Source organism: Mytilus edulis, chromosome 3 (assembly GCF_963676685.1).
Source record: "Mytilus edulis chromosome 3, xbMytEdul2.2, whole genome shotgun sequence".
Lineage (NCBI taxonomy): Eukaryota > Metazoa > Mollusca > Bivalvia > Mytilida > Mytilidae > Mytilus > Mytilus edulis.
In genome coordinates, this window is record NC_092346.1 from 53,033,995 (window position 1) to 53,106,083 (window position 72,089).

The 72,089-nt window shown below is 31.9% G+C and overlaps 3 protein-coding genes across 3 annotated transcripts; 2 read left to right on the forward strand and 1 right to left on the reverse strand.

The window, feature by feature from the left end:
- Positions 1–12,155: 12,155 nt before the first annotated feature.
- Positions 12,156–29,769, reverse strand: LOC139516816 (uncharacterized). Its single transcript, XM_071307141.1, has 12 exons — positions 29,589–29,769; positions 25,797–26,121; positions 25,046–25,139; positions 23,831–23,926; positions 23,210–23,448; positions 19,374–19,560; positions 18,633–18,712; positions 17,735–18,191; positions 16,661–16,765; positions 16,049–16,269; positions 13,069–13,258; positions 12,156–12,380 (listed from the first exon to the last, which is right to left on the reverse strand). The coding sequence occupies exons 2-12, from the start codon at positions 26,112–26,114 to the stop codon at positions 12,334–12,336; spliced, it is 2,034 nt and encodes a 677-aa protein (XP_071163242.1). The 5' UTR covers positions 26,115–26,121; positions 29,589–29,769; the 3' UTR covers positions 12,156–12,333.
- Positions 29,770–40,035: 10,266 nt separating this feature from the next.
- On the forward strand, positions 40,036–42,684 carry LOC139516819 (uncharacterized). Its single transcript, XM_071307148.1, has 2 exons — positions 40,036–40,173; positions 41,156–42,684. The coding sequence occupies exon 2, from the start codon at positions 41,163–41,165 to the stop codon at positions 42,387–42,389; it is 1,227 nt and encodes a 408-aa protein (XP_071163249.1). The 5' UTR covers positions 40,036–40,173; positions 41,156–41,162; the 3' UTR covers positions 42,390–42,684.
- A 2,954-nt stretch (positions 42,685–45,638) lies between these two features.
- Positions 45,639–49,670, forward strand: LOC139516820 (toll-like receptor 4). The gene has a single exon (XM_071307150.1). It carries the CDS (start codon positions 46,687–46,689, stop codon positions 48,376–48,378), a length of 1,692 nt encoding a protein of 563 aa, XP_071163251.1. The 5' UTR covers positions 45,639–46,686; the 3' UTR covers positions 48,379–49,670.
- Positions 49,671–72,089: the final 22,419 nt, after the last annotated feature.

Here is a 72,089-nt window from a genome sequence, read left to right on the forward strand (position 1 = left end):
ATAATTTTACAACCGTTTATTCGCAAATTTCTATGCTAGAAAATCGTGATGTTCCTTGAATTAGACTTGTTGTGAGAAGTTTCTTACTTATTATATGCTCTTTGTCGGGTTGTTTTCCCTTTGACTCATTCTCCATTTCCATCATTTTCAATTTTGATAAAAATAAGTTCAAATATATCTTATTTTGTAAAAACAGATAACCTTCAGATGCCTTCTAGTATGAAGATCTTTAAGGGTAGACGTGCTGTGTTATAAAATATTTGTATTTTGTACCCATTTGATTGTGATATTTAATTTATTGTAATGGATCGTTTGACACGATTACATGGTTATTTATACTCACTTACATTACCTTCTAATAAAAGAAAGGCGTTAATTTTGAAAAGGCATTAACACAATAGTTTAAGTTATAGATACAATGGATAAGCGTTTCTTTTTCAAGAATCAACGCTTATCCATTGTTTCTATATCACAGAATAAATATTTTCCATCCGGGCCATATTGAATTCAAACATGCAATAGTAAGACTCCAAAAACTGTCTTTCTGCTGTCATGAATAGCATTTGTGATATTAATTGTTATCTCTTGGCCTGGTAGGAAATCTCGTTGGTGCACGCATAATTTAGCATTTCCTTCATTTTCTAAATTTGCAATGCAATCTTTTAACACAAATGACCTATCATCATCAGAGAACGAGATAAAAGCATCGTAAGTGTATTCACCGTCGTCTTGGAAGCCTTGTAACTATAGTGTTTACTTTTGGCAAGGTAAAACATGTATCGAAGTTTCCATCTGTATTTATACACTAACGGTCAACATGACTGCCAATCCTAACAACAACGCTATGACTAAGTTCGTATATGACGTACACTTCTTGTGCACTTGCTGTATTAGTAAGTTTATTGGGTAGAAACTAAAACCGGTCCCATCTTCATAATTACACTTATCATTAAGCAGCAAATTAACTTTCGTTTTGGAAATACACTTTAAAAACGACAGTGTGTTACAGGTACATCGCAGTGCATGTTTTTGTAAATTAACTGTGAAAAAGTGACTATCGCGAACATTGCCATAGTTTTCTTGTCTAATGTCGTAAAATTGTTGCTTGATAAATCCAAATACCGAAGAATTTTCAATTGAGAAACATCAAATGTAACCTTTTGCAACTTGTTATTATTCAAATTGATATATTTTAAATTTGGCTGTCCCTTGAATAATATAAATGTTAGCTTTTCAATACCATTCATCGACAAATCTATAAACTCAAGCCTGCTAGATTCATTTGACATTTTATAACTATGAGTACTTAAAAATCCTTCTAGATAATTATTTTGTAGACTAAGATTTCGAATATTCCCTAAATCTAACGCAAACTTTTCGAGTTTATTGATGGAAAGATTCACCGATTTTAACCTTGAAGGAGGAGGATCGATTTTAGTAACTGGAAAACTTTCGCTAAGTTTATTTTCAGTAATCTGCAGATGTTTTACAGATGAGTGTTTCGAAATGACAATGTTTCAATTGTCGTCAATTCTAATCCATGTGTAAAGTTATTAAGAAAGGGCGTTTCAACTTAACGATGAACGTAAAATTCTCTGATGTTTTTCAAACTTCGATGTCCACTTCGTGAGATATGAATCTTACACGTAATGTCAATTGAAATGTATGCGGCATATACTCGAAGAAGTTAGCATCGATAATTATAATATCACACGAACCTACATTTAGAGAACTAAGATGGAGTAAATATTTTTTATCCTTCTTCAAATATATTACGCTTCTGGAAAATTGTAGGAACATCTATTTCCAACTTCTCCAGAGACGTCAAATGTGATATCGTTTTATCTGAGAAAATACTGCTAATATCTGCCAGGAAAAATGTACTTTTAATGCTAAGACGTCTAAGGGATACCAATGGGATGAAAATTCCATTTGAAATTTTTTAATAGTCTAAAGGATTGTAATTTAAGCTTAATTCAATCAATCCCTAAACCCTCAAAAGAGTGTAGTTTTAAACCTTTAATATTGTTAAATGATAAATCCAAGATTGACAGATTCGATAAACACTGAAATGCGTTGTCGCTTATTTCGCGTATACGGTTATGTTGAAGATTTAGAATGTAAGTACTTGATTGAAATTTCGGAATTTTTGATATATTACCGTTTGCACAATCTACGTTTAAATTCTCTGTTCCGACTTCATTATAGCAACGGCAATGTGTATTGAATGCACACACATAAGGGAAGTTTTCAGCAGATTGATATAACAATCCATTCTGAAATTAAAACAGGGAATAATGTGTACTCATGTAAGACCAAACAAATAGACCAAACTGTGTCTTCCGCTTTACCATACAATTCTTACAATCAATTGCCTTGACCATTGTCCTTACAAGAACATGACTTACTATATTTTTAATTATGATGATGCAGATGAGAAAATGTTCAGCTAGTTGTCGAGCCTGCAACTTTTGTTGCAGAAAGCTCGACATAGGGATAGTGATCCGGCGGCGGCGGCGGCTACGGCGGCTACGGCGGCGGCGTTAGCTTACTTCTTAAAAGCTTTATATTTTAGAAGGTGGAAGACCTGTATGCTTCATACTTTGTATATAGATGCTTTATGTTACGAAGTTTCCGTCAGTCACATGTCCAATGTCCTTGACCTCATTTTCACGGTTCAGTGACCACTTGAAAAAAATTTTTTGTAATGTTGAATTCTCTCTTATTATAAGTAATAGGACAACTATATTTGATATGTGCGTACCTTGCAAGGTCCTCATGTCTGTCAGACAGTTTTCACTTGACCTCGACCTCATTTCATGGATCAGTGAACAAGGTTAAGTTTTGGTGGTCAAGTCCATATCTCGGATACTATAAGCAATAGGGTTAGTATATTCGGTGTATGGAAGGACTGTAAGGTGTACATGTCAAACTGGCAGGTGTCATCTGACCTTAACCTCATTTTCATGGTTCAGTGGTTATAGTTAAATTTTTGTGTTTTGGTCTGTTTTTCTCATACTATATGCAATAGGTCTACTATATTTGTTGTATGGAATGATTGTAAGGTGTACATGTCTAGCGGGCAGATGTCATGTTACCTTGACCTCATTTTCATGGTTCAGTGGTCAAAGTTAAGTTTTTGAGTTTTGGTCTTTTTATCTACTACTATATGCCATAGGTCAACTATATTTGTTGTATGGAAATATTTTATGATCTTTATGTCAGTCGCGCAGGTTTTATTTGACCGTGACCTCATTTTCACGGTTCATTGCACAGTGTTAAGTGTTTGTGTTTTGGTTAATTTTTCTTTTAAACTATAAGTAATGGGTCAACTATATATGTTGTATAGAAGCATTGTTAGCTGTACATGTCTGCCTGGCATGGTTCATCTAATCTTGACCTCATTTTCAAGGTTCATTGGTCTTTGTTTAGTTATCTTGGTTAATGTTAAGTTTATGTGACAGTTGTAATAAAGCTTAGCTTTATACTTAGGACTATCAACATAATATCAATGATTAGTATAGAAGGCGAGACATTTCAGCGTGTGCACTCTTGTTTTACCATAAAATGTTGGTTGTTCAATTAGTTAATTTTAAAATTCTTTTTACTAAAAGAAGTAATAACGACTAAAGCGCAGAACTATAGTAACACCTTTATCGACCAAAAAATAATTTATGTATTTTGGAAAAGTTCTGCTAAATAGAAATATGCGGTAATATATTATATTTGATAGAGACATAATAGGTCATTATAATTACCAACGGAGACAAACTGGCATTCAAATGTGTGCATATTGTGAAAGGAATAAATATAAATTATCGTGCTTTCTTATCTAATCATTAAAACAATATCATGTTCCACGTTTAATGTGTGATAATATCAACGGTTTATCACCAGGAAAACTGTTAGTTGCGAAATTATGAAGTCAGTTATCTTTTCCTTGTTTCAGTTTCCAGTAAAGTTAGATTTGTAATAGTAGCCATGATAATCCTTAGATGAACGTTATAAAGCATCTGCAAGGTGGAAAGGGTTTAATATAAGTTGTAATAACTTGTTTCCCAATTCACTATGAATACATATGTTTAAACTAAATCATGTAATAAATTAATTGATATAAAATGAGAACCAATATTTTATCAGATATTCTACTTTATCCTTTTCTATCAAGCACTTATTCAGACGTGATCTTTACTAAAATAAGTAAAGCTTTTTGTCTTTGATCAACTTACATTTTGAACTGACTAAGAATAAAAATTGAATGTTTATAAAATTAAACTATACTTTTTCTATGTTATGAAATGCTCTCTAGTGTGTTTATTAAGGATAGTTTATGAGTGAAAATTTGTGTAGAATTAGTTTTCAGTAAGTGTGAGTAATCTTAGATCGGTACTTTATTTTTTTTTTTGAATGAGCGTCGAGCCGATCTGATGCGTCAATAACTACTCAAAAAATGTTTGTATGCAGTTATTTTTATTACGTTGAGCTGTTGTCCCAAATCAGGGTTAAAAAGCATGAAACACACCACCATATTATGCTGTAGGCAATAACTAGATTAAACACATTCCTATAGCCTTGCAAGCCTGATTGCAACATTGTAGAAAATACCCCTGGCACCAAATATCCGACTATAAAATTGAGAATGGAAATGGGGAATGTGCCAAAGAGACAACAACCCGACCATAGAAAAAAACAACAGCAGAAGGTCACCAACAGGTCTTCAATGAAGCGAGAAATTCCCGCATCCGGAGGCGTCCTTCAGCTGGCCCTTAAACAAATATATACTAGTTCAGTGATAATGAACGCCATACTAATTTCCAAATTGTACACGAGAAACTAAAATAAAAATAATACAAGACTAACAAAGGCCAGAGGCTCCTGACTTGGGACAGGCGCAAAAATGCGGCGGGGTTAAACATGTTTTTGAGATCTCAACCCTGCCCCTATACCTCTAGCCAATGTACAAAAGTAAACGCATAACAATACGCACATTAAAATTCAGTTCAAGAGAAGTCCGAGTCTGATGTCAGAAGATGTAACCAAAGAAAATAAACAAAATGACAATAATACATAAATAACAACAGACTACTAGCAGTTAACTGACATGCCAGCTCCAGACTTCAATTAAACTGAGTGAAAGATTATGATTTCATCATATGAACATCAGGGACAATCCTTCCCGTTAGGGGTTTAGTATCATACCATCATAACATATATGAGAAGAACATAACCCGTGTCATGCCAACAACTGGTTTTTAAATAAATGTGTTTAGTTCCGATACAAAGACTCAATAAGTGACAACAGTATCGTAACTATATCATTTCTTAATAAGTCTATTCAAAGGTTTTGTTAGTTTTTGAGGTGAATACTGACACCTTTGTGCTTTATAAAGAATATTTCCATAAAACATTGGATGTGAAATACCTGAACGTATAAGAAGTCTGCATGTTGAGCTATATTTACGAATGATGTCCTTATACCGATGATAAAATTTAGTAAATGTTTTGACTTGTTTGTGATATCGAAAACCCTGGTGTAATAAGTTTTCAGTAATACATAAATTTCTCTCGTTAAAATCTAAAACATTGTTACATACACGAGCGAATCGTACAAGTTGAGATATATAAACATCGTAAGATGGTGACAAGGGAACGTCACCATCTAAAAATGGATAATTAACGATAGGAAATGAAAAATCATCTCTTTTATCATCAATTTTAGTATTCAGCTTTCCGTTCGTGATAAAGATATCAAGATCGAGTAAAGGGCAGTGGTCATTGTTAGTATTAGCTTTATTTAAAGTAAGTTCAACAGGATAAATTTCTTTAATATACATACTGAAGTCGTCATTATTGAGAGCCAAAATATCATCCAAATGATATGTCTGTTCTGACATCAAGCATATTAACACAAAAATATTTTCATCTGGAAATATTGGTTCTTTGTATTTTTTAAGATGATATCAAACAGGATATAACATTGTTTCTGACAATAACTGAGGGATTCTGTTAATATTTTGTTTTCGTAAATGCATTGCCACATTACCAAGTTTGAACTTAACCAGTCTACATCTATTTGTCAGGAGAAACTAATGAAGGAACACTTGCCTTTGACATGGTAACCTTGTTCTTACGCATTCTCTATATAGTTTATACTTACATTACAACAATACGATATTCAATAAATGAGAAATTATGACATTGTTGTTTTCTATTTACATTTGTTTCAGTCTGAATCGGAGGAATAATTAAAAACAAATGTCTTTTTTGTTGTGTTTAATGATGTTAAAAGAAAACATCAATGGACGAATTTATAAGCGAAACTAAAAAAATATTTAAAACTTTCAGTTACAGAGTCAAAAATAGTATTCGCTATCTCAATTTATAAGCATTACGTACTCTTTATAATATACATTTAGAAAAAAATCTGAATACCAAAAAAGTGATACTTACTGTTCATGTGCTGAAAGTTATAACCTGCAATTGTAGCGGTCTGCTAATTAAAACAATATAAAATATTCGAAACTGAAAACTAACCTGATCGAACTTCCAGTTTTTCCGTAATTATCTACGATAATAAAGAGAAAATCATTTTTTTTATTTTGTTTTATTAGTGAAAATAAATTAGAGATATGCCTTGCATGTGTGTTATTATGCAAATGTTGATATTGACATAGCAACGCTTTAAGATAAATAAAACTGTTAACACAGAGATATGTCTCGCCTTTTTGTATTATCAATAATGCAAATCTATAACACTTTAACATGTAAAATTTGCAAATATTAAAAGTCGATGAACCATGGCTGAAGGTACATGGCGAAACAATCTCCATGGAAATGAGATGTGCCAATGATGATACAAATGCATACCAAATACAACTGACTTCTTATGAATAGTTCCCTTTAAACAAACATAAACACAAACTAATACATGCAAACTAAGCACAATTTCAAAGTCAATAGACCATGACGCAGGGAGCGGGGCCAAAATATATCCATGTCAATGAGATGTGCCAATTCTAAAACTACTGCTACCAAAATCATTGACCTACCAGAAGTTATTCCGTTTAAACCGACCTATTTATGAACTAGTAATTGAAAACTAAGCAAAAGTTTTAAAGTCAATAGAACATGACTCCGGGGGGCAGGGCCAAATAATCTCCATTGAAATAAGATATGCCAATGTTTATATAGTTGCATACCAATTATCATTAATTTAACACTAATGGTTCACAAACTAATACATGGTCAATAGACCACACTGAAAGGGGGCAATATTATCAATGGTAATGAGATGTGCCAATGATAATACAACTGCACATCAAATATCATTAACTTACTACTAGGGGTTCACCATAAACTAAACCTAATCACAAACTGAGACATTGTTGACACCGCCACCGGGGCGAAAGCCGGAACAGCATACCTAGTTTTACTTATATTTATTTCAATGTACTCTGATGTGTCATACGCCTCAATTTTTTGAAGATTGTTTCTTTTCTTTTCGAAGGAATGGATGCTGTGCATATAATATTTTTATATTTGAATTCAGTGTTCAATTATTAAAGTCATCGAATGCTCCATTTCATTTCTTTGGGATTTCAGGATAAGTTTTAATAATGAATAAATTATATTGTTTTCACTTTTTTTTGGTTTCATTTACTTAAATATTTAGATACGGTATCGCCTTTATATATGGCATTAATCGTCTCCGTTTAAATCGGTTCATAAACTAGAACAAGCTGTGGTCCGCATTCCCAAATTTTCTGTAGAATTGCTCCTGCTTCTCTTCAAAAGATATTCGATATAGCATTATTGCAATTGTAAATAGACTCATACTAGATATCAGGCTTAAAATTTGGTCTGCCAGCTACGTTTTTAAACAAAAGACTCATCCAAGACTATTGTTGAATCAGTATTGTTAGTAAGGCAAAAAAAAAAGACTAAAAGACGAAGTTTAAGAGCATTCAACACCAAAAATCCAAAACTTTTTGCCTTATACAGCTAAGATTATGTAGTCCTCAACATTCCGAAATATCAAAATAGAAATCTAGTAAACCACAACATAAAGAAGATACAAAACAACATGTTACTACAATAATGAATTAAAAGATTTAAATGATGGCACACTCATTTAAACATTTATTTCTTAAAAAAAACCGAGCCAAATCAAGCACATGTTTTTTGAGAGCACCCTTCACAATTAGAAGAGCAATGTAAAAAAAAAACCATAATGCATGCGTCTAACGAGATCTTTCATTGTGTAAGACGTCTGGATAATTGGATAATACTGATATTAACAACGTATTCGCATTAAGTAGCACACTCTGGAAATGATGGTTACTATGCTTTTAATCTAACAAGGAAACTTTCTATGGTAGACACTCATTGAATCTTCTAAAACAAATGTGATTTTATCTTAATGTTTACAGAATCAACATTGCAATCATTCAGACTTACTTTTAAATTCATAATAGTAGAGTCTTCTACATTCTATATGTATGTGCCTGTCCAAAGTCAGGAGCCTGTAATTCGGTAGTTGTAGTTTGTTGATGTGTTACATATTTGTTTTTCGATCATTTTTGTACATAAACAAGGCTGTTTATTTTCTTGTTTGAATTCTTTTACGTTTGTCATTTCGGGTACTTTTATAGCTTACTATGCTATACGTGGTTTGCTCATTGGTGAACGCCGTACAGAAAATTATAGTTGTAAATTTCTGTGTCATGTGGTCTCTTGTTGAGAGTTGTCTCATTGGCATCATACTACATCTTCTTTATCATTTCTATCACATGTCATGGAAATTCCCAATGATAAATTTTGTTCTGGAATTGGTAATGGTGCAGTTATAAATGTAACATCTATAATTTTGATTTTAGAGTGTACAATTGGTTTTCCTCATTTTGTGCTTTTATGGCAGAGGAGTTAATTGCATAACTCTGTCCATATGAGGTGTAAACATGTCATTTATGGCACTGAAAAATTATGAAAATAAAAATGAAATCACCATCTAACTTTAAAAAATATATAAAACAAAAACATGTTACAAACATATCCTTTTAAAACACAAACAAACAAGTATATAAACAAAAATCTAACATCTTTAGTTTCCAAAAACTATCACATACATGTATATCAAAATGGTGGACTACAACATAATTAGCGTATATATGTTTCTCAAATGTATCTTCATCAGTCTTTATCACTTATTTGTAAATGATAAGTATTGGTCCTGTATATGTATATTTTTTTTGAAAGCTTGACAAATTTGTTCTCACAAGTCTAGCATACATAAACATTAATTATGGATAATCATCTCTTTGATGTGAATGACATCTAGGACATCCTTTATTTGAACTTATAAATCAGGTGCAGATGCAAGGTTGAATTAGTAAGGGGAACAGTTGTCAGAAATGATAAAAATAATGCAGAGAGTAGCATTTTGATGAGTTTTGCCCAAATATAATATGTTTGTGATAAAAAAAAAAGTAGGGAGTTTACGCCTCCTTTAGCCTCCTGAATTTGCCACTGTAAGATGGCATCTCAAAACTTGGACACATTCCCCGTTTCCATTCTCAATTTTACTCACTAAACAGGAGGAAATAGTAAAAATAAGTATTCATATATTGTATATGATAAATTTGCATTTATATCATTAATTTTGGCACAATGCAGATACAAGCACTACAAAAGTCAAAAAGTCTGAAAAGACCAGTTTTTGTCTGAATTTGCATGAATTTTTACTCGACATTCTTGATTTGTCTAAATAATTTTTAAAAAATCTTCACATTGTATGAATTTGTCTCATAAGGTTCTTAATTTTTCTTGACAAGTGTCTTGACAGTATGAACATTGTCTTAAAATTTTCGACACTTCCTGTATCATCTGATAAGAGTCTGGATTAGTCTCGACCAATTCTTGACTGTCTTAAATTTGTCTCGATCTGTCTTGACATATTTTTGACATTCTTAATAATGTCTCGATCTGTCTTGACACAATCTTGACGTTCTTAATAATATCTGAATATGTCTTGACATATTCTTGACATTCTAAATAATGTCTGAATATGTCTCAACACATTCTTGACAGTCTTAAATATGTCTTGACACTATCTCAACAGTATAAATTTCGCCTAAAAATGTGAACAGACTTATTCTGCACTGTTTGTGACATTCTTTTGCTGTTATATATTTATTACGGCTAAACCAAACTTTGAAGAATCAAGGATTAATTTTGTGTAGTAAGATACCCTGTTGGTTAAACTTAGTTGGAATACTCTGAATAATCCCCCATGTAGTTTGATTTTGATTAATTTTTATTAAACGTTTAATTGATTGTTTTCACTTGGAATATAAGTTGAAGTTGCTGACAAAAAGCATTTAGATTTTTGCCATTCGCAAAATTGCCAGTAAAATTTGCTTTACTAAAACAGGTGTCTATAAGGCAGTTTTAAAATGTGACCATGCGTCTCTTTTGGACCCCAAAATTCTTTTGGGTTTGTGTGGCTGAAATAAGAGGGGATGGGCTTTCGTGAAGGTCACAGAATTAGTTCCCATCTTGATTCAAAAACCTTCTTCATTTTTTAGGACAACCAAAAAAAAAACATTTTTTTCCAATTTGAGTGTTGAATTTTATAAATTTTTAACAAAAATAAATACTTTTGATAACGGACCTTCCGGAAAAGAAAAAAAAATGTTAAGATCTATATTATGCATGTCTGTTTGGGATCCATTTCATAAGACCAATGATTTCTATAGAAAATGGACCCATTATAAATACATTTTTTTTTATTATTCCTGGGGTAGATAATACATTTTTTTTTATTATTCCTGGGGTAGATAATACTTTTCTTTTAATCTTTGGGAAATATTCAATTTTCAATTCATTTTTTTCATCAAAATGATGATTTTCATTTTCGTCTATGAACAAACTTTTTAAATTGTAGTGGCATGGTCGGTCAATTGATAAGTTGTATGGCTTATTACAGGTAAAGCAGTAATTTCTATTTGACAGTTGCGTGTACTCTGGGGGGTGGGGGGGGGGGTGGGTGGAATACCTTAATTTTATGTGGAACATCCTGTCCATGTGTAATACATAATATATATTCCAACAGATGACATTACACAATTTTTCTTCTGTTAAATGAATGATTTGTATATCATCATAATTTGCTATTAATATATAAACCACATTTTGGTACAATAATTTTTTACCATATAAACATTTAATATTATGAATGTAGAATAAAATATGTCTACAGCATGATTGGTTTTAATCATTTAATTTATACGATCTAGGAATCAAAGTTTGTAATTATTAAAAAACTCAATTTTAAATTGTTTTATATCAACACATCTAAATTTAAATTATTTTAAACATTAGATTTAAACTCAGAACTGTCAAGTAAATTTAAGACACAATTCAAAATGTTCAGAATATGTCAAGCCATACTGAGAAAAAATAAGAATGTTGAGAACATGTTGAGAAATTTCAAGACAGTATTTAAATGTCAAGAATTTGTCAAGAAATTTTAAGACCATATTCAGAATGTCAAGAATATGTCAAGTAATTTTCATACAAATTTGATATAAATGAGAATTTGTCAAGAAAAATTAAGACACAAGTCATACTTTTGGAGAATGTCGAATAAAGGTTCATGCAAATCAAGACAAAAACTGGTCTTTTCAGACTTTTATACTTTTGTTGTGAAGTAAACACATCTTTTGAGCAAATTATAAAATAGCATCTGTTCAATTTATATAAAACCTCCAGATAAGAATAATAAATAGTGGTTATCATTTGGATACAAGCAAACATGTATCCGGGAAGTTCAGTTAAGTTAACTCCCAGTGATTGTATGCAAAACAGTCGTTTAGATCCATTCAAAGCACCTAATATAAACCATAAATAGAATCTTTTATGTCCCTTAAAACTCCGAGTTCGAGAATAATTCAAATGATACATCTTTCATAAAGATATATTTAGAAATTTGAGTATAGTGTCTTTAAATATCATCTGTTTTTATTTATACAAGGCAAAGAAACCGAAGAAAGAAAAAAGACTATAAGTAAAAAAAATATATTATTGAATTTACAGTAAGAAGAAAAATATGATGACAACTGTAAAATAAATAGGCCATAGGTTAAAAGGACACTGTTATGTCAATGTGTTTATTTTACTATGTACTATGCAGTTGACACATAAAATCATTTTTTTCAGCTATTTGAACAAGTATAATCCATTGTGAGTATGCATCATATGCATGACGAAGATAAAATGTGTATGTTCATCAAACCTGCATGCTAAGTATAAGCACAATTTCTATGAAGTTGTTATTTAAATAATCTTTGCTTCCATTATTTCAGCCAAAGACTCTTTTTCATCTGAAACATCAAAATAAAGGTACATTTGAGTTTATTCAAGGAAACAACTGAGGCTTCAAAAATATATGTGTATTCTTATGTTGTATTGTACATTACATACTCAATTTACAAGTTTTTAAGGCTCAGATTTAAGTCGTATCCTCAATTTAAAAGTTATATATAGATTTAAGTGGTTAGTAGAAACAAATTAAAAGGTATACAAAATCATATTTAATACATTCTATTTCTTTGCGAATAATGATAAAGTAGTTCTCCAACATCACTCCTTTACTTGGTCTTTATTTCCTCAATTCAAAATCAAGTTCTGTCATTAAACCTGCCTTCAGTAGACCGTGAAAATGGGAGGGGAATCCAATTTGGCAGTAAAATTAGAAAGATCATATCATAAGAAACATGTGTACTAAGTTTCAAGTTGATTTGACTTCAACTTCATCAAAAACTACATCGACCAAAAACTTTAACCTGAAGCGGGACAGATAGACGTACGGAAGGACGGACAAACGAACAAACAAACAGACGGACAGACGAACAGACCAGAAAACATAATGCCAATAAATGGGGCATAAAAATATCAAAATTATATTCATAATCATATGGACGATGACTGACTGTACAACAAAGAACTTCTTATTTGTCAATTGTACTAATCAATCTTACTTAAATGTATAAAATGAATAGGAAAACTCACCATCAAAATAAATAAATTCACAACATTTGGCTTTTTGAGGATCAGCTGACTCCATAAGATTTTTAACCAATTGATAAAAATTGTATGCTTCTGATAAAATTGTGTCTGCAGTGACACCAGCTATTCTCCATTCCTTCATCTCATGTAAACATGTTATAGGTGCAGCATATTGTCCAATAAAATATTTGTCCTGTAAAATAAATTTTATATGCAAATATGTTTATTCCAAACTTAATAAATGTGGAAAAGTAATAACAGGAAAAAACTTATTGGGTACCTGTACTCAAATAAATAATTAAATAAAGACAACCAGGGATGGGGTAATTAAAAATGTAATGGTAATTAAGTGTAATGCATTACAATTTTCCATGTAATTGAATGTAATGTGTAATTGAGCATTTTTTTAATTACATGTAATGGTAATTTAATTAATTACATTGAAAAAAGCATGTAATGCTCAATTACTTTTGAATTACATTTCAATTACATGTACTTTTATTGTGTTACAGTTAAGGATTTGTGTTTAATAATATAAATTGTAAAATTATTTGTATTTTTCAAATATTAATATCAATGCTTTTTTTAATAATTTTTATGAAGTCTGTTATTTATTCTGAAGTTTTTATATCATTCATTTAACCTACAGATTTTTTTGGAATAGTCTTATAATTTTAAAAATGTGATAATCATATATAAGGGTTGTTCAGTTTTTAAGAAAGATCAAAACTTAATTGATTGATAAGTAATAAACACCTTGTTAATAAAAACAATAAAATGTGTCACTGTGAAACATCTTTCTGAGACAGTTCATTTAGAATTTAAATCACTGCATACAATCATTTTGTCAAATAAGTATACACAAAAGGATTATAGAAATAAAAATTAACAGCTGTAAAAACAAACAGCAATTAATCAGATTAAAATGTCCAGGGGCAATGCCACTATTACATATATTTTATCTAATTAGCAAAATATTGCTAATATTTGGACATTATATACATTGTTTGTACTGAAAATTATTTTCAATATTGTGACAAGCACACTTTTTAATATTTTTAAAGTAAAATAAAAAAAAAATTTAAATTCATTTATAATTTCTTTATTCATATTATGTTTAATTCAAATGAGTTCATTTCTGAGATGTCAAAATACCCCTTGATGTATTGGCAAGTTAATATGAACAAATTCCCTCTCCTATCAATAAAATGATCTTCTAATCATAAAACTTCCATGTCCTGATCAAGCAATATCTAGCGCACAACAATAGCTCCTGTCGAAAGACTATTTACAATTGCTTTTTTCAGACCGGAAGATTCAGACTTATTGACAAAACATTAAAATAACTATATTAAATGATTATCAAATGCAACACTTAAACTCTGCTTACATGACTATTTTACACATGCATTATGTAAACATGTAAAATATTTAAAAAAATATCATGATGAAATGTAATGTGTAATTTAATTAATTACTTTAGTAAAGTAATTGTAATTTTAATTAATTACATTTCAAAAACTGTGTAATGTGTAATTAGTGTAATTGACCATTTTTGCAATGTAATGTGTAATTTAATTAATTACATTCCAATGTAATTGACCCCAAGTCTGAAGACAACAGAAGTATACCGCTGTTCAAAACTCATAAATCCATGGACAAAAAACAAAAACGGGGTAATAAACTAAAACTGAGGAAAATGAATTAAATATAAGAGGAGAACAACGACACAGCATTAAAATGTAACACATACACACAGAAACGGACTAAGCATTAGACAAAAACCTATAACAAATATAACATCAAAACCAAATAACACATGAATTTGGGATAGATAAGTACCGTGACACGTCTTATAGTATTGTGAATTCACACTCATGAGAAAACAAACGACACAACGGAAACACAACGTTAAAATGTAACACACACAGAAACAAACTATAATATAACAATGGCCATATTCCTGACTTGGTATAGGACATGTTTAAAGAAAAAATATTGAATAAATACTGAATTTCTTTTGCTGTAATCAGAAAAAAACTTTGGCTAGTCAACTTATATTGAAGGTAAACTACATATGAACAACATTAAGCATAGGCAAAATATAATTCTATCTAAAGGAATTATCTATCTAGAGGAATTTGTAGCAAATCTTGCCAAATGATATCACATTACACATTTATTGACTCATCTCAATATACAAAGTACTGATCTGAAAAATAAGGCAAACATCCCACCTTAATCCCAAATACCCTATGGTCATGGTCAACATTAATTTTAAGCATCAATAGCATCTTCATGGCATTCAAACAAACATTCTGTTGGACACACCAAACTAAGTTTTTGACCTTGACCTTTGAGGCAAACATCTTCTGCTAATGGCGAGCATCACTAATACCATGTATCAATAATAATTTACATGGCATTCAAAAATATTTCTATGCTAGACACAATTTACACAGATAGATAGAGGGACAAAGAAAATGGAATATAATAATAAACTGAATGTTATACCCACCCAGCTTTTTCCATAATATTATTTATGAAGGAATCATATTTTTTCAAGAATCGTGTTTCAATATTTTTTGGCATGATAGATATATTTATACAGTTCCCAGAAGCCGATTCAGGATTTAAAAAGAAGAGGGCACCAATGACAATGTTAGGAATAGGAAGTATTAATCATTTATGGGTCTAATCCCTCAATTTTCCTCTAGATACTAAAACAAGACTTGGCAATTTGTGATAGTCCTCAATAAAGATAAGTTTTCAATGCCATAAGTAATTATTCAATGATTCTCATTGGTTATATAGTTGTCAATCAAACAATGTTAATAATTTCATATACATACACAGGCATTTAATAATCAGTTATCGTATCATTATATTCTAGATCCTCCGTGCACACTGGTCATATTCTGTTTCTTTCACAAAATTATTTTCCCAGAATTTAAAGTAAGAATTAGTATGAAAACAGACTTACCGGTTGATCAGTAATTTTATATATTTGACAAGAAAACGGTCTACTTCCACCAAAAGGATGAATATCAGGAGTAGTTGTAAAATTAGTAATTCTGTTATCTTTGTCTTTCATCACACCTTTAGCATCACAACTCTTTGGTATTATTATAAACAGAGTTTCAGGACATTTATAATCGCTTACATTCTTTTTCTTAAAAGACTGTTCAATGTTTTTTAAAGCATCTGTAAAAAAAGAAAATACTCAAAATCATCAAAGCATATCTTATCTGAAAATATGTTTGTTCAACTTTCTCTTTTTCTCTTATTTAAATTTGAAACAAGAAACACAAAGGAATTGTGTTTTACATGTTAATGTCAAGCTAGGCAAAGTTTTGAGTCAACCAGGAACATTTATAAAAGCCTTTGCATTAGTTATAAATGTAGCTCCAAACGAAGGAGGGGCTTGGGCTACATGTGCATCCCTTTCTTATACTTTTTTGAAAATAATGTTTTGTGTAAGATAAACAAATTATATTCAGTTCATGAAAGTAGCTTTTTATATTCCTTGTCATCACAACAGTCACTCATACTGACAAACTATGCTCTTTCTCTCATATTATATTTATAATCTTACCAGGTAGGATAACTCTTAGATAATTAACAACATAACCCCAGGCAAGTCCATTGGCTACATCACCAGCAGGTAGTAACATTTCTGTTTTCAATGGAAAATCTTCTCCTAAAACAAAACCAATTGTTTACAGACCTGTCAGAGTTATGTCCCATCACAAATGGAAAAAATTCTGAAATATTAAAATATTTGTTTCCGTTCTTTAACTTAAGTTTGCCTCAACTAAATGCTATGCAATGCTTTTTACCACAAAACACAGATCAAGTTCGACGTTTTGTGGCGTCATTTTTACCATTCAAGAGTGATGCCCCTTTACAAATGGAAAAATTAATGAATTTTTCGTTTCTGTTGTCTTACTTTAGTTGGTGATTCATATTTGTTTTTCGTTTTTTTTTGTTTTTTTGGTTTTTTTTTATATAAATAAGGCCGTTAGTTTTCTCGTTTGAATTGTTTTACATTGTCTTATCGTGACCTTTTATAGCTGACTATGCGGTATGGGCTTTGCTCATTGTTGAAGGCCGTATGGTGACCTATAGTTGTCAATGTCTGTTTCATTTTGGTCTATTGTGGATAGTTGTCTCATTGGCAATCATACCACATCTTCTTTTTTTATATCAACCTGATATTATGAAACTAATATACAATGCTTATTACCACAAAACAAAGATCAATTTGAAATTTGGTGTCATCACTTTTACCATTCTAGTGTTATGCTACTTTACAAATGGAAACATTTACAAATTGTTTGTTTAAATTTTCTGACTTAAGCTTGCCTCAACCAAATGTTATGAAACTCATACACAATGCAGAGATCAAGTTTGAAATTTTGTGGCCCTCTTTTTATGTTCATGAGTTATGCCCCTTTACAAATGGAAAAATTAGGTATACAAGTTACGTTTTTTCATTTATATCGTGTCCTGACCTTTTGATTTTTGAGCATGACCTGATGAACGATTATTAACTCTTTTAATATGTGTTGTGTGCATTGAAATTTGTATTATACACTTATAACAAACAAAGTAAACCAAACAAAAACTATAAAAGTTTATCTTTCTTTGATGAATAACAGGCACTTACCACTGACAATATTGTGTAGACTTTTAAGATGAGATTTTGTTTGTCCATTATAAGGTACATAAGTAACCCACTGTAGAGCATCAGGTATGTAGATGTCATTCCGTCTATCTACCACAGGGATTACCCTTACCCTCCTTTTGAGGATACCATCATGGAGCGCAGCTAGTACCCTCAGCTGTAGCATCTTGTCTTTAACTGAATTCTGGGTCATCAGAAAAATAAACCATCTACAATTCTGTACAGCTTTGATTAGTGTATTAGACTTCACATCTGGATCATTTTGGCTGTCAGGATTTTTCAGAATACTGTGTATCCCCTTCTGTTCCAGATATTCAATAATTTCTTTGGCACTCTGTTTGTCTTCTGTGTCTTCAGAATGAGCTATATAAACCTGATATTGGTATTCAAGTTCTGGTGTAGGTTCTAATTCTTCTAACTTAGGTCTGATTGGGCTTTCCTGAAAATGATCAATATATCAATACTATTTATATGATGTGTGTTGCCGTAGATGAAAGTGTCTCTAAATTATAGATAGAAACTGTACATTTTAAATAAAACTTAAAGTCATAATTAAAGTAAAACATCATAGAACTAGAAACAACAAAAAGGCTGCAGCCATAAAATATTGGTTCTCATTGCCTTATTTGATTCCACTTTGTATGACTTTAATAACTATTGCATGTCTTTTACAATTCAAATTAAGGTGTTAAAGGGGACAAAATCATATTTTCAATCTGTTAACTGTGTCCAACTCTATTATAGTGCCTGTACTTATCTGTGTCAAGGACAATGGTGTGTATTTTTAGCCAAAATTCATAAATACCTAATCAATGTTTCAGTATGTTTTAGCAGGTGAACACTATTGTGAAGGGAAAACAAGTTAAACTTTAATACAAACCTTTGGCATTACTTTTTCAGTTAATTGTAAATCTTGTTTTATTGCTTTTACTAAAACTTCAGACACTTTCTCAGTTTCATCTGTAAAAACAAATTAGGTGATTTCATAATCATTTTTTATGCTACATTAGAGTTTATAAAACAAAAAATGTCTGCACTTTGCAGAGTCTGTTTAGACTGGAAAATTTTAGACAGGAGGCGATTTATATTTGGCAGGAATGGCTTGTTTTTTATGTTGTATCAAACACTAGATATATTGTAAATAGACACTTTATAGATAAAAAATATCTCCAGAAGTCTTTTCTACCTCAGGCATAGATTACCTTAGCTGTATTTGGCAAAACTTTTAGGAATTTTGGTCCTAAATGCTCTTCAACTTCGTACTTTACTTGGCCTTTTTAACTTTTTTTGGATTTGAGCGTCACTGATGAGTCTTTTGTAGACGAAACGCGCGTCTGGCGTATACTTAATTTAGTCCTGGTATCTATGATGAGTTTATTTGGTTATTTGTGTTACTTGGGTTTGCTAACTCATTTTCAAAACTTTCCGTTTTGAATTTTCCTTCCTCGGAGTTCAGTATTTTTGTGATTTTACTTTTTACATATAACAAGGACTAGCACCACAGGATGCCAAGTCCCTTTTTATTGATATAATGTGCAAAAATTTATCATTTTCATTTATTACTACTATCATCAATATTAAGACTATTTTGTATTATAATTTTAAAATTTGTGTAAATTACCATTGAAAAGAACAACTCTTGCTTTATTTCTAGATATGTCAAAGTGGTTTATCACAGAGTTCATGGTATAGTAAAACCTTGCTAACTGTAACTTCTTGTCATCTATACTAAACTTTGCTAAATGGTGATCTTCCATTGCTTTCATTGCCCCTATAGCATTTGGGTATTCACAAATGCAGAAATATGTCTAAAAAGGTATTTGAAAAACATGACCAAACACAATATACAATATGATAGTTATCAAAAGTACCAGGATTATAATTTTATACGCCAGACGCGCGTTTCGTCTACATAAGACTCATCAGTGACGCTCAGATCAAAATAGTTAAAAAGCCAAACAAATACAAAGTTGAAGAGCATTGAGGACCGAAAATTCCAAAAAGTTGTGCCAAATACGGCTAAGGTAATCTACTCCTGGGGTAAGAAAATCCTTAGTTGCATTGAGGACCGAAAATTCCAAAAAGTTGTGCCAAATACGGCTAAGGTAATCTACTCCTGGGGTAAGAAAATTATGAGTGCTTGGTACATTTATTGTGAAACATTTTTTTTGTAAAATCTATAATAGATAAAAAAAAAAAAAAATAAGCTGAATTTCCTAAAACAGTTTAAAAAAACAATCGGACTACACAATATAACCATACTTCAGGACATCTTGGAATTTTGTAAAATGCTCCGGTGTAGTGTTGTCTCATTATCAATCATATTATCATACCACATCTTTCATTTTTTAACTCATACTGGTTTTTATTTTAAGTCATCTCTGCAATTTTGCATAGACTTTTTTTCAAATGGGTTAATAAATGAAAGCAAAAAGTTAAAACATAGGCGTGTTTTACTTTATTCACATACAAGGTCTCATGCAAGCACAAAATGATATAGTGGCCCTATGGAAACGATTTAAGGTCAAGGAATAGTAAATTGGTTATGCCACAATTTCTGCTAAAATTTTGCTTACAACCTTGGCGCGTTAAAAGATAACTGAAAATCAAAAAACAAATGCATTTATCTCTTTTATTATCTGGAATTTAACTGGTTGAATTCTTTCAAAATAAGCGAACATTTGTAAAATGCCTAATATCAGTAAAAAAAACTTTTTTTGTTTTTTAGTTAAAGTTCAAATTATAGTCCAGTCAAACTAAGTTTGAACCTCAAACTAATTGCAACAGAAAATGTTTTAGTTCTAATCTATAGCATTAGTGCCCCAAATATACACAGAAAAAGGTCCCATAAAATCTAACTTGACGAAAGCTAACATTTTGCATTTTTAATTTCTCATGCAAATTAACATTAGAAAGGAAGATAACTCCGCAAAAATGAGTCATTTTTTTGTCAGTTTTTGGTTGATTTTCTTTAAATTCATGTAAAATATGATACTTTGATGAGGTTATAATTCTTATTTGACTCAATAATATAATCTTCTGCTCATGAAATGTACAAAACCGAAGTGTTATGGGTATTTTTTTGCACATTTCTCATTAAAGAAATTGCAAATATATGGCTTTGTGACCATTTAAAATAAATAATGTTAATATTTGGTATAGTTTATATACTTTAGTATGAAAATTATATTTGTTTGACATCTACCTTGTTTAAAGAAACTTTAAACCACAAAAAGAAGAATTTATGCTTAATTACTTTTACTGAACCAGATGCTCCGCAGGGCGCAGCTTTATACGACCGCAGAGGTCGAACGAACGCTCAACAGCTGGGGCAAGTATGGACACACCAATTAAGCTTGATACAGCTCTGAATTTGGATTGTGATTAAATAATTGACACAACATAGGTTTCTGACACAGAATGAATGTGGTCTGAGAGCTTAAACTTAAAAACTTAAAAATTTTAAATGGGACATTTACCTATTATGGTCCAATATCCAAAATCAAAATACATGGTTAGAGTCAGCATATCATAGAACCCTAAGAATTAATTTTTTGAAAATCAAATAATGTTCAATTTTAGACCCTTTAGACCTCAATGTGGACCAATTTGATAACCGGGCCCAAATATTAAAAATTTAAATACATGGTTAGATTCAGAATATTGAAGAACCCCATATATTCAATTTTTGTAGAAATCAAACAAAGTTTATTTTTTTACCCTTTTGACCTTAATGTAGACCAATTTAAAAACGGGACTATACTGTGCAATTGAATATTTCTTGCTATTGCGTAAAACTGTGCAATGGAAAATTTCTTGCTTTTCTGCAATATTGTGCAATTAGATATTTCTTGTTATTGCGCAATACTGTGCAATAGAAGATTTCTTGCTATTGCGCAATACTGTGCAATTGAAAATTTCTTGCTATTGCACAATACTGTGCAATTGAAGATTTCTTGCTATTGCGGAATACTGTGCAATTGAAAATGTCTTGCTATTGCACAATACTTAATATGATAATTTTGGACCCCGATTTGGACCAACAATTTAAATTCAGCATATAAATGAACCCCAAGAATTCAGTTTTTGTTAAAATCAAGCTAAGATTAATTTTGGACCTTAGACCAATTTGAAAACAGGACTAAAAATTAGGAATCTGAATACAGTCACGTTTAGATTTGGCATATAAAAGAATCCCAATAATTCATTTTTTGATGAAATCAAACAAAGTTTAATTTTGGCCCCGTTTGGTCCCTAATTCGTTGTCAAGGTCATAAACCTTGTGTTAAAATTTCATAGATTTCTATGAACTTATACTAAAGTTATTATGCAAAAACCAAGAAAAATGCTTATTTGAGACCCGTTTTGGCCCCTAATTTCTATACTGTTGGGACTCAAACTCCCAGAATCAATCCAAAACCTTTCTTATGTGGTTATAAACCTTATGTTAAAATTTCATAGATTTCTGTTTACTTATACTAAAGTTATTGTACGAAAACCAAGAAAAATGCTTATTTGAGCCTTTTGTGGCCCTTAATTCCTAAATAGTTATCAAAAGTACCAGGATTATAATTTTATACGCCAGACGCGCGTTTCGTCTACATAAGACTCATCAGTGACGCTCAGATCAAAATAGTTAAAAAGCCAAACAAATACAAAGTTGAAGAGCATTGAGGATCCAAAATTCCAAAAAGTTGTGCCAAATACGGCTAAGGTAATCTACTCCTGGGGTAAGAAAATCCTTAGTTTTTCGAATAATTCAAAGTTTTGTAAACAGAAAATTTATAAAAATGACCATATAATTGATATTCATGTCAACACCGAAGTGTTGACTACTGGGCTGGTGATACCCTCGGAAACGAAACGTCCACCAGCAGTGGCATCCACCCAGTGGTGTAAATAGTTATCAAAAGTACCAGGATTATAATTTTATACGCCAGACGCGCGTTTCGTCTACATAAGACTCATCAGCTGTTGGGACTAAAACACCCAAAATCAATCCCAACCTTCCTTTTATGGTCATAAACCTTGTGTTTAAATTTCATAGATTTCTATTTACTTTTACTAAAGATAGAGTGCAAAAACCAAAAGTCTTCGGACGACGACGCCAACGTGATACCAATATCCGACCAATAAATTTTCAATTTTTGCGGTCGTATAAAAAGCTTCTGTTGCAATTACATCAAGGTTAGGGTCAAATTTATGCTAGATTGACTGGACTAAAGGAGACAGAGTTAGTTGTATGCAACATTTTAGCAAAATCTGTGACATAGTCCATTTACTGTAAGTAATGACCTTTAAAAAGGTTTTGATAAACATACAAACATGAACCCTATTGAGAAGTTTTACCAGCTTGGACAGGAGCTCAAATTTTCATTGATTATGAAAGAGATAAGATTGTAGAAAAAATTAGATAATCATAGCTCCTCAATAAAGATACCATTCATAGTTATTCACCTGGTCACCATCAGTAACACTGTAAACTTGGACTGCAAGTTTTCTAACGTTTCCCCCTCTAATTGTATTGGAAAGTTCCAAAACTGTGACCAGTTTGATATTTTCATCTATTTTCGACAGATCAAAATGGCAAGTACATGATGTTGGTACCATTTCATAAAACTTTGTTGACACATGGTTCTGAAGGGGGGTTAATTGATTTTTATACCATTCAGATTCCTTCAAATTATTTTCTAAATCTGTAAAAAAAAAAAATAATAAACCAAATGGCATAGAAGGTAAAATTCTAAATAGATTATTAAAGAATAGAAGGCAGAAATTCAAACAAAACAGCAATAGGTTGTAATGCTAAACATTTTTTGTTAATATGCACAAGCATTGATTATGACTAAGTTGAACTTTTTTTTGCTAATGACTTTTTATGTGTTGTTTTCTTCCTTCCACCTGACAGTCTAAAGAGTGAGAAATACTTAGATACACTTGTAGGCTCAAACATCTTCAATAAAAACACACATCTTTGACCTATAATGTTTTTTCTTAAATTACAAATTATGACTTGAGAGTTGTCTCATGGCACATCGTCTTATATCTAAAACAATTCATTTAAAATAAAAGGTATACCTGGTAGGATGTATTGAAGTAACCCTGCATAATGTGACCATACCAGACCATGAGCTACATTTCCTGCAGGCATCAATTGTTTTATAGTCTCTTTTTCTGAAATAGGAAATGAAACAATTTTTTATACACTTATTTATTAATTGCAGTGTGTTCTAAAATTGTAACAGTTTACAATACTTACAACAAAGTAGTATCAATAAGTACTAGCTTAATCTTTACTTCTCATTAAAAAATATCTTGAAGTATAAAGGACACACAGTATTAGTACTCTTTTTTTAATTGTATATCTAAGCTAAAAAGCTCAAGACACTTTATACTCCATCGACTAATTTTCATTGGTAATGGAAGTTGGAGTACCCATTGACTTTTGACAGGAAAATAGCAATCCTAGTCAATTAAGAGTCAAATACACCTTGCCAAGAGTGGGGTATCAACTCACAACCTCAGAATTGACAGCCCTAGTTGTCATTACAGATGAACTACCTAAACCACTCTACTATAGTCTAAGCTAGTGGTACATATGTTGTCCCTTTTTTCATTGACATACTGTTTTAGCAGGACAGGAGTTTTTAGTAAAACAAAAGGCAGGATGTGACACTTGCAAAAAAAAAGTCAGGACGACAATTTAGTTAAAAAAAAAGTCAGAATAAACTAAAAAAAAAAAGGCAGGACCGATTAGAGTGGAAAAAAAGGCAGGACAGACATTACAGCTAAAAAAAAATGCAGGACAAAATTTTTCATCCTAGCTATACTCTTAGTTTAACATAATTTTAGACATGAGGCAGTTTTCTATAAACCAAATTAACCACTGTTTAAAAGATACATTATAATGATTAGATTAAATGTTCATAAAATATAAAGTAGTATTTAAATCATGGGTTAAAGACATGAATGGATCCAGCTTTGAATGTAACTTTGTGGGTAATGTTTTCTGAACTTGTTTGTCTATTCATTGTCTTTTGTTTTTTGTCATAACATATTCATTGTCTCTTTGACAAACAAACTTTGAATGTTCCCTTGGGATATTGTGCCTTTTAATTTGTATGACATACATCTATGATAAAAGAAGATGAGGGATATTGTGTCAACCAAACAGTCTGGGGTAAGGTCCTGGTCTTGTTTTTTTGGATTTTTTAATTCTAAAACTGTCTACATCTGTTAGTAAATGTATTAGCTGATGTCTTTAGTGCTTCTTTATTACATATTTCAACATACCTCTTAACCTTACAATGGTCTCTGTAACCCAAGAATCATTTTCTTTCATAAACACAATTTTTCTAGCTTCTTGTAATACTGCAATTTGTGGAATCTATTACAAAAATTTAATAAATCTAAACTATGAAACTTATATAATGAACTAAATACAGAATAATAAAAATTAAGAATGGAAATGGAGAATGTGTCAAAGAGACAACAACCTGACCAAAGTTAGTTTTGTGGTAATGTGCTAGCTCAAGTGCAGCTAGTGAGTGATGTCATATGGTCAAGTTCTAGCTAATGTCAAAGACTTTGAAATTGGTGATGCTTTCCTAGCTGTTAAAGAAATTCATGCATTTTGGTGTTAGTGCATACATGGCGAGTTCAGAATTAAAATAAACATATTTGTGTCGATGAGTATGACGCCTACCACCATGATCTTAATCGTCTCATCTTTGATAAAAAATATATTGCATTTGTCCAAATTAATCTTCATAAATGACCATGTTTCAGATCAAATCTTAATAATTCATCTATGAAAAATCCATGGTCTTATTAGTTTAAGATTATTCAGACTGACACATATTGTTACCTTTTTTTAAAAATGTTAAAATATTGACATTGAAATATTTATATATATTAATATAACATTACAAAGAATATGTCTGTACCAGACTTGTGTAATATGAGTAACAATTTTTTTTATTCCTTCTGAATAAATGAAGCGTTGAATTAAGTGTTTAAACAAACAAAAAATGATTATACATACATCTTTCTCTTCTATACCATGTAGTAAAAGAACAACTGAAAGCTGCTGTTTCCTTTGGGATCTCTCTAGACCGATTAGTAATTCTAGATTGCACCAGCTACTTTGCATAGCATTCTTAGTGATGAATAGTAGTGTCTTATCAACTTTATCTACCAATTCTGTTAAACTAGACAAAAATATTTGTCCTGGTTTTAATTCATCCTGAGTAAGGATGTTTAAGTCTTCAAACACTTCCAATTTTGGAAGAATTTCATCAAATACCAGTTGTTGATCATCAAGTTCATTACTGTGAGAAAGGAATACTTTTATGGTGGTCATTCTTTTTCTGAAACAAATTTTAAAAGTGCATTAATTACTATCTTTTGTGGTGTTGGGGGCATTTCATCAAACCTTCTTGGCACAGTTATGAAAAGATGTTGATCCTTGATTTTGAAAAAAGTGGGTCCCCAGTCCTAAACCTAGATAAATTTTGAGTATTTGAAGAACAACCAGTAAAAAGTCTTGATACCGTAAATGAAGCTGTATAAGTGGAGGAGCACACTGTATCCCCTAAATCCACCGCAGCAAACTGTGTTGTATAAAAAAAAGATTATATTCACTATACATGTATTATGACAGGACAGCTTATTTGTAGAAGTCACACAAACATTTGATGTTTCAATTTAAAAAAGGATAAATTACAAATTACAAATGTAATACATGGATATTAATATATCACTAAACATGTTTGCTGAAGGCCAAACATTGACCTATAATGGTTTACTTCTATAAATTGCTATTTGGATGGAGAGTTGTCTTATTGGCAGTCATACCATATCTTCCAATATCTATTGTTACCCACCCTATTTTGCATCTGTCATTTCATATATTATATTAAATTCTAATATGATGTGCTTCTTTCGCTTTGTGAACAAACCCATGCTCTAAATCCAATAAAATTTGTTTGCACACGCGTATAATGACTTCTTCAGAATAATGATTTTATCAAATTATCATGCACTTAATATTCTTATACTTATTGGACATAGACATTACCTTAATTGTCCTCTTCAGAATCGAAATAATTGATGCAAGCTACACTTTATAGTAGTTTTAACATGGGTAGGCATTATATTCGTGTTATTTTAGCCCTCACTTTTGCTTGGGCAAAAAAAATTCCGAATATAATGTCTAGCTAGTACTACATTAAAGTATAGCTTGCATCAATTATTTTTAATTTAAAACAATGTACCAGTAAGGATTGTTTCTTAAATTTATAGCTTGAAAAGTTGAAATGCTGTTTCTGAAATGGTCACTTATCTGAATAATCTTTCATTTACTGATTTAGAAGGATGACTCGCTTTGCACATGTATAGTTGCCAAAAACTTTAGACAAACAAAACAAAACTAAGTTAATCTGAAGTACTGTTTTATATTTTCGGTCAAAATTTAAACAACTTCGATGAAACAATACATCTGGAAGGTTAGTTTTCTAAGGCATGCTATGGAATAAAAAAAAGGTTATGATTATGGATCTTTTGATTCAAAAAAGCTACTTCAATAGTTGTTTTACAAACTGTGATAATTAATACATTTGAAATTTCATGTCTAAATATATCTGATGAGCATACTAGGCTAAGAAAAGTTCCAAAATGAATGAATAAGAAAATGTATGCTAGTTGCTAGTATTTAAAAAAAAAAGATATTGGTTGGTGTTTAAAGCCACTTTCTGCACTATATATAAAAAAGAAGATGTGGTATGATTGCCAATGAGACAACTGTCCACAAGAGACCAAACTGACACAGACATTAACAACTATAGGTCACCGCACGGCCTTCAACAATAAGCAAAGCCTATACCGCATAGTCAGCTATAAAAGGCCCCGATAAGACAATGTAAAACAATTCAAACGAGAAAACTGACATACAATGAGTGCCTCCTTTCGGGGTTAGAACTCACAACCTTTCATACTGAAAATACAAATGGAGTTATATGTATGTATAATAAAGCAAATTTTCATAGAAGCGAAATGACCCCTTAAGACTCCGATTTAACATCGCAACAGATTTTTATGTCAAAGTCAAAAGTCATAATTATGATATATAAGATTGAGAACACTTTTGGACCAGTAATGGGTCAGTAAATAGCTTAATCGTTTCTGCAATAATCCTACAAATAATTTAAAACAATAAGAGATTGTTGTTGTTTTTGTATTAGAAAGACGGTCAAAAAAGTTCCTGCAACAGCTGTGGCAGTGTTATCTTAGTAATTACTGTTGATCTGTATGTGGAAATGATGGAGAACGAGTTTAAGAGTTGTTCAGGTTCACAAACAACAACATTCAAGTCTATATATGGTAAATGTATTTGGTGATAACAAGAGCTCTGCATGGGCTCCGTGTTCAATCCTTACTTAAATCATAAATAAGAAACTGTAACTTATACCAGTGTTGTACACCCTCATTAAATCAAAAGATTTTTTAAAAATGATTATCGTAACACATATATAACACTTCTAACATTTGCATTACTATCAAGTAGTCAATAGTGTGTTTTGAACAGTGGACTGATTGATAATTTAGTCATGATTTATGTATCAGTTGTTGTAGATTTTGTACTAGCTTCCAGTCATACCATGCAATTCTGATAGGTCTAGCTATTGTGCGCTCACGAAAATGTTTGCCTGTCCCAATTAAGTTGCCTGTAATTCAGTGGGTTTGATGGTTCGTGTCTGTTATATTTGTTTAGTGTTCTTTTTTTATTCGGAAATCAGACCGTCGGTTCTGTGGCGTTTGAATCGTTTAGCATGTTTTAATGTTAAAATTGAGAATGGAAATGGGGAATGTGTCAAAGAGACAACAACTCGACCATAGAAAAAAACAACAGCAGAAGGTCACCAACAGGTCTTCAATGTAACGAGAAATTCCCGCACCCGGACGCGTCCTTCAACTGGCCCCTAAACAAATATATACTAGTTCAGTGATAATGAACGCCATACTAATTCCGAATTGTACACAAGAAACTAAAATTAAAATAATACAAGACTAACAAAGGCCAGAGGCTCCTGACTTGGGACAGGCGCAGAAATGCAATGTTGCCTACAACTATGTTATTTGGGCGATATATAGTGGATAGTTGTCTCACCAAATATTATAGCCCAAATGCATATAAATTATGTGACTTGAAGTACAGGTTCAAGTTGCATTTTCAATGAGGAAAACGAAACGTATAGAAATATATGATATTATTGTTTGTATAGGATAAATCTATGTAAATATTAAACTTTTCTTATGAGGAAAATGAAATATTAACACGGAAGAAAGACACTTGAATTTTAAATCGGTTATGTCTTCTTGACCTTTTTCAACATGAGGTCATTAAATATGTCAGAACGACAAAAAGGAAAATCTTGTTTGTTTTAAACTTCTTAACTAAACGCAGGTAAAATTCTAGTTCGACATCCCGTCTTTTACTGAATCTTTAAAGAAATAAAAAATTCTGATATAATGCATATCCTTACATGAAGTACATGTACTGATAAACATCCTATGAAAATATAAAAGTTTTAGATCTGATCCACGTGATTTAAATGTGCACATCACGCGCTTATCTGGGACTGATGGACAGAATAAAAGTAGACGTCATTTTCTCCGCGGGACATACAAATAATTATTATCTACGACATCGTCTCACTTGGAGTTCCATTTTTTATGGGGAATTATGGGAGGATGTGCTTGTGTTTAATAATTGATATCAGTGCTGAAATGTTTTTTTTTCAGAATAGGTTTATAGGAACAGAACAATCAAACATACCTTATTCTCAATTTTGTTTAAACAACTGCCTTCAGTTTGGCTTCATACACACTTGTTATGCACGACAAAGTTATGATATCCGATTTGGAAAGTTTCCGATATGTTACAAAATTCTTTCAATGCAACAGGATAGGAGTACAAAGTAATCATGTATAGGATGATTAAGTACACCACTCAGTTTATATCTTTATATATTTCTTGTATCTTATCGGTAAACCCCCGTGTTGTAGATACCTAATTCAGATGTTATCTTGATAAACGATACGCAGTACGTTAATCTGTATGTCCTTCTTCAGTTTTTAAAACATGGCAAACATCAAAACAACCTTTTTCAATAACCAATATTTTGGTTATAATACTCAAAATTGAAATTTATCATAATACTATGAGATATCGTTATAAGTAACTTCCCCTGAGCTGTTGATTAAAAAAACCTACTATGAATGCTACTTTCACATAATTTGTTAATCTATTTTTAAAAGAGGTTAAAATAGTGATTATATGTTACTATTATCTTTTGTTAATATTTTGACTTTTGTCAACTTTGAATTGACAGGTAGATAACCAATTAAGGTTTATTTTTATTGCAATTACCAATTGAGTATAGCTGTCGGGCAATATATATGATGAAGGATTAATTAGACATTCGAAATTTATCTAATAAGCACAAACTAAATTAAAAGTTGGAAAAAATATTGTTTAAAATAAGCAAAATTTTGTATGTATTTGGACTGGACATGTAAAAAGCAATGACTTTTAGTACACGTACTTGCATTTTGTTTACAGTTTAATTAAACAATTCTATAAAAATTATACATAGATTTTTACTGGTAACTTTATATCATCCATATTTTAACTTCCATAAACTGCACCTTGAAATACATATAAAGTCCGGAAGAGGTCAAACCTAATCCTTTCAATTTAGGGACTCTGTGGGATATTTTTCATAAGCAATAAATACACATAAAGTATATATTATTTGATTGTACCCCATAGTACAAATTTAATGAGGCATACATTTTTATATTCTTGTTTGACCTTTGACCTTAAGCATATGTATGCTATTGTTATATTAAACTTTTATTCATTCGCATCATTCAAAATTTTTTTTTTTTTATTCCATTGTAATCAGATGTAATCATGATTACTTTGCTAATGTAATCATTAATTTAATCAGACCTTTCAGAAATGATGTAATCGTTAATTTAATTTAATCGTACAAATGATAAAGTAATTGTAATTTAATCAATTACATTGAAAGTAATCGGACCCATCTCTGGGTAGCTATAATAGTCAGATCTTTAAGTTATTATGATTATCTTTTTTCTTTTTTCTTAAATGAAAAATAAACAAACTTCTAATGTCCTTCTTTTTATTTATTCATTCAAATCTTAAGATTTACTTATTTAATGAAATGTGTACTCGCCTATCTTAATAATTTCTCTTTTTTTTCTATCAATGAAAAATAAAAATTGAAAATAAAGTGTCAAAGTTCAAAATATACGCTTTTCAGTTTTTCAGTGTGAAAGTATTTTAATCTTGAGATCTTTTATACTCTCCTGTAAGTGCTAATGATGAAGATGAATAAGACATATGTATATATATATATATATATATATATATATATATATATATATATATATATATATTAGTGTTGTCAAATCGTACACTTTTGAGTTACCGGTTACTCGAACAATCGTTCGACCGATTAACCGGTTAACCGGTAGTTTGAATTGGTGCTTGAAAGCCCTTATCAATAGTACCCTACACATAGATAAAAGATATGGTATGAGTGTCAATTTGAAAACCTTTCATCCAAGTCATAAATTTACGCTTTTAGAATTGCAGTTTGTCCTTTGGCATTTAAGGCTTGTCTGTGTGGGTTCCTAGCGAAGTTTGACTTTCAATAATCAACTACACCGTATCAACAATAGCGTGTATACCAGCTTTAGATTGAAAAATTTAAAAAAAAAACTTCTTGATCTCGTAGAATTGAATATATCTGAAACTGATTATTCTTTCCTTTTCACTTGTTGTCACCGAGAATGATGTGGAGTGTTTCAATTTGAATGATTAATTATAAAAAAAGAAGAAGATGTGGTATGATTGCCAATAAGACAATTCTCCACAAGAGATCAAAATGGCACAGAAATTAACAACTATTATAGGTCACTGTACGGCCTGTTTCTTTACTTTATTTGCATGTTACTCGTACTACCACGTATACATTGTGTACATTCTCATTGATTTTCTTTTTACAATTTTTGAGTTAGCATTTCGTTTTTAAGTAAGACTAAGCCCTTCACGACGGAGTTTGCACATTTAGATGTAGGTGAAGTTGAAATCACCCCTTCGTAAATTTTACGGACGCCATCACGAGTTGGCCGACCGTTATTGAATAACCGTTTCACAAATGATATCGGATATGTGCCTTACGTCGTAAATACAATCCCCTTCCCTTTCATGAATGTGACATACCGAATTGGACTATATACCGGATTTGTAATCATATAAGCAACACGACGGGTGCCACATGTGGAGCAGGATATGCTTACCCTTCCGGAGCACCTGAGATCACCCCTAGTTTTTGGTGGGGTTCGTGTTGTTTATTCTTTAGTTTTCTATGTTGTGTCATGTGTACTATTGTTTTTCTGTTTGTCGTTTTCATTTTTAGCCTTGGTGTTGTCAGTTTGTTTTAGATTTATGAGTTTGACTGTCCCTTTGGTATCTTTCGTCCCTCTTTTACACAATATTAGATCAGAAACGAAATAATGAAGTAAGCCGTAAAATTTAATCGCATTACTGATTTAGAGTTACTGTTAAAAAAACATGTAAACTAATTATGTGTCTTTAAGATCATGCCCCGAGCTGAAAGACAAGTTCTAATTAATGTTATGTTATTAGGATTTACAATAGCAATCAATTTACTGGACAATTGATTTGTCAAATTAATTACCACGACGACAATTTTTAAATAAAACCTAACTATTTAATGATTTCAATACAAATTTGTATCAAATCTATCAAAATTGAAAAAAAAGTCCGGTTAACCGGTTAGCGTTTTTGGTATTCGGTCGTTCAAACGGTTAACCGGTTAACCGTTGACAACACTCATATATATCAGTCTAAAAAATACACAACGGTACTGATATAAAATTGATTGGGTATTTTCTGGTTTTGTTTAATTCAGGACTTTTTATCATTAAGTTAGAAAATAGGATTTTAATATGGGATTAATAATCCAACCATTTCAAATGATATTATAATTACATATACAAACTAATTAATAACAAACTAATTAATAACAAACTAATTAATAACAAACTAATTAATAACAAACTAATTAATAACAAACTAATTAATTAATAACAAACTAATTAATAACCAACTAGTTAATAACCAACTAAACAAAATATCAATCTGGATATTCAAAAGAAACTTTGTGTCAATGGGACAATTCTACTGGGTAACCACTTTGTTGTCGTGTTCAGTTATTACACTCAACTACTTTGTAAAACTTTAATTACCGAAATGTATAAATAAATATATTGTTAGAATTGATAAATAGATGTTTTGTTTTTTTAATAATGACAAAATCTAACACGCACTAACAGTCTTGACAAAAAAACATAGGCAAAATGTGTAGATAGTTAGATGTAATTGCTGGAAGAGTGGGACCAACAACACGTATAGCACTCTCACACATTCCTAAACTTCAAGATTTAGTTTATATTGATTTCTACTAATTTTATCTTAACGTTTTATTAATATTTTGAATATTAATTCTTTAAATAAAGAGTGAGATGTGGTAATTCTACCAATGAGACAACTACACTAAAATTAAAATGAACTCGATGTAAGCAATCATATGCAAAAAGTAAGATCACAAAAAAACTGAACTTCGAGGAAAATTCAAACCGGAAAGTCCCTAATCAAATGGCAAAATCAAAAGCTCGAACACATCAAACGAATGGATAACAGCTGTCATATTCCTGACTTGATACAGGCTTTTGAGCTATTTCGTGACAGCCAAAATTTATAGGTGGAGATAGCTGGAGTGACCGGAGAAAACAACCGACCTTTGATAGGAAACTGACAATCCTAGTCAATCAAGATTGGAATCAAGTAACCTGCACAAGCGGGGTTCGAACTCACAACCTCAGTGTTGACTGGCTAGTGATTTCAGTAGTAACTACTTAGGCGACTGGTCACCGAAGCTCCTTAGTTATATTCTAAAGACCAATGCTGCTTGATATTAACTATTTTGAACAAGCTTTGGTGGGCTCTTCAATTTATGCTAAATGGAATTATTTAGAAGGTTTGCAAAGATGCATAAAATATCCGCTTTCAGAGTCAAAGACTATAACATTTAATGGGAAATATTATAGGAAGTACAACTTCATACGCACAATGTGGTTTAGGGCAAAATGACGGACGAAGTTGAAAGGCAATGGGAACCAAAAATTTAAAACCTGATATATATTAGGAGTTTATATCTATACACTTATATATATATTAATATTTTGAATAGTTAGCCATTTCCCGACCTTTTTATTTTTCTGAAAAAAATTACTTTATCAAACGTGGCTCAATGTACCTGTTTACTTGACACCTTTTTCGTTAACATTTTGTGTTTCAGTTCTGAATGTCCTGACCTGGGACCAAAAGATGCATTAGTACAATGATTCAGTAGATTGTGGTCTCTTTGGTGTATACCCAAAACCGTATTGATCTCATCCTTTATTCATATGTATACACGATCTTCGAAGTCTATTGATTTAGCTAAATATGAATAAGGTAGTCATATTTACCGCCGATTGCATTGACTGTGTAGCCAAAGGTAATATCTTTAGATATCTTGCTTGCTAGCTGAACCGTGAAGTCAATTTTAAGTAAAGTATACTTTCATTCTCTGGAAGTAGCCTAGTACTAAAGACATATATATATATATTGGTTATCTGTCGGATTAGTCTTCTCTTCAAGGAGGGTAGTTTACCTAACGTAATAATGACTTCACGGTTCAGCTAGCAAGCGAGCTAACCGAAGATATTACCTTTGCCTACAATATAAGAGTTAATGCAGTCAATATATTCCTTTAACTAGTGTGTACTAAAAAAGCAAAATAACAAAAATACCGAACTCCAAGGAAAATTCAAATCGGAATATCAGTTATCGAATGGCAAAATCAAAAGCTCAAACTAACGGATCCTCATTTGCTCCAATAGCAGATTTGTATGTAGAGATGAAATTAATTTCGAAACATTACTATTATATAGAACGAAGCATTAAGAAATAACATGACTTAATGTACTATCAAAGCGGAAAACGAAACTTTTCGGTAAAACATAAAGTATGTTTGTTTGTGTAGGATTAATCTTTTGTAAATATCATGTACTATTTATATAAGGAAAACGAATAAATAACAACTGATATTTCCTGGAGATTATGACTTTTTAACTGTTTGCAACATGAGATCTTTATATAATTATTTAGAACTATTAGAGGAAACGTCCATGTTTTATTTGTACTTTATTACATGACAAAATTAAATTACTAGTTCGACATTCTATGTCATTTGGTATCACCAGCCCAGTAGTCAGCACTTCTGTGTTGAAATGAGTTATTATTGATATTTCATAATTACAAATTAACAAAAGTTTGAATTTTTGAAATACTAAGCTGTATTTGGCAAAACGTTTAGGAATGTTTGGTCGTCAATGCTCTTCAACTTCGTACTTTATTTGGCCTTTTTAACATTTTTTTATTCGAGCGTCCCCGATGAGTCTTTAAACGAAACGCAGGTCTGGTGTTAATATAAAATTTAATCATGGTATCTATGATGAGTTTATTGAAGAAAATGCAAATGGAGACAAAATTGTCATATCTTAACATGCACGAAATGTTTTAACACCCTGCATTATAAAAGTGCTGGTTGATCTGCCCTTTGTTTGACCATGTTGACTGATAGACAGGGTAAATTTGTCACCGGAATACAAATGATCATCAAAAATGCTAGGCTTATAAATTAGTACTATATGATACATGTTCATAGAATGAAAAGCTTTTGAAAAAGTCGAGGAAAAATGGAAAAGCTTTGGCAAAAAGAAAATGGAAATACGATGAAAGACAAATCCAGTGCACAATCCACTACATAGAAAACCTAAAACAGAGCAACCAAAAACCCTTCATCTATTCTTAACCTATTCTTAAATAGGTTACAAAATGATACTATTATTCTGAGTTTATATCAATCTCATAAGGTGCAGCTATACATCACACTCTATTTTCGATTACAAATTTTGTTAGTATTCATTATTAAATACAAGAAAAACACGAGGTTACAATTGAAGATAAACATGATAAAGAAAAACTATGTATTGTCCCTTCATCAAATAGATGCCAAGTGACATATATTTATTAATAGTACCGGAATCACATGTCTGTATTTGTTTATGTTCAACACGTGTTGATGAGCACATAGTTGTATACATGGTTTTATATGTAGCCATGCAGGTTTATATATGAGGGTAAGATCGTGAATCTCGTGCAGAATCTTATTATACATGTTATTAATAACAGATCTGTTGATAACAAGTTATTCGATGTTTTGTCTTTCCGAGTAGCATACGTTTCTTTTGTTATACATCTACTCAACGCAAACCACACATTTGCTAGATTTCAGTTAGCTAATTTAATGATCTGACATGATTATTTGTAATAATAATGTATTTATTGTGTTTTGTAGATTATCGTAGATTTTGATTTTTGTTGGATGGAGTTCCGATACGGACTGTGTATTGGTGAAATTTGTGTGATATATTTTTTTGAGATTATATATTAAATGTAGAAGAACATTTAAATGAATATTTTGATATGAAATGGTTCTGATGTTTGAGAATGAATAAAGTATCAAAGTGTGCTACTCACAAGGAGAGCTCATTTACGAATAGGCTACTCGCAAGGAGAGCTCATTCCTATAGTATACATGTGTTGAGTTTAATTGTTATTGGATGTTAGTCGTTTGTTTCTCTGTCCTATATTTTCTCCCATTTATTTGTATTGTAGTCCTGTCATGTAATGTTGTCATTTTAATGTTATAATTAACATTGCCATTAAAGCGGGAGGTTTGGCATGCCACAAAACCAGGTTGAATCCACCATTTTTTTCTCTTAAAATGCCCTGTACCAAGTCAGGGAAATGGCCATTGTTATATTATAGTTCGTTTCTGTGTGTGTTACATTTAAATGTCGTGTTTCTGTTGTGTCTTAGTTCTCTTATATTTGATGCGTTTCCCACAGTTTTAATTTGTAACTCGGATTTGTTTTTTTCTCTATCGATTTATGAGTTTCGAACAGCGGTATACTTAATAATTTATTTGGGTAAAGCTTGGCGAATAAAAACATAATTTCTTTAAATAGGTATCTTAATATGATATCACATTACTTTTTAAGATTATAGCCGTACGAAGTTCACAATAAGTAGTTTTTTTAAGGGAATGTATGACGATGTCACATGTAGAACTATAAGTGAACATATCTCGATATCTCAATAAAGACTTTTCACACAAATTTCATTATTTTTACCAAAAAAATGTAACAAGATACTCTTAGTGGAATATACAGGCAAACTAAAAAGAGTGTATCAGTATATGCGAACCAATAAATTACTGATTGGTTGTTTTTAAGATAATTTAAAAAAAATTTCAATTGGTTTGCAATAACTTGTTTGACTTTTTAACTATTTTGATCTGAGCCGCACTGATAAGTTTATGTAGACGAAATGTGCGTATGGCTTATCAAATTCAAAGTCTGGTACCTTTGATAACTAATTGCATTACAGATTCACACACCAAATTACCAGTCATCCACTTTTTATAGATCTCAGACATTTAGTTTTATTTAAAGATTAAAGTAAAAAAAAATATAAAAAAGTTGGAAGACAATAATGCCAATAATTTAGAAACATTTCCAAAATCTAAATTATGAAGATCTGAAATATTACTTGATATAGTTTTGATTCACGCAAGAAGCTCTTTTCGTATATATAAAACTCACCAGCGACACCCAAATCTAAAAAAAAAAACAATACAAAAACAAAATAACGTAAAACAGGAAGTAATTTACTGGTATACCATTAGCCTTTAACTCTATGTATACGAACGATGCGATTTCGCAGTTGGATATAAAGCATAAAACAGAGACTTCATATGCAAAAAAAAGATAGATGCATGTTTCAATAATATGTGTTCATAAGACACCATGCCCCGCTTGGACTATCTGTGAACGATGAAGTTCTGCTAACACCAATAATTTGAAGGCTAGTGTTTAATCTTGTACCCCTATTTTTGACATGTTAACCTATTATATCTGTTTGTATTCTTCACACATTGTTATCAATAAATGGAATTTTATGCGACGGTCATACAAGTAAGAGCTTAGCTGGTTTTTAACACTTTAATTAATCTTATAATTTATTCTACAATGTACTGATGTGACGCAAACGTATCTTAAACCAAAGCTTTAATGTGATACGGGACGAATGGACTAACAGATGATGACTGACATATGGATCAACAGACCGAAAAAACATAGAGTCCCTGCAATTTTTGCTGTAGACGGGACATTTAAATAATGATTGTGTCCTATAATACAGTTATTGACCTTATGTGTTTTACTTCAATGGAACGAATGTGGCGAATCATCTATAATTAATATATGGGTTATTGCAGTAGTTTCCGTATTTAACACTCGACAGCTGACCTAATACACAGCTACTTTTGCATAGGTATTATTTCTGTACTTAAAAAATGTACCTCGAAAAAACCTCGAAGAACAGACTAAATATAGTATTATTTACCCCGCCTACATTAATTTGTATGTCTAAACAAAACAAGTGGTTATGAGGAATGAACAATTCGGCATTCATACTGGGCAACATTTATGTTGTTATGCAAATAAATGCACTGAATTATAATACTTGAAATTTGCTATGTACAAATTAATGTTTATAATTGTAAAGTTATGATCTGGAATATTCAGCATGGCAAAATCTAAAACACGCATTTGAAAAATCATTTTTTTATACTGGATCTTAAAACAAGAGGGGAGAAAGATACAAGGAGGACAGCCAAACTCATAGTTTGAAAATAAACTGACAACGCAATGGCTAACAAATAAAAAGACAAACAGACAAATAATATTACACAAGACACACATAGAAAATTAAAGACTTTGCAACACGAACCCCACCAAAAAAAAAACGGGGGTGATTTCAGGTGACTCCGGAAAGACCCTCATTGTTAATTTCTAAATGTAAGTCAATATGAGGCAGACTTAAAAGAGGGGGGAAAGATACCAGAGGGACATTCAAACTCATAGATTGAAAATAAACTGACACAAGTGTTTAATTGTCGCAGCCACAATCTTATGCACATTTATTTTCTGTATGACAGCACCGAAGGTGACTAATTGTCGAAGCTTGCTTGACTTAATGATGTAGGTCAATAGGTGAAATTTAAAAAAATCTAAATTAAAAAATTTTAAGTCAGAAGAGCATTGTTAAGGAACAAAATTATCCAAAAATACTCATAGGTTAAGGAACTCGTTTTTGAGATATTGATTCTTAAAAATTATCTGGAAAAGGCTGACTGGACGTTTACCTCAATCTTTTTTGCATTGGAATTATTTGGGTCTCAAATAGTAAGAAAAATATCTAGAATCTGCTTAAATTTTGCTAATGACTTTTTGAAGTGTTTTACGAAAAGTTGGTGATATGGGGCAAACGATTTATTTCTAAAAAAGTGGATCTTAAAAATTAATAACTTCCAAAACTTCGTTCTATCTGTATGGCATCTATGATTTTAAGTCTTCAACCTCAGAAAATTTTATTTAATATATAAACCATCAGCAGTGTTTTCATACTGTTGACAATTGTCGGCCAATATATCATTAATAAACATGAAAATTTCCCGTCAAAATACGATATGGCGTCGAAGTCTGTTGTTTTAAGGTTATAAATTATTTCTCGAACTCTTGGTAAGGAACATGTTGAGCACGAAATAGAGAAATAGATGTTAAAAATAAATATGTTTTGCTGAATTGGTATTTCAAAACATTTTCTATCTACTACAGATCTGAAAAAGATTGAAAATATAGTTGATTGAAACTGTTCAAGAAATTATCAACCAATGAAAATCAACAAATAAATCGAGGAAACCGAAATTGTAATATATTGATTCCTAGCACGAGTTTTTGTCCTGTATTGACTACCTGACTCGTTTAAGCTGAGAATTTATTTTTTAAGATAACGAAGACGACACCAAAATGAATGCAATAGCTTACGCTGGGAGGTGAAATAAAAGTGGAACATTGTCAATCAATTTTTAGTTTTGTTAAAAATACCAAATTAACTTTATGTCAAAATATTTAAAATCGACATCCATTTTTAGTGACTAGCTTGAATATGATGGCTGAATGATCTTTTATCCTGTCTGATCCGGTACAGAAAAATGACAGTTATCGAGTAGGCAATGAAAATCTTCTCATTGTTGAAAAATTGATAACACATTGTCAAACAGGAAAAGGCGGTGAGTGATAAATTGTGCAACATGTAATATCTAAAGAAAACACAAATTTACGTAGAACCGATGATATTAATCATATTTGTTCATTTTCGGTGATAATATGGATTATCTAAATTCAAAATGAAGAGAGATTTCTTACATTCTTTAATCATACCATACCCTTCACAGAAGTTAGTGCTTCGGTATGAACAAGAATTTATTACTAAGTCTTAGTTAAATGTCCAGTTCAAACAAATAAAATCAATTTTATCATCACCCACAGAAAAAAAATATTCTAGATAGAACCAAGGGGGAGTCGGGGGCTCTGAAATGAAATTTTACAACAGATTGTATTCGGCATATTGGTTAATTTTCATGGTGATGATATGGATTGTTTGATATAAAAAAAGACCAGGGTAATCTTTAAGGTCCACATGGTGCCACCCTTTCAGCAGTCAGTGCTTCGGAATTGGCATATATTTATACAAAACAATGTTCGGCGTTTTCCAATTCATAAAATTTTGCCAATATAATAACACTAAGATAGAAACTAACCCGTTGGAATATGGTCACATGGATGCATGAGGTAACATTTACTTATTTGTTTGATGTGTGTAAGCTTTTTATTTTGCCATTTGAAAAGATTTTTTCCAATTTGAATTTTTTTGAAATTTATTGAATTCGTTTGATATTTTTTGTTATTTTACTGTTTCCTGGTGATATGTTTTGTGCTGACGGAAATGGCATCATTCGTTTTTTAGAAACTAGTTTCTTCCTGAACGTTAAAGTCGAAAGATTAAGAGGAGGAAAATGTTTTTATATATCAATATTTCCTTTCTGACTGAAACCACATTCGTAAAATTTTCGAATGATACTTGTAAAAAGTAATCTTGAAATGTTTTGACACAATCTAAAGGGACATATTTCTTCTTTTACGTGCTCGAAATAATAGCTGAACTAAAGACTAGCACCAACATACACATAAATATTTTTGATTTATTTACAGTTCTAGTATGGGCTCTCTGTTATCGAAAGAAAGCTCTGTTACAAAGGACAAGTATGTGAGGACGAAAGAACAAGAAGCAATCATTTCAAGAAAGGTTAGCGAGTTTATTGCAAAGATAATAGCAACACCACCTTTAAAATTGAAACTGATTGACATTTACCATGGGATATATGAACGACTGTGTGGACCCTGGGGAAGAGTGACTGGCAGCTATGCTGATAGCCTTTCTATGTCCACATCAGATGTTGATATTATATTGGATAACATGTCTGTTAATTCTAGCCCTGAAATGACAATGAACAGTTCATGTACTATGGAATTAGTTATTTTTACAGGGGATAATGATATACCACCGGGATGCTGTTGGCTGCGAGCCTATCAAAAAGATGTTTTCACGAGAAAATTTGTGCCGTCAGTTTCAACTTCTTTTCCTTATGTAAGGATAAATGGACTGACTAAACAAGTTACAGATGCTGAATGGAATCTTGTAGATATCAAAGGATACAAATGTTTGTCTTGTCGAAATATAAATGAACAGAGGGCTAAGAGTGGTTTAACTTCTTTCCCCTTTATTAATCGATTCCTGCCACACTGGATACCACATGGACCAGCATTCAAACAGACATATTTTTGGATATTTGATGTTGATATCGTGGACGCTTTCAAATGTAACACATTACCTCCAGTGTTACTAAAATGGGCAAAACGAACACGAAAAACATGGCCTTCACAAAGCACTTTAGAGAAAGCGTTAGAACAAGGTTGTCATGTAATAAGTCTGCCTTCAAAAATTTCCTCTGATGAATTTACAGAGGTTGAGTTTAGACTCGGTTATGGGGACATGGAAAAGTTACTAACAGAATCTCTTAGTGACTGTCAAAAACAATGTTATATCCTACTTAAGATAATACTCAAAGAATACATAGAACCACGATTCCCCGATGAAGATATTGTATCATCGTATGTCATGAAGATGTTAATATTCTGGATGTCAGAGGAAACAGATTCGGAAACTTGGCGTCCAGAGTGCCTTCTTGAATGTTTTGATATGTGTCTAGGAAGGCTGTTTGATTGGGTTGAATCTGGTTATTGTCCGAACTTCTTTATTCCCGAATATAACCTATTTCGAACAAAACTTACAAGTATACACTCTAACAAGTTTACCTGTTTGATGAGGGAAATCGTGGATTTGAAATGGAAGGTATTGCTTCATTGTAAAACAATGCAATGGTAAAATTTATACGTATAGAGTTTTGGTAGATAGCATAATATATTGTACAAAACGAACTATATTGAAATTTGACATAATGCTCTAGATATGTCACCAGCTAGACACGTTAGATTAGATAAAAGTCCGTCCCTTAAATCTTTATTGGAGAATTCAATAATACTGATGATTACTAAGTCGACAATTTATGTCCGATTTGAAATTTGTTATGGGCGATCGAACACTTATAACAAGACTTAAAACGTCTAATAAAAACGCATGCCTGGATATTTTTTAGCTATAAAAAAAATGTAGAAAGTCAGGCATGTATTTGTTCTCATTACAAAACCCACAAATATATGATCATTCAGATAGAGTATGTCCAGGTAATCAAGAACATTGGTCCAAAATAAATTTTACAGGAAACCGAAACAAGGATTTATGACTAAATTCTTAACTTTGAACCTAAGGTCAGATAAAAGAGTCATGTTATCACAAGCGTCATTTAATCTCAATTCTGTTCAATACATTTGCTATTCTAATATCGCAAAGCACAGTTAAACCTTAAATACACAGCAAAAGTTAACATTTCATAGCAAGTTCAGACCGTGACCTATCAACGTGTATAAGTTTGATGTTTTGTTTAAATATCGATTATACTGTGCATTTATATGTAAGAATTAACACAGATACGATTCCTGAAAGCCGCTACTGAACACCTCAATGTTCATAAAATGCATTTGTTTCCGATATTGCACAATATTGTTATCTGCATCCAGTGAACGTTCAACCGCATATGATTCTTATCTTTCAATTAGTGCTCTTACAACCTTAGGAGGATTAAATATCAAATATTGTGACAATGCTTATTTTAATGGCGAGAACAAAATTATCTATGGATGTCTGGTGTAATTTTACGTTCCTTTGAGGTTGCACTTTGTAAAAATAGTTGTTTCACAAGACACATTACTTGAGAAGATGCTTACTATTCATAGAATATTGTTTTACCTACCGATGAAATCCGTGTGTTATATCATAGAGAAATGCCTTTGGAGTTTTATCAATATAAATACATTTGGAATTGTTTTCCATTCCAAGATGTAATCGCTAACAAAACTTCGTATTCATTGTATGATTTAACAGAAGTGCAATATTCAGAGCTATATTTCCATCTAAGTGTAACCTCTGATATTAAAGTGTAGGAGGACGCTATTTAATATCATCGGGTTAAAGTAAACTTTGAGCTAGTTGTCAGCTGTTGATGTGAACAATCTTTTAGATGATATGGTCATTTTTTTTGTTACATAGTTTTGCTGTTATAAAAGGCTCAGGTCCATTTCCTTAAAAAAACAAATTATTATATATTTGTATTTGCCTTTTTCTATGTTACCTAAGAGTGAAAAGGAAAAGGGTAAAACAAAGGATTGAAGTTTAAGCAAAATCGTGTCACTTGTTCTTCTGCCTGCCTGATGAAGGGTATATAGTGTTGCCATTATTAAAAAGTAAATGCCTTTTCATTTAGGATTTTATCACATGTTTATTTTTACATTTGGTTTGAATGATTACTTATTAATCCAGATTTAAAAAAAATAGAGCTAAAAGAAGAAGAGCTTGTTCTTATGTCTTATCCAAGAAATAACATCATTAATGGTTGTCATACGTCATATCTTAGCTTAAGTTGACAGAAGTGTCTGTTAAAAAGTAAGTTACACCTTATTTTGACTCTAGCCAATTCAAAGTCTAATCAAACTCATCAAATATACCATGCTTATAATTGTGTACGCTAGACGCGCGTTTTGTATACAAAATACATATCAGTGACACCCGAATCACATAAATAAAATAAGGCCAAAAGAGAGAATTAAGGATCCAATAGATCAATGTTTTTTTTGTCAAATGCAGCTACGGAAATATATTCCTGGTATAGAACACAAAGGTGGGCTTGTGATATACACGGGTAGTAAACCTCCACCAGCAGTTACATCGACCCAGTGGTTGAAATTAAACTCATCAAAATACCAGACGTATCATTGATCGCCAAACAAGCGTTTCATCAACAAAAGATGCATCATTGTACAGACGCATCATTGATCGCCAAACAAGCGTTTCATCAACAAAAGATGCATCATTGTACAGACGCCTTTGAGTTGTTAAAGAATGTATATTGACCTGTAGGTGCTATATTGACCTGTAGGTGTTATTCTTGTTTTTTATAACACGCAGGTGCTCCGGCAGGGTAAGAAGATCCTTTCTTTGTTATAAGATAGAAACATTGAAGAATGGAGGTTTAAATTCGAATGAAATAAGGTTACCCAATATAGTGTCAGTTGAATATCAGACATCATCAGGAATTGTATATATCATATTGTTATGTTTTTAGCATTAAAGTGCGAGGTTTGGCATGCCACAAAACCAGGTTCAACCCACCATTTTTTCCTTTAAAAATGTCCTGTACCAAGTCAGGAATATGGCCATTGTTATATTATAGTTCGTTTCTGTGTGTGTTACAATTTAACGTTGCGTCGTTTGTTTTCTCTTATTTTTGAGTGTAAATTGACTTTGCGATAAGACGTGTCACGGTACTTGTCTATCCCAAATTCATGTATTTGGTTTTGATGTTATATTTGTTATTCTCGTGGGATTTTGTCTGATGCTTGGTCCGTTTCTGTGTGTGTTAGTTACATTGTAGTGTTGTGTCGTTGTTCTCCTCTTATATTTATGCGTTTCCGTCAGTTTTAGTTTGTTACCCCGATTTTGTTTTTTGTCCATGGATTTATGAGTTTGAACAGCTATATACTACTGTTGCCTTTATTTATTCATTTGAAAGTTTCTTTAATATCGTTTGTTTTATTAATCTACACTTTATTTACGGAAGACATAGGAAAATTAGGAGCTTGACAAATTGAGGGTGGACTAGCAAAGGTAGAAATATGGCAGCTATATTCACAAATAGTCTGTTTCAAATAATTTTTGTGTTGTTTTTTTTCAGTTCAGTGTTCTGATGTTTTTCTCTTATAGTCTATGTGTTTACATCGGTTTAAGGTTTCAACCCTGATTTGTTTTCTCATAATTGATTTATAACTTTTAACAGCTGTTGACTACTGCCTTTAATGTATAAACTCTTCCTCGGAGTTCGTGAAAGTCATATAACAACAACTGTCATGATCGACAAAAACATGGTAAAGTATGAAACAACACATTTGTGTCCTATATGTTTATATTATTCTTCAAACAAATTAGAAAAAAAACTATTCTTTTGTGTTATTGTCGGTCATTAGGTAGGTACAGGAAGTGAAAGAAGATTAATTAAAACTTAATTTTAAAAAACATCCTTGTTTCAACCTTTTTGTTGTTTCAGGTAGTTGTATTTCTCTTCCTATTCAGGCTATTACAACCAGCAAGTCATAAGTAAGTATTTGTCAGTTGTTGTTCACATTCAAAAGTGGATAAATGATATACATGCTGATATATTTGTAATGTATATAAATATACATACAACTTTCTTCTCTCCAAGGTAAAAATTACAATGAATTTACTTTATGTATGTTGTATTCTTATGTTGCATTCTAAACTGTTTTAACCGTCTCATTAAAACAATGTATCCAAAGTTAACAAAATATTTAACCCACATGTAACAGCTGGACATTTTCTCACCTGCATCATCATAATTAAAATTATAGTAAGTCATGTTGTTGTAATGACAGAGTTAAAGGCGGCTGATTAATTTCAAAAATTTTATGCTTAGTCCAAAGAAAAATTTCGGTCTATTTGTTTCGTCCTACAGGGGAACACTGTATTCCCTGTTTAAATTTCAGAAAGGATTATTATATCAAGAATTTTATATTTCACAGGTTACTTACTAAACAAAAGGACAATGCGGACAATTGCAATTGTTAATTTGTTACTTTTATCAACTTTCTTCTGTGTCAAGACGGATTCCGCTGTGGCCTTGTCTTATGTGTGTACATTTAATACACATTGCCGCTGCTATAATGAAGTAGGAACAGAAAACTTACATGTGGATTGCGCAAACGGTCAAATATCGAAAATTCCAAAATTTCCACTGAATACTTACATTTTAAATCTGCAAAATAACCGTATACGCGTAATAAGCAATAACGCATTTCAGTCTTTATCAAATCTGTCAATCTTGGATTTATCATACAACCATATCAAAGGTTTAAAACAACACTCTTTTGATGGATTAGGAAAACTGAAGGAGTTAAACTTAAATTACAATCCTTTAGAATATACAAAATTTCCAAACGAAAGTTTCATCCCATTGGTATCACTAAGACATCTTTGCATTTAAAGTAAACTATTCATGGCAGCTGTTAGTTTTATATTCTCAGATAAAACTATATCCTATTTGAGGTCTCTGGAGAAATTGGAAATAGATGTTCCTGCAATCTATCAAAAACGTGATATATTTGGTGAAGGGTATGAATATTTAATTCATCTTAGTTCTCTAAATGTAGGCGCGTGTGATGATTTACTGATCAATGCACAACTATTTAAGTATATGCCACTTTTAACACATATTTCATTTGACGAAAAGTGTAAGATTCATATCACACCTGGTGGACATCGAAGTTTGAAAAACATCAAAGAAGTTTACGTTCATCGTTTGGTTGACACGCTACTTCCATATCTCAATAACTTTACAAATGAATTGAAACTGACTCCAATCGAAACATTGTCATTTCGGAACACTTTTGCAGAGGGTTTTGAAGACCGTTACTATCCATGGAATCCGATAAGCAGAAATTTGCAGAACTCGTCTTTAAAATATCTGCTGATGACTGAAAATAAACTTGGAGAAAGTTTTCCAGTATCGAAACTTGATCCTCCTCCTTCAAGTTTACAAGCGCTGAATCTTTCCAGCAATAAACTCGAAAAGTTTGCGTTAGATTTAGGGAATATTCGAAATCTCAGTCTGCAAAATAATTATCTCGGAGGATTTCTTAGTACTCATAGTTATAACATGTCAAAAGAATCTAGCAGTCTTGAGTACATAGATTTATCAGCGAATAGTATTGAAACGCTTACATTTATAGTATTCAAGGGCCAACCACATTTAAAATATATCAATCTTAGTCATAACAAGTTGCAAAAGGTTACTTTTGATGTTTCTCGACTGAAAAGTCTTCGATATTTGGATATATCAACCAACAATTTTACGACATTAGACGAGAAAGTTATGGCAATATTCGACGATCTATCTAAAATGACGTTCTTCACAGTAAATTTACGAAATAATGCATTACAATGTACCTGTATCACACTGTCATTTCTTAAGTGGATTTCCAAAACAAAAGTTGAGTTGCTGCTAAATGATAAGTGTACTTTAATAGATGGCGCTATTGTAAGATTAACCCCGATAGATTCAATAATAAAACGACTACAGAAAGAGTGTAGTACATATACGTATTTAGCAATTGCTTTGTCTATATTGTTGGTAGTTATCTTAGCAATTCTTATTTTGGCTTTAGTGTATAAATACAGATGGAAACTTCGATACATGTTTTACCTTGCCAAAAGTAAACACTACAATTACAAGGCTTCCATAGACAACGGGGAATACACGTACGATGCTTTTATTTCGTACTGTGATGATGATAGAGCATTTGTATTAAAAGATTGCATTGCAAATTTAGAAACAGAAGGGAATGCTAAATTATGCGTGCACCAACGAGACTTCATACCAGGCCAAGAGATAACAGTCAACATTACAAACGCTATCCATGACAGCAGAAAGACGGTTTGCATAATAACAAGAAAGTTTTTTGAGTCTTACTATTGTATGTTTGAATTTAATATGGCCCGAATGGAAAACATTTATTCTCGAGATGGAAGAAATGTCATTTTCCTAGTATTTCTTGAGCAAATTCAACCAAAAGAAATGCCACTTATGATGCTCGAACTTATAGAGAAACAGTCTTACATTGAATATCCAAATGACGAAGAAGGAAATATTGTGTTCTGGAAAAAAATTAAAGAAGCTATTCATTCATGACATTTGTTGCAATATCGAGTTCGTTCTCCTAAGTTTTTTTTTTTATTCATTTTAATTATGTATTTACATCAATATGAGGAAATAACAAGCAAAAAAAAAGAGGTAATTAATTAATTGTTATTTGGATGGAGAGTTGTCTCATTGGCACTCACACCTCTATCTATTGTATAAATTCGATAGATAATGCAAAACACCAATTCCTCGATCAGTACACATTATAAATATTCAAAAGAGGATGCTACGGTAGTTTGCGGATATTTTGGTGGTACAAAAGGGGTAGCCTAAGCATGCTAACATGTTTAACCCCGCCACGTTCTCTATGTATTTGCCTGTCCCAAGTCAGGTGCCTGTAATTCAGTTGTTGTGATTACTTTATGTGTTACATATTTGTTTTTCGTTCATTTTTTTGTACATATAATCATATTCAAAACAGTGTGGCTGTGGCCATTGATTGACGACCTTTATTGTCCAAAGGTTCTTAAGAACAATATCATGATGATGGAAGAAGTATTTAAGTATGATCAATTTTAACTTTGCATTTAAATTTAATGTCCCTAAAGTATCCGAGGTGTAGATTTGTGTGTTTCAATGTCAGTTTTCAATCGTTTTGAAACATTTTTGATTTTTGATTTCAACATTGACATATTGACCAATGCTTTCTTTGTATGTGCTATCTGATTATTGATGTTTGCTTCTGTGTTTATGATTTTCCCAGTTAAACATAACTGTATTATACAATTATAGCCTTTGTATGATGTCGATACAAGAATATATTGACCTGAAAGAAGTATATTGACCTGAAAGAAGCATATTGACTGAGGACGAAGTCCGAGGTTGATATACTTCTTTGGGTCGATATATCCTGTATTGATCTCATAAATAGGCTATAATTGTTATATTATTAATTTCCGACCGAATTTGTATCAAAATCGTAATTTTTTTATTTACATCTTATGTATTTGAAGATTGTATTTGAAGATTTTTTTTCTTTAAATACTCGATCATAGATATTTTTTTTATAAAACTTTTAACAATATCACGAAATTCATTACATGACGTCTCAAAAATGTCGGTTTTTAGATATTCTAAAAATAACCGTGCAATATGCTTTTTTCTATCCGCCGTTTTCTATCTACCTTCGAAAATATAGTTTAACACGTGACTATCCTTGAACAAATCAAATTAGTTAAAATATACGAATTAATAATATTAGTATGTATCTTGTCTTTAATATTATTGAATGTATCGTCATTGTTTTGTATTTTAGATAAAATAAAACTATCTGAACCTTTCTCAATGTGACACAAAATCTATCTGTAACTGTTTCAAGCGATAACTTACCATACACGTATAGAGAAGCAGCGTGTTCATTGATCGCAACCACTGTATCACAGATTGTTTGATGTCGCAAAAAACATTTAGACTGAATGTTAAGCTCGCACCTTTAAGATCAATCAATAACATACAAGAGCATTTTGTGGAATTTTAAAACAATCAAGTATACATGGCAATTCAAATTTGAAACTTATTACTGATTCAGAGATTCCATTCAATAAATAAAATCATAATATTGTTCTTCCCTGGTCGAGACTTGAACTCATACTATTGTGATATTGTGGCACCAAATTGCCTAGCACTATGCTCGACTCGCATGACTACTTGACCACCTAGATTCTCAAATAATAATGCTTTCGATGGCAGGGTGTTATTTTTCCTCGTCAGTTTTTTTTTCTATCGACGTAACACAGTACATGATATATAACGCATGAAGATTGAAATTGTACAGACCAGCTGAATTAGTTATCGTAGAGGATATTACAAATTCATGTGGTAAGCAGTCACAGGAATAATTATATTATAAGAACATTTGAACCAGTGACAACTCTACGACATATTTTATCCATCGGGTCACCACTGATGACGGCCACAAAAGAACGAAAAATTTGTTTCCGCAGTTTTCAGATCTAACATTGTTGGGCTGATATTAAGACGAATAATATATACATAATGTGTTCTAAGCCTTATATCACCATCACTGAAATCCGATGGATACAATCTGCAACATCTGGGCAGTGATTTTGTTTCTGTTTTTACTGCTTTGTATCAATCTAATGAATTAAGCCTTTTTCAACTGTACTAATGTTCGACGTCAAAACCACTGTCCAAGGTTAAGAGAGGAATGGTGTCTTCCAACATATTTTCCTCATCATATTCTTCATTTGCCTGTCCCAAGCAATGCTCCCACATGTGGTTCAGTGCTTATTGTTGGTTCATGTCTGTCATATTGGTTTTCGTAAATTGTTTTGTTATAAAGAGAGGCATAAGATACCAAAAGGACATTCAAACTTATAGGTCGAAAATAAACTGCTAACGGCATGGCTTAAAATGCAAAAGACAAACAGACAAAAAGAAGTACACAAAACAGAACATAAAAAAAAACAAAAGACTGAGCCACAAGAACACCACCAAAAACTAGGGGTGATCTTGATTACTCCAAAGGGTTCCCAGATCCTGCTCAACCTGTGGCCCGTCGTGCTTTTAGTACAAATCAGACAATAAGTCTAACTCGGTGGGTCTTATTTGGGATAATGAGGCCGTTACAAAATAAGGAATACATCCGTTATTATCAGTGAAACGGATATCTCATAACGATCAAACAAATAAGGATGGCGACCAAAAAAATTTATTTATAAACCTGTTAGTTTTTTCATGTCTGTGATTTCTTTAACCGACGGTTCGGTATATGTGTTACTCATTGTTGAAGGCGGTATTATTGCCTATTATTGCTAACATCTACCTCATTTCCGTTTTGGTGCTTAGTTATGTACAAAAATAGCATATCTACACTATATAGATTAAGGTGGCTCGTGGGTACAAAAATTTCAGCAAAAAAATGAACCTTTATTTTTTCATTACAAATTTTATTTATTACACTATTAGTTATTACTTTATGATATGGTACAAAAATCAACCCAAAAAATCGATTTGGTTTGGCCCCTGGTGACTTTTAAAATGATTATATCATTGAAAAAGCTCCAAATTATCTCCCTTTGGTGCAAAAATGCCATTTTTTTGCATTCAATTTCAAATATCTTTTTTAACTCATCGGTGACCTATATTTGTTATTATTGTTTTTAAATAAGCTGTACATAAACTAAATAATTGTAAAATTTAAGCGATTTTTGTAATAAGTTATTTTTTTATTTCGATATTACCTCTATTTTTCCTATCAGTTCAACTGAAAAAAAGGACATTCACAAAAATGTATGCTTCTTTGAATGGCAGATCGTGAGCGTAAATGAACGGTGACCCCATTTTTTTAATTTCATTTTCTATTGAGTATAAGATAATGTTCATTTATAGAAAAATATAGCGAAATCCTATATTAAATTAAAAAAAATTGATATAGACCCACGAGCCCCCTTAAGCACACAAACAAATTGAAAGACAAGAATACAAAAGATGAGCATAGCACAATACCATAATGCCTGGATGTATAAATTGCAGACCACGTCAATAGGTTACTTCATAAAATGGACACAATCGAAAAGGTTGAAAATATTAAAAAAAACAAATAAATAGTACACTATAACACTTAATTAAGATAGAATCTACTCTTCAAGACCATCATGTATTATTTGTGAAGTTGACACGAAATATTTATCACATGGTCTTCCAATAATTAAAGACGAAACGTTATTTGATATAACCTTGATTCGTCATATTTCGATTCATATATTGGTGACGTTTAAGATATAGTCTATGTAGCAGCTTCAAGCTCTTGAATAGCGAAGTTTGGAAATGTATATCCCAAATGCGAGTGAAGTTTGTATATTGCTGCTAGGGTGGGAAAATTTAAATATAAAACTCGAGTCGTATCGTCTGTCATAGATTTCTGTACTAAAACAAAGTTGATTTTTGTGATCTCTCTATTTCGTCGGTGTATCTAAACTGATTGATTAACGTCTAATGCCACTCTCAGCACTATATTGCAATTTCGAGGCGGTCAGTTTTAACTGGTTGAGGAAGCTGGAGATGCCAGAGAGAATCATCAACCTTTAGTAGGAAAACTAACAATCCTATGCAATTAAGAGATTTGAGTTGAGCCTACTTTCCACGTGCGGAATTCAAACTCACAACCTCAGTGGTGAGAGGCTAGCGATACAGCAGTTTGGTTACGTAGACCACTCGGCCATCGAGGAATGTTGCTACTTAGAAATGGAAAGTTTACGATTGAAAAGCTGAATTCATCTCTTTTGTCGTTGTAATTAGTTCTTAATCGACCCTCCTTTTAAATATCTAGGCATGATATATTACAAAAATATTATATGAAATGCAGCTAAATCAAAGAGGGACGAAAGATACCAAAGGGACAGTCAAACTCATAAATCTAAAACAACCTGACAACGCCATGGCTAAAAATGAAAAAGACAAACAGAAAAACAATAGTACACATGACACAACATAAAAAACTAAAGAATAAACAACACGAACCCCACCAAAAACTAGGGGTGATCTCATGTGCTCCGGAAGGGTAAGCAGATCCTGCTCCACATGTGGCACCCGTCGTGTTGCTTATGTGATTACAAATCCGGTAAATAGTCTAATTCGGTAGGTCACATTCATGAAAGGGAAGGGGATTGTAGTTACGACGTAAGGAACATATCCGATATCATTTGTGAAACGGTTATTCCATAACGGTCAACCAACTCGTGATGGTGTCCGTAAAATTTACGAAGGGATGATTTCAACTTCACCATTTGGAACTCTTGGTTTAATAGCTTCCTTGTAAGCAGTAACCCTCTATCAAGAAAATCATGATAGGAAATGCAAGCACGGGAATATCGTATCAATTGGGAGATATATACCCCGTATGCAGGTGCTACTGGAATGTCAAATGTAGACACCCTATTTCTATGCTAGTTTCCAGTCATATCCTTTATGTTTTATGATAAAATGTACTTACATCATAAAATGTACTGAGTCTTTACCGATTGTTATAATTGCGTGTGTTTTATTGTCTATTGTAAATCTCTTTCCGAAGCAAATGTAGAATAAAAGTTACAGGAAATAATGCCACAACAATATGCACAATTAAATAGTTATTTTTTGAAAATTGGAATTAGTTTGAAATGTATTTTATACTGATTTTTATTAAGCTATGGGTTGTCTACATTTGATATAATGTGGCGTATATATTCATTCATCTGAAGGGCAGATTGTTGTGTCCTGTGTTGTCGTTTATTGGAGATGTTCGATTTTATTCTGCGGCTAACATGTTGTAATGTACTATTGTATTATTTACTAATGCATTATCTGGGTTGCGTGTTTTCCCGTTTGTTTGTAATGTATGCCTGTCACGTAGTGTTCTAGTTTAGAGAAATATTTTTTTATTGAAATAGTCCGTTTCTATGTAAATTGGCGTTTGTTTTTTTGTTGCAGGTCAATATTTTTGTTTCCCACCTGTTGGTGTGTGTCCCTCGGTTTGTTACCCGGATTTGTTTTCCTCATGTCGATTTATGACTTTTGAACAGTAGTATACTCCTGTTGCCTTAATTTTTTACTTTTTGATATTTATGTTATAAGCTAACTATTCTGACCAGCGAAGTCTATAAAACTTTCGTTTCAGAGCATCCACGTTATTGCTTTAGGATACAAAAGTTGAATTATGGTCATTGGAGTGTCGACAGATATATAAATCAAATAATGCATTTGTTATCTTGGAACGTAGACATATCATCAGTCGGAAACCCGGTTGAAATAAAACAAAAGAATCGAGGCTCTTTGTTAGAGAATGCGATAAATGCTTACTGTAATGTTTACTATAGTTACAAAAATTTTAAAAGTTAATCGAAACAAACAAAATTACAATTTTCTTCTAAATTACGAAGTGTTTTATTTTAAAAACACCATTTGCATAAGTTTTCAATTTATCTAGTATATAGTTAAGGTTCATCATAACAAACGAGCAAATATTGCTGTATTTACATGCCAAAAATTACTCTGAGTACAGACTTACCTGTGAAGTTGGAAAAGTTTTAATGCCTAGCATCCACTAGATATAATAAAGTTAAATGCATTTTGTGTTTCAGAAAGATAAAATCTCTTTTGGATTTTGATGGGCATTTTTTTTCCTTCATGCAAAAGGTGTGAAAATTAACCAAGTTGTGGTACAACTATGAGATGCTCCCTCAGGTAAAAAACAGGTTTGTATTGTTTTATTGTATTTCCTTAATTGACATGGACAACAGGTATCTTCGCAACTATAGGTGAGTTAAAGAGTTTATCTGAATCAGTGAGTGGACAGTATCAAAGTAATTCAGGTGTTTGTTTATTTTTACACCTTCTGCAAAAAGGAAAAAAATACCCATCAAAAACCAAGAAAGATTTTATTTTTCTTACACACAAAATGCATTTAACTTTTATATATCTAGTGGATGCTAGGCATTAAAACTTTCCAAACAGCACAGGTAAGTCTGTACACAGAGTAGTTTTTGAGGTGAAAATACGGCCATATTTGTCCATTTGTTATGATGAACCTTCAGCAGAACAATTAGATATCAAGTCGACGACATGAGTATCTTTTAAGTTGACTAGAAAATGCATAACCTCCGATTTTTTATTTTGTTTTACCACGGACGGAAAACATATCAATCTATAAGTTCAGTAATTTTCGTGTCTGCCCTTCCATTATGTGACTCAAGAAAAAATTCCAAAAAAATGGGTAATAATTGTATCAAAAAGAGAAAATCGAGTGCACCTTTTTATGTCAGGGCGTGTTTGAGTTGAATATTTTGCCTTAATGTCGTACAAAGCAAGAATATTTCATACATCTTCTCGCTTCAGATTCTATCATTTTTATATACCAAAGCTACAGGTTGACTTTATAACATAAAAAAATCACAGTACTAAAAGATGAAATATATGGGTCAAGTGAAATACCTATCTAATGAATCACAAAAACAGAGTAGGTGTGTTCGAATAGCTATTTCAAGTTGGATGATGAAAATGCATATCTTCAAAAAATTATAATTTTTTGTGTGTGATAACTAGGGTTTATAGTCTTCAACCACTAAAAAAATCTAGTCTGCCCTTCCACGAAATATTTAATTAGAATTCTTTTCAATGTTTATGAATTTTCGAAAATTCTACCTGACAACCGATCAGACAAAAGTTTTAAGTTGGATCAATGCAGACAAGATCATTAACTGATGCTCATCAGCTAGTTGGTACATTTGTCTTTTAAAATACAACTGACATATAAGGATCGTAATGATGCAATGTGGATAAATTTATCGGTTTCCAAGAGCAAAATTGGCAGCGCGTCATCCCTACAATTGCTTCCATTTCTACTATTGTGAAAATGAACTGGCGTAATGGGGAAATAATTTTGACGAAGTAGAATCCTGACTGTCATGACTGTGTCAATCTAAGTATATTTTTTTAATCTGGTTTAATTTTCATTATAACTTCATGATAATATGTTAGTCATTCACTAATCAATTAAGAAATTATCATCACTATGAACCATAAATAGAACCATACGACAATTACATATTTATAGCTTCTCAGAAAAATGACACATAAAAACCATATAATGATTTTGACAAACAGTGTTTTTTCATGATAGTCTCGTACTTTGATAACAATTATTTTGAATACACAGCATTCCTTATTCCGAGTATTTCCTAGTAGTCTGAAATTCAGAACAGTTTTTACTGTGGTGCACAGATTAACATAAAACCTAGAGAGAGAAAAAAATCCCATAGAAAACGTATTTCGTATAGACACTGGCAACATACTAAACCGATCAATTCTATCCACACTGATCTGTGTCCACTTTTGATAGACCAAATTTTATTTGAGTGTTATTAAATTTCAATTTTGCTTTTGTGCCATATTTGTTGGTTTTTTTTTATAGTAATTGAACACAATGTTGACTGTTGTATCCCTATTCTGACATTTTTTACCTATTAGGTTGGGAATTTTTTGTTTTGTTCACACATCGTTGTCAATATAAAGGAATTATATGCTTCTGTCTTAAAATATGTTTGAGGGGTTTAGCAAGCTATAAAACCAGGTTTAATCCACCAACTTCTGTATAAGAAAATGTTTGTACCAAGTCAGGAATATGACAGTTATTGATGTGTTTGAGCTTTTGATTATTTTGTCATTTGTTAAAGGACTTTCCGTTTTGATTTTCCTTGGAGTGCTGTATTTTTTGGGTTTTACTTCTGACTTTTAAACGCATATTGCGTTTAGTAATATTCTAAATCAAAATGAATATTATAACAACACGTTTAACCTCACTTATGATAGAGTCGGAAAGTAACCCACAACATATTTATGGTTTTCTGTACCTAAAGATGAGAAGAAAAAAGAAGAAGATATGTTGCTATGCACCCTTTATTGTGATTAATTGACTTTGAAAGTTTGCATATTTATAGGTTAAAATGTTGTCAATTTAATAAAAAAAAAAAATACACTTAACTATCATATGATATACAGGCAGGATATATCTCTGTGAAAAGTTAATTTTTTAAACAAATTAAGCAATTTAATTTCCTCTTTGTGATTAATGAGTATGACGTAGACACAGGAAGTTCTATCAGACTGACTAATTATATAAATTCAAGTTTCCAAACCGGCCTTTTCAAGTTAAAATTTCAACCCTAAGTTAATGTCTGGGTTTTTTTACGTATTAGATGTCATTCAAAATGTATAAACATAAACACTTACATAATTATTTTTTATTTTTTTTTGCTTTTTGTGAATACATCCACTTAATTTTGGCAAAATAATTATAATGCTAAACTAAACATTTATAGGAATGATTTATATATTTACAGGTCCCTAAACCAACAAAGGACAATGATGATAACTGCAATAATAAAATTTAATGATCTAATAATTATATTGATTTATTTTATTAACAATACACTTAGTTGTTTATTGTGTTTCAAACGTACGTCAGTCCATTATTTACGTTTTGCCATTTACATAATTACAACCATATATTTAAACATACGAAAGAATATGCTTTGAAGCGCCTCGTTGACTTTGGTCATATATAAGCACGTGCTCCCGCTAAATTTTCATTCCACGAGTATTTTTCAAGATTGCACAACCAACCCTCCCTCCCTTTAACAAACAAAGTTGCTGCTGTTTTTAGTTTATTTTTCAGATTTCATGGTGAACAGATCCAAATGTATTGAATGTTCCAATTAGATTGTCATGTATCATCAAAAGTGTCAGACGTTTTAATATTCATCGGCAGATCGATGAAAGAGGGACGAAAGATACCAAAGGGACAGTCAAACTCATAAATCTAAAACAAACTGACAACGCCATGGCTAAATAAAGGCAACAGTACCGCTGTTCAAACTCATAAATCCATGGACAAAAAACAAAATCGGGGTAACAAACTAAAACGGACGGAAACGCATAAATATAAGAGGAGAACAACGACACAACACTACAATGTAACTAACACACACAGAAACGGACCAAGCATCAGTCAAAATCCCACGAGAATAACAAATATAACATCAAAACCAAATACATGAATTTGGGATAGACAAGTACCGTGACACGTCCCAAAAATAAGAGAAAACAAACGACGCAACGTTAAATTGTAACACACACAGAAACAAACTATAATATAACAATGGCCATATTCCTGACTTGGTACAGGACATTTTTAAAGGAAAAAATGGTGGGTTGAACCTGGTTTTGTGGCATGCCAAACCTCGCACTTTAATGGCAATGTTAAATATAACATAGAAATGACAACATAATATTACAGGACTATAATACAAATAAATAGGAAAACGTATTAGACAAAGAAACACATGATTAATGAATAACAAAAAGCATCAGGTTTAAAATTTAATACGCCAAAAACGCGCCTCGTCCACTCAAGACTCACCAGTGACGTCCAGATATAAAAGATCGAAAGCGAAAAAATGTACAAAGTTGTACAGCACTGAAGATCAAAAGTTGAAAAAGGTTGTGTCAAATACAGCTAAGTTTTTATGCTTGGGATAAGAACATCCTTATTATTTAGAACAATTAATGCTATTGCAAACAGTAAATTTTATAAAAATGAAAAAGACAAACAGAAAAACAATAGAACACATGACACAACATAGAAAACTAAAGAATAAACAACACGAACCCCACCAAAAACTAGGGGTGATCTCAGGTGAAACCTGAATATTCAAGGAATTTGCAGGAATAATAAAAAAGAGTGGCTATCGTCATGGCATTCCGTTCAATATGCAAAGTGCGTTGGATGTCATCATCAACATGATTCAACTGGCAGTGATTTATTCAAATATCGTTCATTAAGCTGTTATGGATCTGCCCAGCAGCTAGAAATTGTTATGCATTTACTGTTGGTTTTCCTTCAGTGACCAATTGTCAACAAGTTTTAACTTGTTGGCAAGTTTGTTGATGTTGGTTGTTTGTTGGTTTATATTGTTGAATATTGTTGAATAAATGCCATGACAAATATTCAGCCAATTTCAAATTTAATTGTTTGTTTGTTGTTTATATTGTTCTTGCGAAAGAATGGAACATAACACATCTGCAGTTGTATATTCATTGCGCACATTGAATATGCAATAATCAATGTGCTATTTCTGTCAATTTGCCTTAGTGTTAAGCTTGATATCAATTCAAAGTTATCCTCCGTGTGTATTTTCAATACAAAATGCCGGTGGTTTAATGAGACAGGACCGTCTCAATTACATGTCGACTGTGCAAACGGTGAACTAGTGGAAATTCCAGACGTTCCTAGAAACGTTTACATTTTAAAACTGCAATACAACTGTATAAAGGAAATAGGGCACAACGTTTTTCAAAATTTAACAAATCTATCTTTGTTGGATTTATCGTATAATAAGATTAATCTATTGAAATTACACTCTTTTAAGGGATTGGGAGAATTACAAGTGTTAAACTTAAATGACAACCCAATAGGGTATACAAGGTTTCCAAACGGTGCCTTTGTCCCATTAGTCTCTCTGAGACATATTTGCATTAAAAGTACAACTGAGGAGGTTGGTAAAAGGAAAAAGTTTTCTCAGATAAAACAATGTCAGATTTGAAAACATTGGAGAAATTGGAAATTGACGTTCCTAATCAATCAATCCCCCGTATTATATTTGGAAACAGATATAAAAATTTAAAGCATCTTATTTCTCTCAATGTCGGCAGATGGTTTTTTTTCCAGTATTGATTAATGAAAAAATCTTCCAGTTTATTCCACGGATAACATACATTTCTTTTGACAACCAATGCATTATGTTTATCGACTTGGGTGGACACAAAAGTCTGCAGAGCATAACACAACTTTCCGTTCACCGTTTAGTTTACAATTTTGTACAAGATTTAATAGAGTTTAATAGTCTCTCAAACGAATTGAGTCTGACACCAATAGACACATTGTCTTTTCAAAACTCTTTTTCGGATAGTTTAGATTATAATCCATGGAATCTAATTAGTTTAAATTTAGACAACTCGTCTCTAAAGAATCTGAGAATGACCGAAAATAGACTTTGTGAAAGCTTATCGCCGTATCAACTTTTTCGACCTCCTCCAAGTTTACAAGAACTGAATCTTTCCAGTAATAAACTCGAGAAGTTTGCGTTGAATTTAGACAATATTCGAAATCTGAGTCTACAAAATAACTTTTTAGGAAGATTTCTAACTACTCACAGTTATAAAATACCAATTTCATATAACAGGCTTGAGTTGATAGATTTGTCGATGAATGCATGGTATTGATAACCTAACATTTATGTTATTCCATGGACAACCAGATCTAAAATATATCAATCTAAATCATAATAAGTTGCAAAAGGTTACTTTTGATGTTTCTCGATTGGAAAGTCTTCGTTAATTGGATTTATCAAGCAAAAGTTTTGCGACATTAGATGAGAAAGCTATGGCAATGTTCGATGGTCTATCGGCAAAGACGTTCTTCACAGTAAATTTACGAAATAATGCATTATAATGTACATGCATCACACTGACATTTCTAAAGTGGATTTCCAAAACAAAAGTTAATTTGCTGCTAAATGATAGGTGTAATTTAATAGATGGCGTCACTGTAAGTTTAATCCCGATAGATTCAATAATAAAACGACTACAGAGACTACAGAAAGAGTGTAGTACATATACGTACTTAGCAATTGCTTTGTCTATAGTATTGGTATTTATCTTTGTCTTTTTTATTTTGGCTTTAGTGTATAAATACAGATGGAAACTTCGATACATGTTTTACCTAGCCAAAAGTAAATACTATAGTTACAAGGATTCCAATGACGATTGTGAATACACTGATGCTTTAATCTCGTACTGTGATGATGATAGAACATTTGTTTTAAAAGATTGCATTTCAAACTTAGAAAATAAAGGAAATTATAAACTGTGCGTGCACCAACGTGATTTCTTACCAGGTCAAGAGATAACAGTCAATATTACAAACGCTATTCATGACAGCAGAAAGAGTGTCTGTATTATAACAAGAAAGTTTTTTGAGTCGCACTACTGTATGTTTGAGTTCAACATGGCCCGAATTGAAATAAATTTTTCTCGAGATGGAAGGAATATCATTTTCCTAGTATTTCTGGAACAAATTCAATCAAAAGAAATGCCACTTATGATGCTCGAACTTATAGAGAAACAGTCTTATATTGAATATCCCAATGATGAAGAAGGGAATATTGTGTTCTGGGGAAAAATTAAAGAAGCTATTCATTCCTGAATTTTGTTGCAGTACTTAGTTTGTCGACCAAACAATTTTTGATATACGTCTTCGTTATATTTTCACTTCAACATCAATAAAAAACAAGCAAAATACATTGTATAGAAAAAAAGAAAAGTTGATCTATTAGTTAAATTGATCTGTCTTTTGTAGACGAAACGCGCGTCTGGCGTATATATAAAATTTTATTCCTGTTATCTATGATGAGGTTATTGTATATTGTAACTAAGGTTATATCTTGTCTTTCCATGTCCCTTTAGACGTGTTGTGTAAATTGTATAGATTACGCAAAAATTATCAAGTTCAACGTAGTTTGCAATTTACTTTGTTTGTTCATGTTTGAGCATGTTTAGCGAATATTAATTTTAGATATGGTTTAACCCAGCCGGTAATCAAACCCATATATAACATTCTACACTCGAGGCGAGCACTATCAGAGCGATTTTGTTTATTACTGAAATGTCAACAAAATATTTTTGACTCAAAATTACACATGTAATCACTGCCTTTCATAATTATGTGATTACATTTTTTTGTATTTTTTAAGGAATATTTATGTTCCACTATGCTACAGTATTTAGCATGACGTATAGGACTTTAATTACACATTATTACTTATTTAGTATCATAATATTGTTTGTCTGTGTTTTTTGCATTTTTGAAAGGCAGTGCAACATTTTACCTGTGCTTCTAAAGTATAAAGATAATGTCATCTTTCAAGTGTCAACGCAACGATAATATTTTTTAAAAGAATTGCAAATCAGCAGCTTAAACTGACAAACAAATCAGCAGTGTAAATTGGCAGATCTCCTTGAAACTAGACGTGGTGTTTGACCTATACAAAAGTGAAAAAGTCAACATTTTTTTCAATTTCCTTTTAGAGTTCTTTTTCTTAATGAAATTTATTATCAACCTATTCATATTTTTATTAACAACACTATTAAGCCAAGGTCAACTTTTGGGGATTTTCCGTTACCTGTTGCACCACCCCTCAGTTGTAGAATCAACTAAGCTCTCCATCAGGATATTTATATGTAATCCATCAAGGTATTTGTATAACAAATTTGCTTTAAATAATGATGGAAAGGTTTTAAATATTAGTCGCAACAGGTTTTCTTTCAAGTTCTGTATAATCATTTTTCGAAAAATTCCCTTGGACCAATGCAGACGATTAGCACATCCCTCCATTTGAGAATCGACTAAGCTCTCCGTCTTGTCATTAATGCTTATTTTAAATACATGCTGGAAAGGCTACCAGTTCTGTAAAACATATCATTAATTTATTTTGTCCTGCAATTAGGTCTCTTACTATAACTATAAAGATACAGCCCTACATATATAACTATGCTGTATCTGTATACACAGGGTTGCGTTCAATATCGTTGCGACTTCGTTTGTGTATTGACGAGTGTTTAAACATATGAGCATGTGTGACCTCGGATTGTGTATTGAAATTGTAGTCGCATTTCAATGACATGTTAATTGACCTTTCCCGAACTAACGATATACTTTTATACATTCTTTTTGTTTTTAAACATTTCTTTAGAGCAAAAAGAATTAAACCAATTTTCTGATAACAGACAAAAATAAATAGTAGCATTTTCTACGACGAGTCGACAATCATCAATTTCAAAAGTCAATTTCAGCATGCATGTTATACCGGCGTCACACATCAGCGTATAGCTCCGACGTACCCCGGGCGTGGTAAAAAATCATATACGCTGCCAATACGCTAGAAATTTTGGGTGCATTCAACCTGTCAATCATATCTGTATCGTGTGCCCAACGACATTTAAGCGTTTATCGGGCGTTCAAGTAACGTATGTTGGCGTATTTATGGCGTTTGTCTAACGTAAATGGAATACAGGCTATGAAGGAAAAAAAGTTTCTTGAACGTATTTGAGACGCGTCCCGGTCGTATCTAGGACGATACACCGTGCTTTCGGTGTGTCTGGTTTAAATAAAAAAAAATTAAAAAAAATAAATATGAAAATTCACATCTTATAGCATATTTTCTTCCTTAGTTTAACGTTTCTCTTCACACATCTAATTAGTTAACAGGAAAAAAAAGATATATATACACAGCAAAAATTGCATACCCGTTTTTCATGCGTAAAACAGGCGTTTTACGTATGTTATAAAACGTACGTAAAACGCATATTGAGGACCACGCATGTAAAACGCCCGTTTGAAACGTATGAATTACGTATGTTAAACGCACGTAATACGTGTGTGAATGTTAAACGTGCGTTAAAATTGTACGTATAACGCCCGTTTTACGTGTAAACGCACGTTAAACGCCTGTTAATTTCTAACAAATCATGCGTTTTACGTATGTTTTTTTATGTCCTCAACACCCGTTTTACGTATGTTTTTTTATGTCCTCAACACCCGTTTTACGTATGTTTTTTATGTCCTCAACACCCGTTTTACATGTTTTTTTGTCCTCCAACACCTGTTTTACGTATAATTTTTCTTTCTCTGCAACAACTATTTATACATGTTTTTGTAGTCTTCAAAACCTGTTTTACATGGGTTTTTTTTCCACAGCACCCATAATATGTATGTTCTTGGTTTTTTTTTGCATCTACACCAGTTTAATGAAAGTTTTTTTTTGTATGGGGTAACGCATCATCTGTTTAACATTTTTTGTTGTCCACAACATCCAAAAAATTTCCAAACACATTATATATATGATTTTTGGAGTTTTTTTTCTGGTTGGTATAAATGGATAAACCATAGATATTTGTCTTTTCTTACGTAAACACTAACAATTTGATTCTTTTACATATCTTCATGTATGTATATAAATCAATGAGTATATCCTTGTAGTATTTAGTTGGAAATCAAAATGACAACATTTAAATATGATAGTGTTGTCTGTCCTTTTCAACCTTTGCCTCCCTTCCATAACTGTTTTTGGCAAGGCATACATTTACTGTGCGCTATCTTACAATTAGAATTGAAGCACAATATTTTATGACAGCCTATACAAATGATCTACATCCATGAAAAAACCCTCATAAGAAAGATTATCAATTACCATTTAGAATGGACTATTTGCCTTAAACATGTTAAAGATGTCTTTTGGTCTTTATGCTGGTTTAATTGATGTATACGCAATATCTCCTTTTTTATATTAAAAAGAATTGGTTACACTCAAGCCAATGTGAAGAAGAAAAGGTACATGTATTAAGGATAAGACATCATCTTTTTCTGTTGGTCAATGGAATTTTTTTTCACTACAATTGTGATTTGAATTGATTGTTGGTTGGTTGGTTGGTTTTATGATAGAATTTGCAAAAAGACCTCAAAATATGATGGTCATATAAACACTACAAATTTGGTTATTTCAATTCTATTTATTTAACAACTGCATTTATTTTGGGACCCGATATTCACAATCATACAAAATGTGTGTACCATAGTTCTTATTTCATTAGCATTATGTGGTATTTAAATGTACTTGTGGTTGACATATATACACTCCAAGTTTACTCTGCCTTGCTCTTGGTCTCACAAAACTGTTTAACTAGTACTGTTAGTATTATTTAAACTGTTCTCCTGTTTACAATATTGTAATTTTTGCACATGAATTCCTTCATTTACTTGAACTTCTCCTTGTAAGATTTCAAGGTCATGATGATATAATCCTGTTGTTCATAATCAACAATCCATCCTTCGAAAGATTTCTTCAGCAGCTGTAATGTAAAAACAAAAGAAAATGCAGTTTGGTGGACCGTGGGAAATCATTTTTTTTAATGGAATATAGCAAAGTATACTTAAACATAATTTTTATTCAAATCCCAGCATGAATATATGTAGATGTTTGTCAGGAATGGAGATATATGTCCTTTTTATAAACACAAGTCTGCTTTACTTATCTCAAAACTAAAAAGTCTGATATACATGTATCAGTGAATTACTGTAACGCAATACACCAAATTAGCCTATTGCTAATATCATATCTGAGTAACTGACCATTGGTCATTCTTAAAGGCTGTACAGTCTCTTGTGGTGAGTTGTCTCGGTGGCAATCGTACCACATTATGACATATAATCTAATTTTTATACAAATTAGAAAACTGTACATTGACTTATCAGTATGTATCATAACTAGAGACTGTGTCGCTCACCTTTGTCTATGTGCATATCATAAATGAAGGACACAGATGGATTCATGACAAAATTGTGTTTTGGTGATGGTGATGTGTGTGTAGATCTACCTATACTGAACATTCTTGCTGCTTACAATTATATCTATCTATAAATTAATGAACTTGGCTCAGTAGTTAAAAAAATATTGTGAAAATTTAAAAAAAAATGACTATGAAGGGCAATAACTCCTTAAGGGGTCAATTGACCATTTTATTCCTTAACTATGTGTAGGTCTTACTCTACTGTACATTATTGCTGTTTACAGCTTATCTCGATCTATAATAAAATGAACACTGCAGACACCACCTACACTATGCAATCATTCCTAGCTACATATATAGTTGATAGATTGATTATAGTATCTGGGAAAAAGACATTACCATGAAAACTAACACTAACCAATGAACAAAGAATGAGGTCAAGGTCAGATGACACAGGTACACCTTACAATATTCCATACAATACATATATTTGACCCAATTGTATATAGTACAAATGTAGTAGTATCTGAAAAATAGACCATACCTAAAAAAATTAACATTGTCCTATGAACCATGATAAAGGATGAGGGGCAGATAAAACCTAACAGACAGACATATTCATCCTACAAACATAGTATAAACCATATATTATATACAGATGATCTATTGCTAATGCAGTATTTGAGAAACCAACCAAACCACACATAAAATTAATATTGACAAATTAAATGAACCATAAATATGAGACATGATAGCAGCCAGCACGAAGACAATAGATAAGGAAAAACTGTACAGTTGATAAAAACTAGAGAACCTGTGTCTCGCTCACCTTGGTATATGTACTTATCAAACAAAGGACACTCTACAAAGTTAACGGCTGAAGACAGACCAAGATTCAGATTAATACTGCCGGACAGATATGCAAATCATCTGACACACCAAATATATTTTAATTTATGGAAGTTCCCTACTCAGTTTCAAAATATCAAGCTTTTCTTAATACTAGTACATAGAATGCATATCGATAGGTGATTAATAAAGGAACTAAAAAAACAAAAAAAATATATAGGCCAATGTGCTTGTTTTCCAGATATTAGCCATTTAAATTTTGGCAGGAAAATGTTCTCTCTTTGATTTTTTATAGCTTAATCAATGTCAATTTAAGTTCTAAACCAGATGCTCCGCAGGGCGCAGCTTTATACGACCGCAGAGGTTGAACCCTGAACGGTTGGGGCAAGTATTGACACAACATTCAAGCTGGATTCAGCTCTAAATTTGGATTGTGATTAAATAATTGACACAGCATAGGTTTCGAACACAGAATGAATGTGGTCTAATGAACTTAAAATATTTTTTTGCCTTTGAGCAATTCACTATGCTGTTGAATATTGATTCTCTCAAAAAAATGTTTGAAGAAATTTTCTTTTTATTTATGAAATCAAAAATGAGAAAAATTTACCCCCCCCCCCCCCCATAATTTTTTTTTCACATCCCCCTTTCCCTTTTTCCAAAACTGATCTCAATTCAAATTTCTAATGGAGTTTGCAACAATAACTACTCATTTAAATACATCATAAAATATTAAAATGTAACAAAAGGTGCTTGTTATCACTGAACAATGCTGAATGGTAAAAATTGTTTTAATTTATCAGTTGGTAGTAAAAGTGAATATACATTGTATATTGTATAAAACAATGATTTAAGAAGTTGATTCAACTACTATTCTGGACAAAGAAAGATAATAATCAATAATCAATTGAAAATTTCTATATTTCTTGCTATTGCGCAATACTGTGCAATTGAAAATATTTGCTATTGCACAATACTGTGCAATTGAAGATTTCTTGCTATTGCGCAATACTGTGCAATTGAAAATTTCTTGCTATTGCACAATACTGTGCAATTAAAGATTTCTTGCTATTGCTGAATACTGTGTAATTGAAAATTTCTTGCTATTGCACAATACTTAATGTAATAATTTTGGATCCTGATTTGAACCAACTTGAAAACTGGGCCCATAATCAAAAAATCTAAGTACATGTTTAGATTCAGCATATCAAAAAAGCCCAAGAATTCAATTTTTGTTAAAATCAAACTTAGTTTAATTTTGGACCTTTTGGACTTTAATGTAGACCAATTTGAAAACGGGACTAAGCATTAAGAATCTACATACACAGTTAGATTCGGCATATCAAAGAACCCCAATTGTTCAATTTTTTATGAAATCAAACAAAGTTTAATTTCGGACCCCTATTTTGAACAACTTGAAAACTGGGTCAATAATCAAAAATCTAAGTACATTTTTAGATTCAGCATATCAAAGAACCCCAGGTATTCAATTTTTGTTAAATCAAACTTAGTTTAATTTTGGACCCTTTGGACCTTAATGTAGACCAATTTGAAAAAGGGACCAAAAATTAAGAATCTACATACACAGTTAGATTCGACAACATCAAAGAACCCCAATTGTTCAATTTTTGATGAAATCAAACAAGTTTAATTTTGGACCCCGATTTGGACCAACTTAAAAACTGGGCCAATAATAAAAAATCTAAGTACATTTTTAGATTCAGCATATCAAAGAGGCCCAAGAATTCAATTTTTGTTAAATCAAACTAAGTTTAATTTTGGACCCTTTGGACCTTAATGTAGACCAATTTGAAAACGGGACCAAAAATTAAGAATCTACATACACAGTTAGATTGGGCATATCAAAGAACCCCAATTGTTCAATTTTTGATGAAATCAAACAAAGTTCAATTTTGGACCCTTTTGGCCCTTATTCCTAAACTGTTGGGACCCAACCTTCCTTAAGTGGTCATAAACCTTGTGTTTAAATTTCATAGATTTCTATTTACTTATACTAAAGTTATGGTGCGAAAACCAAGAATAATGCTTACTTGGGCCCCTTTTTGGCCGCTAATTCCTAAACTGTTCAGACCTCAACTCCCAAAATCAATCCTAACCTTCCTTTTGTGAAAATTCAAAGTTTTGACCTTTTTGCATTGTTTCCATGGTAACAACAGCGATTTTGGAAATTCCAACGCCAAATTCCACATCTTCCAATGTTGCTCATCGTTTCTGTGAAGTTTCATTAAGTTTGGAACATTTTGAGATTTTTGAATTTTTTGGAGTAGTTTCCATGGCAACATAGTAGTTCCAATGAGTGCCAAAATCATCCAACACCTGTATATAGTGGGCACCTACATTGTATTAAAATATAATGATTCTGAGTTAAATAGTATCCAAAAAGTTCACCAAAACAAAAAACTGGATTTTTTCACATTTGTTCCGTTTCCATGGTAACGGCAGCCATCTTGAAAGTGCCACCCCCAAAAAGCAAATCTTCATTTGGTGGTTAACAAAATGGGATAGTTCCATCTTCTTGTGGCCATTCATATATGAAATTATGTTGTTTGGTTCAAGAGGAGTTGCTATGACAAGAAACAGGACTGACGGGTCAAAAACATTATATACGCAATATTGCGTGGGGTATAACTACATAAACAGAGGACAACCACTGCAGGGCAGATCCAGCCATTTTAAAAGGGGGGGGAGTTCCAAATATATGTCTCATTTCAATTGCATTAATCGACCAAAAAAAGGGGGGTTCCAACCCCAAGAACCCTCCCCTTGGATCCTGAAATCCAGGGCTTAAAAACACGAAAAAAGGTCCTGCCCCCTTCTGTAAACATGTATTATGTAAATCTTTTATAATTTTAGTGTCTATTAACTATGTCTAGTGCTACAACTCAGTCAACTATGTCCTTGTACATTGTAACTAATTCATACATTTTATCTTGAATAAAGTCAAAGACAATTAATCTTGGGGTGGGGAAGCACAGAGGCGGATTAAGGTGGGTGCCCAGGCAAAGATAAATTTGGCGTTGGAATTTCCAAAATCGCTGTTGTTACCATGGAAACAATGCAAAAAGGTCAAAACTTTGAATTTTCACAGAACATTCTAGAACATCAATGTTTAATTTATTCTAGAGACATTAAATGGTATATGATTGTGGAGGGAAAAAATTGCAGCGGGGGTTTGACTTTGGAATATTCAAAATGGCCGCCGTTACCATGGAAACAGCAAAAATACAAAAAACTTCAAAATGCTTCAAATTTATTGAAACTTATAACAAATGTTGCTCAGCTAATGTAGACTTGACTTTTGAGTTTGGAATTTCCAAAATGGCCGCCGTTACCATGGCTACCGCTCACCTGGCAATAGGGGAAGGGTGCCATCCGCTATTGCTTGCAATCGCAAATCTAGTTATTTTTCTTCTTGCAAAAAAATTTGTCCAGGGGATTTCTTGAAATCCAATGGACCAATGTCAATGGAACTCTACTATAATAAGGACCCCCACGTGCAGAGTTGCAGGAAGCATGGAATGGTTCAAGATGGCTACCGTTTCCATGGAGACAGAACAAATGTAAAAAAATCTAGTTTTTAGTTTTGGTGAACTGTTTGGATATGCTTTAACTGATTTTGGGTCTCATTGGAACTACTATTGTTGCCATGGAAACTGCACCAAAAATTTCAAAAATATCAAAATGCTCAAAACTTAATGAAACTTCACAGTAACGATGAGCAACATTGGAAGATGTGGAATTTGGCGTTGGAATTTCCAAAATATCTGTTGTTTCCATGGAAACAATGCAAAAAGGTCAAAACTTTCAATTTTCACAGAACATTCCAGAACATCAATGTTAAATTTATTCTAGAGACATTAAATGGTATATGATGGTATATATGATTATGGAGGGAAAAAATTGCAGCGGGGGTTTCACTTTGGAATATTCAAAATGGCCGCCATTACCATGGGAACAGCAAAATTATGAAAAACTTCAAAATGCTTTAAATTTAATAAAACTTATAACAAATTTTGCCTAGCTTATGTAGACTTAACTTTTGAGTTTCGAATTTTCAAAATGGCCGCCGTTGCCATGGAACAGAAAAAAATTTCTGAATGGCTGCCGCTGGCCTGGCAATGGGGAAAGGGTGTCATCCGCTATTGCTTGCAATGGCAAATCTAGTTGTTTTTACTTTTGACATCCATTAACATTGACATATTAACCTATGCTGTCTTTCCATGTGATATTTGATTATTGAGATTTGTTACTATATTTATGATTTTCCCAGCTTAAAATAACTGTATTACTGTATTCTTAAAGCATTCTACCTCTATCACTACTGGACGAAAAAACAACTGTCCATACCAGTAACAGTCATTGTATGACTATTTTAGTCTGTGGAAGAATGAAGAAGACTGTCAAATCAACCTTATTTCGTTCTTACAGTTAAATTATGTCTGTCCCAACACTTTTATGGGTTGTGAAAACATTAAATGCTATCAACAGTCATTTTAGGACTGTTGCAGTGGATTACGGCGTTGTCACAGCCAAATACTATTCATAACAGTCTTTCTAAAAGTTGTGGCAGTTGTATAATGTTTGTCCCAACCTTTTTATAGTTGGGACAGTTGAAATTTGTTTGTGTCAACTTTTCAGACGTTGAAGCAGTCAAAAAATGTTTGTTACAATGTTTTTAGAGTTGTAACAGTCGTAAAATGTTTGTTACAACTTTTTAAAGGTTGTTACAGTCATTAAATGTTTATTGCAACTTTTAAAAGGTTGCCACAGTCGTAAAATGTTTAAAACAAACATTTCATGGGTTGTTACAGTCGGTAAATATGTAATACAAATATTTTAGTGTGACGGTTGCGAATGTTAAAACAATGTGTACACGTCTCAGGTGCACCTTCTCAAAGTTTGATACAGGATAAATGGATAAATGTATGTATTGATGATACAGTTGTGAAATTACCCATAATTTATATGATCCCTCATCTTATGTTGTTGTTGGGGTTTTTTTTTTTAATTATTTTGCGATCGTTCTATGTCTTTTGTCGTATTCCGTTTATGACATTATAATTATGTCTGTTCATTTGTGGCGTACTTGTGCGTTTGACGGTTTATCTTTATTTTTTATTCAGTCTATTCAAGAGTATATATAGAAATGCTGACTTCTTTGTTATTGTATTATATTTTACATTCAAAATAAAACTTCTTGAACATTTCTATAATGTATTTCTCAAATGTTTCTTATTCGACGATAAAACATTTACCAAACGCAATGTGTTTATTTTAACAAATAATCGATCCGTAAAGGTTCTGTGCCTTTAGACCTTACCATACACGTACAGAGTTGCAGTGTGATTATTGCTTGGAACCACTTTTGTTGTGGTCAGTTGATGTCGCAAAAACAAGTACACTTGATATCAAACAAGCAACAAGCTATCAATCATTAACATAAAGATCATTTTGTGGAATTTTCAAACAAATGGCAATTTAAATTTACAGCGTATTATTGATTCACAGCTTGCGTTTATCAAAAAGAATCATAATACGAAACGGGTGTGGTAAATTTATAAAAAAAGGTCACGCAAAAAGGCATATCGAATAAAAATATTAAACAAGGTTTACTCGATCATCAGCGACAATCTCAATCTCTAAGAAAAGCCTATCGGAAAATTCGACGACCAAGGTGATAAAAGAGTGGCGAATGATACCACAGGGACATAACAATTGAACCATGTCAAATATCATCATGCATGTCCTAGAAAAAATATAAGAACAACAACCTGGCAAATGAATAAAGGTTAAACAACGTATCGAGTTCAGCAATGTAAGGAATTTTTTATTAGTTTTGATTTTGTCAGTTTTTGGGGACTTTACCGTTTTGAATTTGCCTTAGAATTCTGTACTTATTGTATACTTTTTTAACAGAGTAATTTGAGTCA

Excerpts from the sequence above, each read along its gene's own strand:
- LOC139516816 (XM_071307141.1), bottom strand. The coding sequence starts at position 26,114 with ATGACCACCATAAAAGTATTCCTTTCTCACAGTAATGAACTTGATGAT. Across the intron at positions 25,140-25,796 it reads ATGGTATAGAAGAGAAAGAT|ATTCCACAAATTGCAGTATT; the intron begins GTATGTATAATC and ends TTTTTGTAATAG. Across the intron at positions 19,561-23,209 it reads GTGTTACTGATGGTGACCAG|ACATATTTCTGCATTTGTGA; the intron begins GTGAATAACTAT and ends ATACCTTTTTAG.
- LOC139516819 (XM_071307148.1), top strand. The coding sequence starts at position 41,163 with ATGGGCTCTCTGTTATCGAAAGAAAGCTCTGTTACAAAGGACAAGTAT.
- LOC139516820 (XM_071307150.1), top strand. The coding sequence starts at position 46,687 with ATGGCAGCTGTTAGTTTTATATTCTCAGATAAAACTATATCCTATTTG.